Source organism: Leucoraja erinacea, chromosome 38 (assembly GCF_028641065.1).
Source record: "Leucoraja erinacea ecotype New England chromosome 38, Leri_hhj_1, whole genome shotgun sequence".
In the NCBI taxonomy this organism is placed as follows: domain Eukaryota; kingdom Metazoa; phylum Chordata; class Chondrichthyes; order Rajiformes; family Rajidae; genus Leucoraja; species Leucoraja erinaceus.
Genome location: NC_073414.1, coordinates 2,170,608 through 2,242,696, shown reverse-complemented (window position 1 = coordinate 2,242,696; position 72,089 = coordinate 2,170,608). Strand labels below are relative to the sequence as shown.

Below are 72,089 nucleotides of genomic sequence, written 5' to 3'. Positions count from 1 at the left end.
AATACATGTATCACCATACATAATCACTATGACACATCTTAAATAAGCATCTTGGAAACGGTACAAGTGTATAACAGTAGTAGATTGAGATGGTTGACAGAGGGGCCAGGTTTGGTGCCATTCTTCAAGTCTGTTTGTAAGTACTATGTTCTGTCCTTCGATTCTATCCACAGGCGTGGCTCTACCAGGTATTGGAGATGATTGGATGTCCACCACATCTTCTAAACCTCACTTAGTCCTTCCACAAGAACATGCATCTACAGTGCAATGTGATGGTGCTACTTCGGACAGTTTCCCCATGAGTAGTGGAGTGAATTGGGAGCATAAAGATAGACTTAAAGGGAAAGCAAGTACAGGAAAAGTTACAAAAGACTCTCGAATTAATGGGAAGGAAAGTTCGAGAAGGGATAAGAGAGTAAGGTCAGGGCCAATAGTAACCGGTGTGAGAGGGGAGGTGAATATCAAAGATAAAGTGTTCTATATTAATGCGCGAAATATAAGAAATAAAGTGGACGAGCTTGAGGCTCAGTTAGAAATTAGCAAGTATGATGTTGTGGGAACTACAGAGACATGGCTGCAAGAGGACCAGGGCTGGGAACTGAATATTCAAGGGTATACGTCCTACCAAAAAGACAGGCAGGTGGGCATAGGGGGTGGGGTAGCTCTGTTGGTGAGGAATGAAATTCAGTCCCATGCGTGTGATGAGATAGATTCAGGAGATGTAGAGTCAGTATGGATAGAACTGAGGAATTGTAAGGGGAAAAATCCCTAATAGGACATCTACAGGCCCCCAAATAGTGGCCTGGATATAAGGTGCAAATAGAATCAAGAGTTAAAATTGACATGTCGTAAAGGTAATACTACGGTTGTTATGGGAGATTTCAACATGCAGGTAGACTGGGAAAATCAGGTTGGTACTGGACCCCAAGAAAGGGAGTTTGTGGAGGGCCTCCATGATGGATTCTTAGAGCAACTTATACTGGAACCAACCAGGGAGAATCGGAGGTGTCAGTATTACAGTTGAACAAGGGGGACTATGGAGCCATGAGGGAGGAGCTGGCCAAAGTTGACTGGAAAGATACCCTAGCAGGGATGACAGTGGAACAACAATGGCAGGTATTTCTGGGAATAATACAGAAGGTGCAGGTGCAGTTCATTCCAAATAGGAAGAAAGATTCCAAGGGGTGTAAGGGGCAACCGTGGCTGACAAGGGAAGTCAGGGACAGTATAAAAATAAAAGAGAAGTATAACATAGCAAAGATGAGCGGGAAGCCAGAGGATTGGGTAACATTTAAAGAGCAACAGAAGATAACTAAAAAGGCAATATGGGGAGAAAAGATGAGGTATGAAGATAAGATACACAATAATATAATGGAAGATAGTAAAAGCTTCTTGAAGTGAAGAGGAAAAAAAATAGTAAAGACCAAAGTTGGACCCTTGAAGACTGAAAAGGGTGAATTTATTATGGGGTACAAGGAAATGGCAGATGAGTTGAACAGGTACTTTGGATCTGTCTTCACTAAGGAAGACACAAACAATCTTCCTGAAGTACTAGTGGCCAGAGGATCTGGGGTGACTGAGGAACTGAAGGAAATCCACATTAGGCAGGAAATGGTGTTGGGTAAACTGATGGGTCTGAAGGCTGATAAATCCCCAGGGCCAGATGGTCTGCATCCCTGGGTACTTAAGGAAGAGGCTCTAGAAATTGGGGACGCATTGGTGATAATTTTCCAATGTTGTATGGATTCGGGATCAGTTCCTGTGGATTGGAGGGTAGCTAATGTTATCCCACTTTTTAAGAAAGACGGGAGAGAGAAAACGGAATTATAGACCAGTCAGCCTGACATGGGTGGTGGGGAAGATGCTGGAGTCAATTATAAAAGATGAAATAGCGGCACATTTGGATAGCAGTACATGGCCCGTCCCACTTTGCAATTTATTTGGCGACTGCGAGCGTCAGTGACTGATGCCCGTATAACGTCAACTTGTACAACATACACACTGACGTATTTTCACACAGAGAGTGGTGAATCTGTAGAATTCTCTGCCACAGAAGGTAGTTGAGGCCACAGTTCATTGGATATATTTAAGAGGGAGTTAGATGTGGCCCTTGTGGCTAAAGGGATCAGGGGGTATGGAGAGAAGGCAGGTACAGGATACTGAGTTGGATGATCAGCCATGATCATCTTGAATGGTGGTGCAGGCTTGAAGGGTCGAATGGCCTCTACTCCTGCACCTATTATCTATGTTTGTTGTTCTGCGGGTGATGCCCGGTTAGGGTTAGGGACCACAGATGGGATGTAAAATATTCTTCCTTCAATACATGGATTTTAAACATTAATATATTAAAATTAATACAATAAAATCAATTGTGCAAATGAAAAGATGTCTGATCATTCAGTTTTATTTACAGATGTATTGGTCCGTTTCCAGATTGTAATGGCCGATTATTATATCGTTCAAGAGATCATTCTGTTATCTCTCTAGCCTCTCTGGAGAAAACATGGCTTTAGGAGAAATTGTCCCATACACGCTAGGGACAATTTATACAAACCCTAGTCCTAACGCTGGCCATAACCCTAACCGTAACGCTAACCCTAACACTGGCCATAAACCTAACCATAACTCTAACACTAGCAATAACTCTAGCACTAACCCTGACCATGAACCTAACACTAACCCTAACACTAACTCCAGGTTGATAGGCTTGTTATAAGTATAAATTGTCCTTGGCGTGTGTGGGATAGTGTTCGGGTATTGACTGGTCACAGGCTGGGTCCACAAATGGGGGCCGTCGGGGAAAGTGGGGGATGGAGAATGGGAGAAGAGAGGGAGAGGGGGAGAAGGTGATGTGAGGGGAGGGGGGTAGTGGAGAAGGAGGGGTGTGGATGGAGGGCGGTGGAGGTGAAAGGGGAGTTCAGTCTACACTCACTGAATCCACCCCTGTGAAAAGTTAAAGATGGTGATTGGATATGGAAACGGACCAATACATCTGTAAATAAAACTGAATGATCAGACATCTTTTCATTTGCACAATTGATTTATTGTATTAAGTTTAATATATTAATGTTTAAAATCCATGCATTGAAGGAAGAATATTTTACAGTCCATCTGTGGTCACTAACCCTAACTGGGCGTCACACGCAGGACAACATAGGTCAGCGTGTGACAGGGCGCATGGCATGATGAGGCACCCAGATATCGCCCCTGGATTTTGAACATTCCAAAATCCAGGGGGGACAGGGAGACACCGCGCGTCACTACACGTGTCACGACGCCACAACCTCTTCAGGCTGTCGACAAAAATGTCCCCCAAGGTGGACTGGCCCTTAACAGGATCGGTCCGAGTCAGCATGGATTTACGAAGGGGAAATCACACTTGACTAATCTTCTGGAATATTTTGAGGATGAAATTAGGAAAATGGACAAGGGAGAGCTAGTGGATGTAGTGTACCTGGACTTTCAGAAAGCATTTGATAAGGTCCCACGTAGTGGGCAAAATGAGGGCACATGATATTGGGGATAGTGTGCTGACATGGATAGAAAATTGGTTGGCAGACAGGAAACAAAGAGTAGGGATTAACGGGTCCCTTTCAGAATGGCAGTGACTAGTGGGGTACCGCAAGGCTCGATGCAGGGACCGCAGCTATTTTAAATATATATTAATGATTCAGATGCAAGGATTACAAGTAACATTAGCAAATTTGCAGATGACACAAAGCTGGGCGGCAGTGTGAACTGTGAGGAGGATGCTATGAGGATGCAGGGTGACTTGGGCAGGTTGGGTGATTGGGCAGAAGCATGGCAGATGCAGTTTAATGTGGATAAATGTGAGGTTATCCACTTTGGTAGCAAAAACAGGAATGCAGATTATTATCTCAATGGTGTCAAGTTGGGAAAAGGGGAAGTTAATGGGATCTGGGGGTCCTTGTTGATCAGTCAATGAAAGTAAGCATGCAGGTACAGCAGGCAGTGAAGAAAGCAAATGGCGTGTTGGCCTTCATAACAAGAGGAGTTGAGTATAGGAGCAAAGAGGTCCTTCTGCAGGTGTACAGGGCCCTAGTGAGACCATACCTGGAGTATTGTGTGCAGTTATGGTCTACAAATTTGAGGAAGGACATTCTTTCTATTGAGGGAGTGCAGCATAGGTTCACAAGGTGAATTCTGGAGATGGCGGGACTGTCATATGCTGAGATTGGAATGGCTGGGATTGTATTCTCTAGAATTTTGAAGGATGACAGGGGATCTTATTGAAACATATAAGATTATTAAGCGTTTGGACACTCTAGAGGCAGAAAATATGTTCCCGATGTTGGGGGAGTCCAGAACCAGGGGCCACAGTTTAAGAATAAGGGGTAAGCCATTTAGAACGGAGATGGGGAAACACTTTTTCACACAGAGTTTTGGAATTCTCTGCTTCAGAGGGCGGTGGAGGCAGGTTCTCTTGATACTTTCTAGAGAGAGCTAGATCGGGCTCTTAAAGATAACGTAGTCAAGGGGATATGGGGAGAAGGCAGGAAAGGGGTACTGATTGTGCAGGATGATCTGCCATGATCACATTGAATGGCAGTGCTGGCTCAAAGGGCCGAATGGCCTACTCCTGCACCTATTGCCTACTGAAGCAAGGTTGTGTCCCAGCTCCCATGCTGTTCGGCATCTTCCTATCTGCCCTCTTTTGTCTTCACGACTGACACGGAAGGAGCGAATCTTCACACTAGAAGCGACAGGAACCTCTTCATTCTAGCAACGCTGAAAGCCAAGACCAAGGTAAGAACTTATGCTTATAAATGTTCAATGGTTCTGTATTAGTCATATTTACTGAGCTAAAGTGAAATTCATTTCTGTATACAGTTTATACTGTATACATTTATGGTGACACATGTATCACCATACATAATCACTATGACACATCTTAAATAAGCATCTTGGAAACGGTACAAGTGTATAACAGTAGTAGATTGAGATGGTTGACAGAGAGGCCAGGTTTGGTGCCATTATTCAAGTCTGTTTGTAAGTGCTATGTTCTGTCCTTCGATTCTGTCCACAGACGTGGCTCTACCAGGTATTGGAGATGATTGGATGTCCACCACATCTTCTAAACCTCACTCAGTCCTTCCACAAGAACATGCATCTACAGTGCAATGTGATGGTGCTACTTCGGACAGTTTCCCCATGAGTAGTGGAGTGAATTGGGAGCATAAAGATAGAGTTAAAGGGAAAGCAAGTACAGGAAAAGTTACAAAAGACTCCCGAATTAATGGGAAGGAAAGTTCGAGAAGGGATAAGAGAGTAAGGTCAGGGCCAATAGTGACCGGTGTGAGAGGGGAGGTGAATATCAAAGATAAAGTGTTCTATATTAATGCGCGAAATATAAAAAATACAGTGGAGCTTGAGGCTCAGTTAGAAATTGGCAAGTATGATATTGTGGGAACTACAGAGACATGGCTGCAAGAGGACCAGGGCTGGGAACTGAATATTCAAGGGTATACGTCCGATCAAAAAGACAGGCAGGTGGGCAGAGGGGGTGGGGTAGCTCTGTTGGTGAGGAATGAAATTCAGTCCCTTGCGAGTGATGAGATAGATTCAGGAGATGTAGAGTCAGTATGGATAGAACTGAGGAATTGTAAGGGGAAAAATCCCTAATAGGACATCTACAGGCCCCCAAATAGTAGCCTGGATATAGGGTGCAAATTGAATCAAGTGTTAAAATTGGCATGTCGTAAAGGTAATACTACGGTTGTTATGGGAGATTTCAACATGCAGGTAGACTGGGAAAATCAGGTTGGTACTGGACCCCAAGAAAGGGAGTTTGTGGAGTGCCTCCGTGATGGATTCTTAGAGCAGCTTGTACTGGAGCCAACCAGGGAGAATCGGAGGTGTCAGTATTACAGTTGAACAAAGGGGACTATGGAGCCATGAGGGAGGAGCTGGCCAAAGTTGACTGGAAAGATACCCTAGCAGGGATGACAGTGGAACAACAATGGCAGGTATTTCTGGGAATAATACAGAAGGTGCAGGTGCAGTTCATTCCAAATAGGAAGAAAGATTCCAAGGGGTGTAAGGGGCAACCGTGGCTGACAAGGGAAGTCAGGGACAGTATAAAAATAAAAGAGAAGTATAACATAGCAAAGATGAGCGGGAAGCCAGAGGATTGGGTAACATTTAAAGAGCAACAGAAGATAACTAAAAAGGCAATACGGGGAGAAAAGATGAGGTATGAAGATAAGATACACAATAATATAAAGGAGGATAGTAAAAGCTTCTTTAGGTATGTGAAGAGGAAAAAATAGTTAAGACTAAAGTTGGACCCTTGAAGACTGAAAAGGGTGAATTTATTATGGGGAACAAGGAAATGGCAGATGAGTTGAACAGGTATTTTGGATCTGTCTTCACTAAGGAAGACACAAACAATCTTCCTGATGAACTAGTGGCCAGAGGATCTGGGGTGACTGAGGAACTGAAGGAAATCCACATTAGGCAGGAAATGGTGTTGGGTAGACTGATGGGACTGAAGGCTGATAAATCCCCAGGGCCTGATGTTCTGCATCCCTGGGTACTTAAGGAAGAGGCTCTAGAAATCATGGACACATTGGTGATAATTTTCCAATGTTGTATGGATTCGGGATCAGTTCCTGTGGATTGGAGGGTAGCTAATGTTATCCCACTTTTTAAGAAAGACGGGAGAGAGAAAACGGAATTATAGACCAGTTAGCCTGACATGGGTGGTGGGGAAGATGCTGGAGTCAATTATAAAAGATGAAATAGCGGCATATTTGGATAGCAGTAACAGGGCCTGTCCCACTTTGCAATTTATTTGGCGACTGCGAGCGTCAGTGACTGATGCCCGTATAACCGTCAAGTTGTACAACATACACGCTGACGTATTTTCACACAGAGAGTGGTGAATCTGTAGAATTCTCTGCCACAGAAGGTAGTTGAGGCCACAGTTCATTGGATATATTTAAGAGGGAGTTAGATGTGGCCCTTGTGGCATAAGGGATCAGGGGGTATGGAGAGAAGGCAGGTACAGGATACTGAGTTGGATGATCAGCCATGATCATATCGAATGGCGGTGCAGGCTCGAAGGGCCGAATGGCCTCTACTCCTGCACCTATTTTCTATGTATGCTGTTCTGCGGGTGACGCCTAGTTAGGGTTAGGGACCACAGATGCGCTGTAAAATATTCTTCGTTCAATACATGGATATTAAACATTAATATATTAAAATTAATACAATAAAATCAATTGTGCCAATGAAAAGATCTGATCATTCAGTTTTATTTACAGATGTATTGGTCCGTTTCCAGATTGTAATGGCCGATTATTATATCGTTCAAGAGATCATTCTGTTATCTCTCTAGCCTCCCTGGAGAAAACATGGCTTTAGGAGAAATTGTCCAATACACGCTAGGGACAATTTATACAAACCCTAGTCCTAACGCTGGCCATAACCCTAACCGTAACGCTAACCCTAACACCAACACTGGCCATAAACCTAACCATAACTCTAACACTAGCAATAACTCTAGCACTAACCCTGACCATGAACCTAACTCTAACCCTAGCAATAACTCTAGCTCTAACCCTGACCATGAACCTAACTCTAACCCTAGCAATAACTCTAGCTCTAACCCTAACCGTAACACTAACCCTAACACTAACTCTAGGTTGATAGGCTTGTTATAAGTATAAATTGTCCTTGGCGTGTGTGGGATAGTGTTCGGGTATTGACTGGTCACAGGCTGGGTCCACAAATGGGGCCGTCGGGGAAAGTGGGGGGGTGGAGAATGGGAGAAGGGAGGGAGAGGGGGAGAAGGTGATGTGAGGGTAGGGGGGTAGTGGAGAAGGCAGAGAAGAGTGGAGCGGGGAGAAGGGATGAAGCTGGGGAAGGGAAGAAAATGGGGGGGAGAGGGGAGGGGAGAAGGGTAGCGTGGGTAGTGGAGAAGGAGGGATGGGGGGTGGAGGGGAAAGGGGAGTTCAGTCTACACTCACTGAATCCATCCCTGTGAAAAGTTAAAGATGGTGATTGGATATGGAAACGGACCAATACATCTGTAAATAAAACTGAATAATCAGACATCTTTTCATTTGCACAATTGATTTATTGTATTAAGTTTAATATATTAATGTTAATATCCATGCATTGAAGGAAGAATATTTTACAGTCCATCTGTGGTCACTAACCCTAACTGGGCGTCACACGCAGGACAACATAGGTCAGCGTGTGACAGGGCGCATGGCATGATGAGGCACCCAGATATCGCCCCTGGATTTTGAACATTCCAAAATCCAGGGGGGACAGGGAGACACCGCGCGTCACTACACGTGTCACGACGCGACAACCTCTTCAGGCTGTCGACAAAAATGTCCCCCAAGGTGGACTGGCCCTTAACAGGATCGGTCCGAGTCAGCATGGATTTACGAAGGGGAAATCACACTTGACTAATCTTCTGGAATATTTTGAGGATGAAACTAGGAAAATGGACAAGGGAGAGCTAGTGGATGTAGTGTACCTGGACTTTCAGAAAGCATTTGATAAGGTCCCACGTAGTGGGCAAAATGAGGGCACATGATATTGGGGATAGTGTGCTGACATGGATAGAGAATTGGTTGGCAGACAGGAAACAAAGAGTAGGGATTAACGGGTCCCTTTCAGAATGGCAGTGACTAGTGTGGTACCGCAAGGCTCGATGCAGGGACCACAGCTATTTTAAATATATATTAATGATTCAGATGCAAGGATTACAAGTAACATTAGCAAATTTGCAGATGACACAAAGCTGGGCGGCAGTGTGAACTGTGAGGAGGATGCAGGGTGACTTGGACAGGTTGGGTGAGTGGGCAGAAGCATGGCAGATGCAGTTTAATGTGGATAAATGTGAGATTATCCACTTTGGTAGCAAAAACAGGAATGCAGATTATTATCTCAATGGTGTCAAGTTGGGAAAAGGGGAAGTACAATGGGATCTGGGGGTCCTTGTTCATCAGTCAATGAAAGTAAGCATGCAGGTACAGCAGGCAGTGAAGAAAGCAAATGGCGTGTTGGCCTTCATAACAAGAGGAGTTGAGTATAGGAGCAAAGAGGTCCTTCTGCAGTTGTACAGGGGCCTAGTGAGACCACACCTGGACTATTGTGTGCCGTTTTGGTCTCCAAATTTGAGGAAGGACATTCTTGCTATTGAGGGAGTGCAGCGTAGGTTCACAAGGTTAATTCCCGGGATGGCGGGACTGACATATGCTGAGAGAATGGAGCGGCTGGGCTGGTACACTCTAGAGTTTAGAAAGATGAAAGGGGATCTTATTAAAACATATAATATTGTTAAGGGTTTGGACACTCAAGAGACAGGAAAAATGTTCTCGATGTTGGGGGAGTCCAGAACCAGGCGCCACACAGTTTAAGAATAAGGAGTAAGCCATTTAGAACAGAGACGAGGAAACACTTTTTCACACAGAGGCCGGTTCTCTGGATACTTTCAAGAGAGAGCTAGATAGGGCTCTTAAAGATAGTGGAGTCAAGGGGATATGGGGAGAAGGCATGAACGGGGTACTGATTTGGGATGATCAGCCATGACCACATTGAAGCGACAGGAACCTCTTCATTCTAGCAACGCTGAAAGCCAAGACCAAGGTAAGAACTTATGCTTATAAATGTCCAATAGCTCTGTATTAGTCATATTTACCCAGCTAAAGTGAAATCCATTTCTGTATACAGTTTAATACATGTATCACCATACATAATCACTATGACACATCTTAAATAAGAATAGTAGACAGAGAGGCCAGGTTTGGTGCCACTTTTCAAGTCTCAGTTTGTAAGTGCAGGGTTCTTGTGTTATGGCGGGCTGTGTGTGTGGGTGGAGGGAGTGCAGCAAGCATTGTTGAGTCGAGGGGGGGGGGGGGGGTGGGAGGGTGTGGGCATGGGGAGGGGGAGAAGGGGGGTGTGGGCATGGGGAGGTGTGTGTGGGTGGGGGACTGTGGGCATGTGGGGGGGTGAGGGGTGTGTGAGGGTGGTGGTGTGGGGAGGGGGGGTGGTGTGGGGAGTATGGGCGTGGGGAGGGGGTGTGTGGGTAGTGTGGGGAGGGGGGGTGTGTTGGTGGGGGAGGGGGGTGTGTTTGGGGAGGGGGGGGTGTGGGTGGGGTAGTGGGGATGTGTTGGTGGGGGGGAGGGGTGTGGGTGGTGGAGGGGTGTGGGGTGGGTGGGGGTGGGGGATGGGTGTGTTGTGTGGGGTGAGGGGTGTGTTGGGGGTGGGAGTGTGGGAGGGGGGGTGTGTGTGTGGGTGGGAGGGGGTGTGTTTGGGGAGGGGGGTGTGGGGTGGGTGGTGGGGGGGTGTGTTGGGGGGAGGGGGATGTGGTGGTGTGGGGGGTGTGGGGGGGGGGGGGTGGGGGGAGGGTGATGTGTGCGGTGGGTGGTGTCGTGGGGGGGGCCTGTGGCCTTGTGGGGGGTGTGTGTGTGGTGTGGGCGTGGGGAGGGGGTGTGTGTGGGGGGAAGGGCGGGTGTGGGGAGGGGGTGCGGATAGGGGTGTGTGGGGGTGGAAGGGGATGCGGGGGAGGGTGGTGTGTGCGGGGGAGCCGTGTGGGGAAGGAGCGGGGTGGGGGGGGGGGGGGGGGGGGGGTGTATTTCTTGCTGTAGATTAGCAAGCCTGTAATTGCAACAACACAAAAATGCATTAATTTACATTTCAGTAAATGTATACTCACGATACTACTGTAAACATGTCTGTAATGCAACCAAAGACTCAGTCCATAGTTCTTCACAGCTCATAGATGTGGTTTGTGTCGGGCAGTGTTCAAGAGTTGATGGTTGCTGGGAAGAAGCTGTTCCTGAACCTGGAGGTCACGTTTTTTGGGTTTGTGAACAAAATAATGGGATGGAATAGTGCAACGACACACAGATAACTAATAAAATAATTATCCAGGAATTTAATAATTGAATGTTAGTGTAAAGAACATCTGTCGGGCAGCAAAAGACACAGTCCATAATATCACATCGTTGTGGTTCATGTTGTGCAGTGTTCGAGAGGCTTGTAATTGCTGGGAAGAAGCTGCTCTTAAACATTGAGGTCAGTTTCCCTGCTTCTGTTGGCTTTTCACACTGGTCGGGCGGTGTGGGTCTTTGATATTAGCTGCCGTCTGCAGGTAGCATCTCCTGTAGATCCCTTTGATGGTGAAGAGATCATCACCTGTGACGGACTGAGCAGTTTCTGTGTAACACCAACATCGTCACACTGTACAAGATCACAGTGAGTGCACCAACTACAGGGACATCTCACTTCTGAGTGTTACAGGAAAGGCCTTTGCCAGAGTGATCCTGCAAAGACTGCACAGACTCGCTGACCTGAGGCACAATGCGGTTTCCATGGAGGTAGATCCACAATGGACATGATCTTCTCCCTGCGTCAAATACAAGGAAAATGTCAAGAACAGCAAACCCCATGTTCATCGCCTTTGTGGATGTTACGAAGGCTTAGAGGTGGTCATATGTTTTGTGTGTGATTGCATTGATGTGCTGGACCCAGGACAGATCTCCAGAGACATGGACAACCAGGAACTTGCAACATAACGTTCTCCACCACTGTCTCATGAATGAAGACAAGTTTGTGGATCATCAGCTTTCCCCTCCTGAGGTCATTGACCATCTGCCATGTTTCCTGTGATTGACCAGAGGACAAGATCTGATGAGACGGCCATGGACCAGGGCTGGTACGCAGAAGTTTCATCACACCTGACCCTGCTGTGTTGCTGAGGAAGATCTTGTGTCACTGGGAATGTGGAGCTGATCCTCTGTAAACTGCCCTCAGTGGAAGACCGTGATGGAGATGTGTTTTTAGAACTCGGCTGTCAGCGAAGTTGGAGCAGAAAACTGCTGGAGGAACTCAGTGGGTCAGGCAGCATCTGTGGAGGGAATGGACAGACGACGTTGGGATCGGGACCATTCAAGACTCCATTCTTGTCTCCATTTACCAGGTTGGATTATGATGACAGGAAATGGCCAAGATTGATGATCACCGTGGATTGGAGTGACAGATGATTGAAGATCCTGAAGACCCAATCTTGCTCCACGTTCTCTGTGACCTTCCACACCTGGAGCTGGAGAAGCTGTTGAGGAACAACTTGGTGGCACTTCTTGTGGCCCTGGATCTCCTCCAGATTGTTTGAAGGGGCAAACATGACAGATGTCTGCGTGCCGGAGGTCGGTCGAGGACTCGCCGCTGAGAGAACACGGCATCTGCGGAGGGAATGGATAGACGATGTTGGGACCGGGATCCTGCAAGACTCCATTCTTGTTTCCATTTACCAGGTCGGTTTCTGACGACTGGAAATGGCCAAGTTTGATGATCACCGTGGACTTGAATGACAAATCCCGAAGGCCCAACCTTGCTCCACATTATCTGCCACCTTTTACACCTGGAGCAGGAGCACCTGACTCGCTCACGGAGAACGGCACGCAGACGTACTGGAGCTGACCTAGCCGCCGGCACGGAGCCAGTGAAGACTGGATTCTTGTCCTCTGGACATTCTCCGGAACATGACCGAGGTCGATGATCACAGTTGACTTGAATGGCAGAACATTGAAGATCCTGAAGACCCAATCTTGCTCCACGTTCTCTGCAACCTTCCACACCTGGCGCTGGAGAAGCTCTTGAGGAACCACTTGGTGGGACTTCTTGTCCCCCCGGATCTCCTCCAGACAGTGTGAAAGGGAAAGCATGAAACATCTGCCGACCGGATGTAGTCACCAGCTGTTTGCGAGGAACTTTCCGTCTGAAGACTTGCAGGAAAATGCCACTGGGGCAGATGATGGGTCGGAACGGAACGAATTTGACAAATTTCTTAAACGGTGTGGATTCTCCCGTACAACCGCAAGAGGGATTGGACAGCACGCAACAAAAGCGATGTCAGGAAGCCGAGTGCCGTTCGTGTAAAACCATCGGATATGAAGCGACATCGGTGGGGACCGCACCGGAATTTCTCACTCCGACCAACAAAGGCCCTTTTAAGAGCCATTTCTGGAAAGAGCTACAACCTCATCCCCGCACGCACTCTCGTCAACATTTTCCAGTACAACCGGCAGCGATCTGTTGCACGTGAGAATCCACAAAGTTTTAAGAAATTTGTCAACCTCGTCTGTCTCGGACTCATCATCTGCCCCAGTAGCATTTTCCTGCAAGTCTTCGGAGGGAAAGAGGACGAGAAGAAGAACTTCAGGGGCTGATGGACAGACTGTCTCAAGCTCGCAACAAAGACCGACAGACAATCATCAGAGAGAGGATGGTGTCCCTCAACACAGACGTAACACCAACATTGTCACACTGCACAAGGACAAGGGAGATCACAGCAAGTGCACCAACTACAGGGACATCTCACTTCTGAGTGTTACAGGAAAGGCCTTTGCCAGAGTGATCCTGCAAAGACTCACTGACCTGAGGCACAATGCGGTTTCCATGGAGATAGATCCACAATGGACATGATCTTCTCCCTGCGTCAAATCCTAGGAAAATGTCAGGAGCAGCAAACCCCATTGTTCATCGCCTTTGTGGATCTTACAAAAGCTTTTGATTCTGTCAGCAGACACGGCCTCTACCAGCTACTGGAGATGATTAGATGTCCATCACGTCTTCTAAACCTCACTTGGTCCTTCCATGAGAACATGCATCTACAGTGGAATTTGATGAAGCTATATCGGACAGTTTCCCCATGAGAAGTGGAGTGAAGCAAGACTCTGTCCCAACTCCCATGGTGTTTGGCATCTTCCGATCTGCCCTTTGCCTTCCCAACAGGCACGGAAGGAAGACGTGTATCCTCAAACCAGAAGTGATGGGATGCTCTTCAATGTGGGAATGTTGAAAGCCAAGACGAAGATGAGAACTGTGCTTATAAGGGAACTCCAGCCCGCTGATGATGCTGCACTCAGTTCCCCAAAAGAAGAAGGACTTCAGGGGCTGATGGACAGACCGCCTCATGCTCGCACCAAAGACTGACACAATCAGCGCTAAGATGACTGTTGTCATGGGCCAGGGCACTCCGCTCCCCTCTGATAGCACCATAAACTCCACTCCGCTGGAAAATGTCTTATATTCACCAACCTAGGATCTACGGTGACTGACAGCCACTGTCTGGATGAGGAAACCAATTCACGTACAGTAAACCACCTTCCTCTACAGCACCCACCTTCGGGAGACTAAGCAAGTGGACATAGAAGAACAGGAAACACACAATGAAGACCAATATAACTGTCTACAACGCGTGAGTGTTGAACATGTTACTGTACAGCAGTGAAGCTTGGGCGACTTACCACCATCAAGAACGGTAAATGAATGGGAGAAGACCAAGGTGGGCAGCCTAGGACGGGCCTGTGGACCAGGGCTGGCACACAGAAGCTTCATCACACCTGACCCTGCTGTGTTACTGAGGAAGATCTGGTGTCACTGGGAATGAGGAGCTGATCCTCTAAACTGCCCTCAGTGGAAGACCATGATGGAGATGTGTTTATAGAGCTCGGCTGTCGGCGAAGGTGGAGCAGAAAACTGCTGGAGGAACTCAGCGGGTCAGGCAGCATCTGTGGAGGAAATGGACAGATGACATTTGGATCGAGACCCTTCTTGTCTCCATTCATTTACCAGGTCGGTTTCTGATGACAGGAAATGGCCAAGGTTGATGATCATGGACTTGCATGTCAGATGCTTGAAGATCCTGAAGACCCAATCTTGCTCCACGTTCCCTGCGAACATCCACACCTGGAGCTGGAGAAGCTGTTGAGGAACAACTTGGTGGGATTTCTTAGGGCGCTGGATCTTCTCCAGATTGTTTGGAGATGGGTGCCGGAGGGCACGACTCCGAGAGGACATTTCATCTGTGGAGGGATTGGACAGACAACGGTTTGGATCGGGAATCTTCAAGACTCCATTCTTGTCTCCAGGTCGGTTTCTGTTGACAGCTTGATGATCACCATGGACTTGAATGACAGAAGATTGAAGCCACTCAAGACCGGACTTGGCCCGCAGTGGCCACGAACAAGGACGAACCAGGCAGCGGAAGTGACCACCGGGACAAGGGTCAAGTCCGGCCCTTGGTAGGTGCCGAAGGTCAGACTTCTCATGGAATGGCTCGCCGCGGGGAAGGAAGAGGAACCATCGGGACCATATTGGTGACTCATCACCCCAACAGAAGAAGGACTTCTGGGTCTGATGGACAGACTGTCTCATGCTTGCAATGATTACCGACTGGCAATCAGTATTAAGACGACTGTTGTCATGGGTCAAGGCACTCCCCTCTGTAATCCTAAACACCTGTCTGCTGGAAACTATCATCCAATTCACCGACCAAGGATCAACGGTGACTAATAGTCACTCTCTGGATGAGGAAATATATTAATATACAGTAAACCATCTTCCTATACAGTAACCACATTCTGGAGAATATCCAAGCAGACATGGAAGAACAGGAGTAACAATGTCCTATTGGCAACATTCCCTCAGATTATCAATCTCTCTCCTGTACTCTGACTCATCACTACTCATCATTTGTCCAACAACGGTGGTATCGTCGGTGGAATTTAAAGACGGTGTTGGAATGGTCTGGCTGTGCAGTCCTGGTCATTGTGGAGGGGACTGAGCACACAGCCTTGAGCTGGTCCTGTGTTGGTTATAGAGGAGGGGGTGTTGCCCGTTTGTGCTGAGCTGGAGGCCTTGTTCGAGACTGAGTTTGAGCCCCAAGACTCAAGTCAAGAGACTTTATTGTCATGTGTCTCAGATAGGATAATGAGATTCTTGCTTGCTGCAGCACAACACTATTGTAGGCATAAATACAGAACCGTTCAGTGTGTCTATATACCATAGACAATATATATATATATATATACACATAAATAAACTGATAAAGTGCAATAGGCTGTTATAGTTCAGAGTTTGTTTGATATCGAGTTTAATAGCCTGATGGATGTGGGGAAGAAGCTGTTCCTGAACCTGGATGTTCCAGATTTCAGGCTCCTGTACCTTCTACCTGATGGTAGTGGAGAGATGAGTGTACGGTCAGGGTGCTGTGGGTCCTTGATGATGCTGCCAGCCTTTTTTAGGCAGCAACTGTGATAAATCCGTTCGAGGGTGAGGAGGTGGTGGTGGACTGGGCAGTGGTCACAACTTACAATGGTAAGTCCATTTCAACATCAAGGAGCTTGCAATCTCGGGTAGAGACTGATGTCGGGAAGGTCCAAAGTCGCAGGAGGTTCGACCAGTCCCAACCCGTGGTCTGATCGCCCGGCGCGGGGGAAGATTGAACTTTTTCCAGGGTGGTCATCAGCCTCTGATTGACCCGAGATTGACCAAAGGACAAAATCTGAAGAGATGGCCATGGACCAAGGGAAACATGTAGAATCTTCATCGCTCCGGACTCTCCTGTGTTCCTGAGGAGGATGTGGTGCTACTAGGAATAGACTGAGCTGCTTCTCCGCTGAATGGCCTTCCCGTGCCTGATATGGGCCATCGCTCAGGACCTTGGGTAAGATCTTTACTTGGGTATCCTCCCTCTGTAATTCCCCACGAAATAGACCTTACAAACTGTTATAGAACACACACTGGCAGCATATTCATGGCTCCCGATCTCTCAATGTCTGAAGCAGCTCCTGTGTCACCAACAATGTAGACAGCTGTCGGTATTCAAACTGTGCCACTTGTCATAAGTTCATTAGTCATAGGACCAAATTTAGGCCATTCAGCCCATCGAGTCTACTCCACCATTCAACCATGGCTGATCTATATTTCCCTCTCGACCCCATTCTCCTGCCTTCTCCCTGTAACCTTTGATCCCCTTACTGATCAAGAACCTGTCAGTCTCCACTTTAAAAATTCCCATGACTTGGCCTCCGCTGCCATTTATGACAAGTAATTCCACAGATTCACCGCCCTCTCCCTAAAGCAATTCATAAGTTACAGGAGCAGAATAAGGCCATTCAGCCCATCAAGTCTACTCTGCCATTCAATCAGGGCTGATCTCTCTTTCCCTCTCAACCCCATTCTCCTGCCTTTTCCCCATACCCCGATACCCGTACTAATAAAAATATCTGTCAATCTCTGCCTCAAAAATATCCATTGACTTGGCCTCCACCTCTGTCTGTGGCAATGAATTCCACAGCTTCACCACCCTCTGACTAAAGAAATTCCTTCTCATCTTTCTAAAGGTACATTCTTTTATTCTGAGGCTATGGCTTCTGGTCCAAGACTCTCCGACTGATGGCAACAACCACTTTTACTATTCGGTAAGTTTCAATGAGTTTCCCCCTCATTCTTCTAAACTCCAGCAAGTACAGGCCCAGTGCCAACAAACACCATCATTCCTGAGATCTTTCTCATTCTCTGGACCAACACATCCCTCCTGAGGTTTGGTGCCTAAAATTGCTCACAATATTCCACATGGGGTCTGACCAGTGCCCTCGGATTGCCTCAGCATTACATCCCTGTATTTGTATTCTAGCCCTCTCAAAATAACTGCTGTCTTTGCATTCGACTTCCTTACCACCGATTCAACTTGCAAATTAACTTTTTAGGAATCCTGCAGCAGCAAGGTCCCTTTGCACCTCCAAATCCTGAATTCTCTCCACATTTAGAAAATAGTCCACGCCTTTATTCCTACTACCAAAATGCATGCCTCCACATTTTGCTATGCTGTATTCCATCTGCCACTTCTCAGCCCACTCTCTCAACATTTAGTTACCTTCTGTTGTTTTTTTAAAAGCTTCCCAATTCTCCAGCTACCCCACTCACATACCTTTGCAATGTTATATGCCTTCTCTTTAATTGTATTCCTCCTTGTCTCCTTTCTAAAGATACATCCTTTATTTCTGAAGCTGTGCCCTCTTGTCCTAGACTCTCTCCCACTAGTGGAAACATCCTCTCACATCCACCCATTCCAGCCTTTCACTATTCAATGAGGTCCCCCGCTCATCCTTCTAAACTCCAGCGAGTACAGGTCCAGAGCTGTCAAACATTCATCATATGTTAATCCAATCATTCTCATAAACCTCCTCTGCACCCTCTCTAATACCAGCATATCCCTCTTCAGATATGGGTCCCAGAACTGCTCACAATATTCCACATGTGGTCTGACCATTTCTTTAGAAAAGCCTCAGCATTACATCTATTTTTATATATTTTAGAGTTACTCCAGCTTTTTGAGTTTATATTCCAGTTGGCTTGAAATGAATGCTAACATTGCATTTGCCTTGTTATTTGTACATGCAGGATCGCTCAGTATTTGGAGAAACAATGGGCCTTTGGGATCTTCAGCGTTGCCCTGCCCTTCAAGTCCACGGCTGGTGATCTACCTCCAACATTTTGCTGCACAGCGCCAGAGGGAAATATCGAGCAGAAGCCCATTGAAGACTCGTCACTACAGACTGCAACCTGTTCCAACGAGAGAGATCAGATGTCACCAGAAACCCACTGTAACCACTCTGGACATTGCTCTTCCAGGGTGCAGGACGTAACTCAGTACGTACCTTTCCAAAGGTTGTCTATATAGACAGCAAGACTTAACCTGTTGGGGTCTTGAGGACCAGTGGGTGTATTGTCCAACCAAGGAGTTGTTCTGAAGTCCTCACTTCCCATCCGGGATGCGCTACAGGTCTCTCCGTTGCTGGCCCAGCAGGTCCAGGAACAGCTTCTTCCCTGGAACACAACTTCCCAGCCCTACGGATTGTTACACAACCCCCCCCCCCCCCCCCCCCCCCCCATCACCCCCCCCCCCCCCCCCCCCTGGACACTCCTTCCCCCAGAAAAATTGCACTCCTGCTACTGTTTGTACATATATATATTTTACTGTTCCGTTATTCTATGTTCGTTCTTCTGGGTGAGATGCTAACTGTATTTTGTTGTCTACTGTACTGTACACTGCACAATGACAATAAAGATTGAATCTGAATCTGAATCTTTTGCAGCAGGTGACTCAAATCCCACCTACACTTTCAAACATCATTGTAAAAGCCACGAATAAAGTTCAAGTTCAAGTGAGTTTATTGTCATGTGTCCCTGTATAGGATAATGAAATTCTTGCTTTGCTTAAGCACACAGAACATAGTAGGCATTTACTACAAAACAGATCAGTGTGTCCATATACCATTATATAAATATATACACACATGAATAAATAAACTGATAACGTGCAAATAACAGAAAGTGGTTATTAATAATCAGAGTTTTGTCCGAGCCACGTTTAATAGCCTGATGGCTGTGGGGAAGTAGCTATTCCTGAACCTGGACGTTGCAGTCTTCAGGCTCATGTACCTTCTACCTGAAGGTAGCAGGGAGATGAGTATGTGGCCAGGATGCTGTGGGTCTTTGATGCTACTGCCAGCCTTTTTGAGGCAGCGACTGCGATAAATCCCCTCGATGGAAGGGAGGTCAGAGCCGATGATGGACTGGGCAGTGTTTACTACTTTTTGTAGTCTTTTCTGCTCCCAGGGCGCTCAAGTTGCCGTCTCGGACTCGGTGGACTGAAGGGTCTTGTTTCCGCATTGCATTTCTAAACCAAACAACAGAAAATGTAAATCGACCACAATGCATTGGATGCAAAGTATTTGTGGATGATCAAAGCTGTTAAATAGAAGCAGGTTCTTTCCAATTGCGCTGTTGACTTGTTTGCCCGGTTAGTTTGATAAGTGCGAAGGGCAGCTGCACCCTACATCTACATATTTTGTTCCCCTTCTTGTGCTGTAACCACAATCAGTGTCACGATCTTGCTGGGAGTTGGAATGTTTATGGTTTGGTCTGAGCGTAATTTCCCTGGATGCATGCCAGGATTAGACGGACAGGAATGGATGTGATCATGGCTCTTGGCAGAACAAATAAAATCCACTTGCCACCGGCTCATTAGGTTTGGGTTATTGTCACTTGTATCGTGGTGCAGTGGAAGTGGTTTGGGAGGGAGGGTGGGTGGGAGAGAGAGGGGGGAGGGAGGGGGGGGGGGAGGAGAAGAGAGGGGGGGAGGAGATGGAGAGGGTGGCAGAGAGTGAGAGAGAGAGGCGGTGGGAGAGAGATGGAGAGAGAGAGAGGGAGAGATGGATGTAGGAACTGCAAATGCAGGTTTACACCAAAAATAAGACACAAAATGCTGGTGTAACTGTGCGGGACAGGCATCATCCTCGTAAATCTTCTCTGCACCTTTTCCAGTTGGTCAACTTTGAACACAATACTCTAAATGTCGCCTCACTAATGTCAAGTTGGGCCGAAGGGCTAAGGGCTTGTTTCCGCACTGTATGACTCTGACTGGTAGGGTAGACTTGATGGGCCGAATGGCCCTCGCACTTATGACCTCTAGCTGTGGCCACAAGGGGTTATTTGCTGCAGGAGTTTATCGGGTGTCGTTGTAACAAGAGATTCCCTGGACAGTTGTTCCCAAGGGGATTCCCCAACTTGGGGATTTCCAACCAAGTAATATTGTGGTCAATCACTGAACAACACAAAAGAAACAAAAGAGAATGAAACTCCCTCTCACAAGCTGTTGCCGGGCTGCCAGAACCTTGCCACCGTCTCTGGAACATTTTAATCACCCACCGTACGGAAACTGCCCGCAAAGTAGTGACAACACAGGCAGCTTGCAGAGACTCAAACAGCACGTGGAGACTGAGACCACACTCATCACCACCGCCCCAAACCTCACTAGGGGTGTGTGTGTATACATGTGTATGTGTGTGTGTACGTGTGTGTCAGTCTGTACGTGTGTGTATACATGTGTGCGAGTGTCTGCACATGTGTGTTCTGTGTACGTGTGTTTCTGTGTATACATGTGTGTGTGTCAGTCTGTGTACGTGTGTGTGTCAGTCTGTGTACGTGTGTGTGTATACATGTGTGTGAGTGCAAGTGTCTGTACATGTGTGTGTGCGTGAGTTGGAATAATAGCATCACATAGCATCTCTGGACGAAAGGAATAGATGACGTTTCGGGTCAAGACTGGATTGAATTCCTTTATTGTCATTCAGACCTTTCGGTGTGTGTGTGTGTGTGTAGGAAAGATGCTGGTTTAAATCGAAGGTAGACACAAAATGCTGGAGTAACTCAGTGGGACAGGCAGCATCTCTGATGAGAAGGAATGGGTGACGTTTCGGGTTGAGACCCTTCAGACAGGATGTGCGTGTACATTATGTCCAGTATGTATGAATTTATATTTGCTACGACGTTTCGTTCAGACCGAAAGATCTGAATGACAAATAAAGGATTCAATTCAATTCAATATGTGTATGTGTATTTATATATATATGTATAATATGAATGTGTGTGTGTATATATATATATAATATGAATGTGTATGAGTATAATATATATAGATATATATGCGTGTGTGAGTATGTGTGCTAGCACACTCAATGGGCCAAATGGCCTTCCTGAAAAGAAGACTCCTATGCCTTCAGTAATAAAGAATTAGTCATTTCTTTATTTTTTTTGTAAATATTCACATTCTGTTTGAAGGTGACAAAAATATGAAACTTTAGGCAGCAGCAAGCCTCCGACATTAGAAATCGGGTTAAGTTAATTATTTACAGTACATACAGTATATACAATGATTGTCTTCATAATTGAGGCTTTGCTACAGAGGTATTTACAACACCTTGAAATGGTGAACCCTCCCTCCCTCACCCTACCCACCCCTCCATCCCGACTCTGAATCTGTGGAATTCTCTGCCACAGTAGGCAGTGAAGGCCAATTCACTGGATGTTTTCAAGAGAGAGTTAGATGGAGCTCTTAGGGCTAACGGAATCAAGGGATATGGGGAGAAAGCAGGAACGGAGTACTGATTCTGGATGATCAGCCGTGATCATATTGAGTGGCGGTGCTGGCTCGAAGGGCCGAATGGCCTACTCCCGCACCTGTATTTTCTATGTTATCAGGCAACTGAACCATCCTACCACAACCAGAGAGCAGTGCTGAACTAGAATCTAACTCATTGGTGACCCTCGGACTATCCTTGATCGGACTTTGCTGGCTTTACCTTGCACTGAAACGTTATTCCCTTATCCTGTATCTGTACACTGTGGACGGCTCGATTGTAATCATGTATTGTCTTAGCACGCAACAAAAAGTTTTTCACTGTACCTCGGTACACGTGACAATAAACTCAACGTCACTAGTTAATATACTTCATGGCTTCATTTAAAATCTCCTCAGACTGATCATTAGTTCTTAAGCCATAAGGAGCAGAATTAGAGCATTCTGCCCATCAAGTCCACGCCGACCAACATGTCCCATCAACACGAGTGCCACCAGCCCATATCCCTCTAAACCTGTCCGATCCATGTACCTGTCTAAATCTTTCTTAAATTTGCCATTTCTTAAATATTCCATTTGAACCAAGAACCTGCCTCAACTACCTCCTCCGGCAGCTCGTTCCGTACACCCTCCATCCTTTGAGTGAAAAAGAGTTGCCCCTAAGGTTGCTCAAATCTTTCCCCTCTCACCTTAAACTTATGTCTTCTGGTCCTCGATTCCTCTACTTTGGGTAAAGGATTCTGTGCATCTATCCGATCTATTCCTCTCATGATCTTGTATACTTCTATAAGACCACCCTCATCCTCCTGTGCTGCAAGGATTAAAGTTCTAACCTGTTCAACCTCTCCCTATAGTTCAGGCCCTCAAGTCCTGGCAACATCCTCGTGAATCTTCTCTGCACCTTCTCCAGCTTGTCAACAGTGTTCCTATAATAGCGCAATCAAAACTGAACACAATACTCCAGTCCCCAGCCGACATCAGCCTGAAGAAGAGTCTTGACCCAAAACGTCGCCTATTCCTTCTCTCCACAGATGCTGCCTCACCTGCTGAGTTTCTCCAGCATTTTCTGTCCACCTTCGATTTTTCCAGCATCTGCAGTTCTTTCTCAAACAAGGCCTCACTAATGTCCTGTACAACTGCAACACGACCTCCCAACCTCTATCGTTAATAGGTAGGAAGGAACTGCAGCTACTGGGTTTACATCAAAGATAGACACAAAATGCTGGAGTAACTCAGCGGGTCAGGCAGCATCAGGGGAATGGGTGAGGTTTTGGGACAGGCTGAAGAAGGGTCTTGACCCGAAACTTCACCCATTGCTTCTCTCCAGAGATGCTCCCTGAGTTACTCCAGCATTTTGTGTCTATCTTCTATACGTAATACTCTGATTGATCAAGGCCAGTGTAAATGGACAGGTATCTGGGTGGGATATATTTAGGAGAGGCAGTCATGTTACGGGGGGGGGTGGGGGGAGGTTAGAATTTTCCTGCACCTCTCCCCTCCCCCGCCTCTTCCCAATAAAAAATGCCCCCCACCCCCCAATTCTCACCCTACAAATGGGGTCACCTCTCAGCCTTTGCCTCCGGCTTGGTCATCTGGCATGGTGATGCTGGTGGCCAGAATACTGGGCAGCTCATCGTCCACCTGAGGAAACTCCCCGAAGGTGTAGGGGTTCAGGTAGCCCGCCTCTGCGGAAGCAGCCAGGCCCATGTCGCCCCCTTGCAGCCTGGCGCTACCGAAGGCAGAGGTGAACATCTCCCCGTCTCTAACGCGCAACACTTCCTCCACCCGGGCCCCGTAACGACCGGAACTCCAGTCCACAGGCTCCTCTTTCTTGCAGCCTCCTCCATACAAGTCGTTCACGGAGTCCATCGTAGACGTTTCGGGGCCGAAGGTCGGGTATCTCTCGTCGAAGAACTCCCAGGGCTTTTGCGCGTGTCTCGAGTCCTGGAATCTTTCACTCTCCACCGCTGTAAAGCCAAGAACAAAACCTTAAACACGTTTTCAGGATATCCCTTGTGGGGATTAAGTTAATGGATATTAATAAGAATGGATTGACTGAGCTTACATTCACTGGGATTTAGAAGGATGAGAATGGATCAACAGGGCTCAAGAATGGATCGAAGATAGACACAAAAAGCTGGAGTAACTCAGTGGGACAGACAGCATCTCTGGAGCGGAGGAAGGGGTGAGACCCTTCTTCAGACTAAAGATTGGATTCAGGCTAAAGAATGTATCAACTGGGCTTGTATTCACTGGAATTTAGAAGGATGAGAGGGCATCTTATAGAAACATATAAAATTCTTAAGGGATTGGACACGTTAGATGCAGGTTAGATAATGTTCCCAATGTTGGGGGAGTCCAGAACCAGGGGTCACAGTTTAAGAATAACGGGTTGGCCGGCCATTTAGGACGAGGAGAGGTGTGAATCTGTGGAATTCTCTGCCACAGAAGGCAGTGGAGGCCAATTCACTGGATGTTTTCAAGAGAGAGTTGGATAGAGCTTTTATGGCTTATGGAATCAAGGGATATGGGGAGAAAGCAGGAACGGGGTACTATTTAGGATGATCAGCCATGATCATATTCAATGGCGGTGCTGGTTTGAAGGGCTGAATGGCCTCCTCCTGCACCTAGAGGGTGGTGAATCTGTGGAATTCATTGCCGCAGATGGCTGTGGAGGCCAAGTCAGTGGATGTTTTTAAGGCGGAGATAGATAGACAATAGGTGCAGGAGTAGGCCATTCGGCCCCTTCAAGCCAGCACCACCATTCAATGTGATCATGGCTGATCATCCCCAATCAGTACCCCGTTCCTGCCTTCTCCCCATATCCCCTGACTCCGCTATCTTTAAGAGCCCTATCCAGCTCTCTCTTGAAAGCATCCAGAGAACTGGCCTCCACCACCCTCTGAGGCAGAGAATTCCACAGACTCACCACTCTCTGTGAAAAAAAGTGTTTCCTCTTCTCCGTTCTAAATGGCTTACCCCTTATTCTTAAAATCCAATATTTTATGATAGATTCCTGATTAGTACGGGTTAGTCAGGGGAGAAGGCAGGAGAATGGGGTTGGGAGGGAGAGATAGATCAGACATGATTGAATGGCGGACTAGACATAATGGGCTGAATGGCCTAATTCTGCTCCTGTCACCAAATGCTAACGTTACCTCGATAAGGCATTGGATTTTTTCGGTCCCGTTGCTGTTTCCGGTAAAGTCATGTTAGCGTCTGTCAACAATTAAAAACAAAGGATTTACTTATTCAGTCCATTGCCACTCACACATTCTCCAGATCCACCTTCCCACCTTACACTTTGTAGCCCTTTTGTCACCTAAACTCTCCCTCTAAGGGCCTGTCCCACTTGGTGAGTTTTTTCGGCGGCTGCCGGTGTCATATCAGTGTCGCCAAAAGATTTTGAACATTTCAAAATCTGGTGTGGACAAAAAAAAAAGTTGCGACACTTGAAAATAATATCATGCGTCAATACGCCACAAATCTTTCGGTGACCTGTTCGATGACATGATTCCGGCAGTGCCGAAAAAAATTGCCAAGTGGGACTGGCCCTCAAACCTATCCCACAAACAGCTGGGGTAACTCAGCGGGACAGGCAGCAGCATCTCTGGAGAGAAGGAATGGGTGACGTTTCGGGTCGAGACCCTTCTTCAGACTGACTTTTGTGTCTCTCTTCGGTTTAAGCCAGCATCTGCAGTTCCTTCTTAGACAATTGCTGAGAGAACGGAGCGTCTGGGCTTGTACACACTGGAGTTTAGAAGCATGAGAGGGCATGAGAGGCTTCATAGCAAAAGGATTTGAGTATAGGAGCAGGGAGGTTCTACTGCAGTTGCACAGGGTCTTGGTGAGACCACACCTGGAGTATTGCGTACAGTTTTGGTCTCCAAATCTAAGGAAGGACATTATTGCCATAGAGGGAGTACAGAGAAGGTTCACCAGACTGATTCCTGGGATGTCAGGACTGTCTTATGAAGAAAGACTGGATAGACTCGGCTAGTACTCGCTAGAATTTAGCAGATTGAGAGGGGATCTTATAGAAACTTACAAAATTCTTAAGCGGTTGGACAGGCTAGTTGCAGGAAGATTGTTCCCGATGTTGGGGAAGTCCAGGACAAGGGGTCACAGCTTAAGTATAAGGGGGAAATCCTTTAAAACCGAGATGAGTAAAACCTTTTTCATACAGAGAGTGGTGAATCTCTGGAACTCTCTGCCATAGAGGGTAGTTGAGGCCAGTTCATTGGCTATATTTAAGAGGGAGTTAGATGTGGCCCTTGTGGCTAAGGGGATTAGAGGGTATGGAGAGAAGGCAGGTACGGGATACTGAGTTGGATGATCAGCCTTGATCATATTGAATGGCGGTGCAGGCTCGAAGGGCCGAATGGCCTACTCCTGCACCTAATTTCTATGTTTCTATCTCATTGGAACTTATAAGATTGTTAAGGGCTTAGACACGCTAGAGGCAGGAAACATGTTCCCGATGTTGGGGGAGTCCAGAACCAGGGGCCACACACAGTTTGAGAATAAGGAGTGAGCCATTTAGAACGGAGACGAGGAAACACTTTTTCTCACAGAGAGTGGCGAGTCTGTGGAATTCTCTGCCTCAGAGAGCGGTGGAGGCAGGTTCTCTGGATGCTTTCAAGAGAGAGCTAGATAGGGCTCTTAAAGATAGCGGAGTCAGGGGATATGGGGAGAAGGCAGGAACGGGGTACTGATTGGGGATGATCAGCCATGATCACATTGAATGGCGGTGCTGGGGAGAAGGGCCGAATGGCCTCTACTCGTGCACCTATTGTCTATAATAAAACTATGGCCGGGTTTCCCAAACTCACCAATAAATGTGCTGATCGGAGGGAACTTGATCTTCCGTTTCCACTTCTGGTGAATACCATAGTAATCTGAAATAAAAGTGTTCGGGAATCAGCTGCAAGTCATCACCCAGAGATCATTCACATAACAGTCTCAGTGAGTACAACCAAAGACCCTACAGTGAGCAAGATAGTCCACTCGACGAAAAAGACGTAGTACGGTCATGGGCAGATTCGTGGGTCATTTTCAGCCCCATTTCCGTAACCGGCTTCCGTCTCCGCACCAAAGATCCCGTAGCGGAGCAAAGATACTAGTGCGGAGACGGAAGCCGGTTACGGAAACATCCTCGTAACAAAATAAAAATCCTTTGGTAAAGATCTTCTCATTTTTAGAATTTTAATTTATTAACACAAACTGTTCCCCCGCAACGTTGATTACACTGCGAGTCGGGTTGGGTTACTGAAATGGATGAAAAAAGGCCCACGTTCGGCTCCGTTGCGTACTACACATCAGCCCATTGCATTTAGCAGGAGTGGTCTATCTTGCTCCCGCTATAGGATCTTTGAGTACAAACCTCACTCAGACCTCACATTCTGCTGTGTGGGGATGTTCTTGTTAAATTCTATCGTTTATTGTGTTATTTTTATTCGTAAGGCTGTATGGCAACTCAAATCTCACTGTACCAATGGGTGCATGTGGCAACAAATGTAACTTGAACTTTAACTCCCAGACCATCCACTGTCCCAACTCACAAAGCCTCATCTCACCAATCTCCCACTTGGTTTTTGCACACCCATCTGACAATCAAAAACCAACCTCACCTGTACCACCTATCACTTAAGGACCTAAAGTGCTGGAGTAACTCAGCAGGTCAGGCAGCATCTCTGGAGAGCGTGAATAGGTGATGTTTCGGGTGAAGACCCATCTTCAGACTCACTGAGGAAGGGTCCAGGCCCCGTTTACTCCAGCACTTTTGTGTAAAACAGAATCTGTACCTCTCGTTTCGACCTATCACCTCCCAAGCTTTCTCTGGACGGCTCGTTTGTAATCAAGTATTGTCTTTCCGCTGACTGGTTAGCACGCAACAAAAAAGCTTTTCACTGTACATGTGACAATATACTAGACTAATCTATTAAAATTAATCGAAATGAAAGTAACTAAATTAAACTAGTTAAGTGTACTAACTAAATGAAATTAAACCAACTACATTGAACTCACTCAAATCTAACCCAAACTAAATTAAACAAACTAACACAAACTAAATTTAAATAACTAAATTAAAATAGAAAATAGGTGCAGGAGTAGAGGCCATTCGGCCCTTCGAGCCTGCACCGCCGTTCAATATGATCATGGCTGATCATCCAACTCAGTATCCTGTACCTGCCTTCTCTCCATACCCCCAAATAGACTAAATTAAACAAAAACCTAGCTAAATTAAACTATCCTAAGCAGAAGCTTTCCCCTGTACCTCGGTACATGTGAGAATAAACTAAACGCAACCTCACAGCCCTCTCCACCCACCCACACCCTGTCTGACCACCGGGCCAGGGAGAAGGTGTTGCATTTACCGATGTCCTTGGGGGTGTAGCGGAACTCGAAGGGGTCACTGTACTCCTTGTCGGAGGGTCGATACAGCCGCAGGCTCACCAACACCGGCTGCTGGATGTCGATGTCACAGTACGGCGGTGTCTTGAACACGATGGCGATTTGACGGTGGACGTCCGTCTGGGAAAAGACGCCGCGCGCCTCCCAGCTATCGCCGGAGAAGACGACAGCAATGTCCTCTGTGCAGGAGGGAGAGAGAGAGAGAGAGTTAGAGGACAGCTCACCTTGGCTTCCACCCCATTCCCCCTGACCATGGGTGCTGTCTGTGCGGAGTTTGCACGTTCTACCCCGTGACCACGCGGGTTTTCTCCGGGCGCTCCGGTTTCCTCCCACACTCCAAAGACGTGCGGGTGTGTAGGTTAATTGGCTTTGGTAAAGATTGTAAATTGTCCGTAGTGTGTGTGTGTGTGTGTGTAAGGTAGTGTTAGTGCGTGTGCTGGTTGGCGCGGACTCGATGGGCCGAAGGGCCTGTTTCCGCACTGTATCTCTCAACTAAACTAATCTTTATCGTGGCCTACTCCTTTTCTCTGCCTGACCCGCTGAGTTAATCCAGATTTTTGTGTCTGTTTTTCGTTGCGGAGTCAGGGGATATGGGGAGAAGGCAGGAATGGGGCACTGATTGGGGATGATCAGCCATGATAACATTGAATGGCGGTACAGGCTCGAAGGGCCGAATGGCCTCTACTCCTGCACCTATTAGTCGATTGTAACTTTGTTGGGCATCTTGCACGCGTGCTAACAAAGATCCTCGCTGCACTAAGCCACAAGTGAGAATAAAGTATCAATTGATCACCCAGAGAGTTGTGAATCTGTGGAAATCTCTGCCACAGAAGGCAGTAGAGGCCAATTCACTGGATGCTTATCTAAAATGTTAGATAGAGCTCTAGAGGCTAGCGGAATAGAGGGATATGGCAGGCACGGGTTACTGATTGAGGATGATCACAATCAATGGAGGTGCTGGCTCGAAGGGCCGAATGGCCTCACCCCGCAACTATTTTCTGTGTTTCTATGATCCATGCACGGGGAAACGGTGCAGGAGTCTCTGCAGTGCACTTCTGCAGTTGTATAGGGCTCTGGTGAGACCACATCTGGAGTATTGTGCACAGTTTTGGTCTCCTAATTTGAGGAAGGACATCCTTGTGATTGAGGCAGTGCAGCGTAGGTTCACGAGATTGATCCCTGGGATGGCGGGACTGTCATATGAGGAAAGATTGAAAAGACTAGGCTTGTATTCACTGGAGTTTAGAAGGATGAGGGGGGATCTTATAGAAACATTTAAAATTATAAAAGGACTGGACAAGCTAGATGCAGGAAAAATGTTCCCAATGTTGGGCGAGTCCAGAACCAGGGGCCACACAGTCTTAGAATAAAGGGGAGGCCATTTAAGACTGAGGTGAGAAAAAACGTTTTCACCCAGAGAGTTGTGAATTTGTGGAATTCCCTGCCACAGAGTCACTGGATGGATTTAAGAGGGAGTTAGATAGAGCTCTAGGGGCTAGTGGAGTGAAGGGATATGGGGAGAAGGCAGGCACGGGTTATTGATAGGGGACGATCAGCCATGATCACAATGAATGGCGGTGCTGGCTCGAAGGGCCGAATGGCCTCCTCCTGCACCTATTTTCTATGTTTCTAAGGCATGCAATCAACCCGGTCAATGGTCAGAGCATGGAGACCCCCCCCTCTCCACACCGTACCTTTCTGCACCTTATCACACAGGAGGAAGAGCTCTTCACCGCCCGTGCAAACTCCGCAGTCCTTGTTCAGCCGGCAGATACGCAGCTCGGACGTGTTGGTGGCTTCTGTGCGGTGGAGAGGAGGGGGAGTTTAGATAAAGCGTTAACACAACGTTACCCATCGCGTGACGACGTGTGCCCAAACTGGCCGTCTGCCCCTAAATCCGGGGTTACATGCGTGCCGAGAGGCAGCACCAGAATAATGTGCTTTTTTTTTTTTAATTTAAAAAAAATATATTTTTTATTAGATGCAATTGTACAAGAATAAAACATTCGGCATCTAAAATTATGCACCAGAATAACATTCAAGGAAGAACTGCAGATGCTGGTAAAATCGAAGGTAGACACAAAATGCTGGAGAAACTCAGCGGGTGAGGCAGTATCTATGGAGTGAAGGAATAGGTGACGTTTCAGGGTCTCGACCCGAAACATCGCCAATTCCTTCTCTCCATGGATGCTGCCTCGCCCGCTGAGTTTCTCCAGCATTTTGTGTCCGCCAACAATAGAATGAAGATGTTGAGATAGTTGTATAGTCGTTCATTCAGTATTTAAGAATATTTGCGTTACATAGTATTTATGGTTAAGAAATAACTGCAGATGCCTGAAAAATCGAAGGTAGACAAAAGTGCTGGAGAAACTCAGCGGGTGAGGCAGCATCTATGGAGCAAAGGAATAGGTGACGTTTCGGGGCGAGACCCTTCTTCATCTATGGAGAGAAGGAATTGGCGACGTTTCAGGTCGAGACCCGGAAGGGTCTTCTCTCCATAGATGCTGCCTCACCCGCTGAGTTTCTCCAGCATTTTTATCTACCTTCGATTTCTCCAGCATCTGCAGCTCCTTCTTAAACTAGAATTGAGGGGCCAGGACAGAACGATAGATCAGCCATGAGTGAAAAGCGGAGTAGACATGATGGGCCGAATGGCCTAATTCTGCTCCTAGCAGTTATAGAACCTACTCTTGTCGTAGATGGGATCTGAGAGCACGGGGGTCAGTGCGATGTAGGGGTCCTGGATAAAGGCCTGAAAGCAGAGACGCACCACGTTCATGTCAATGTCCTCCAGGTAGTTGAGAGAATCTCCAACTGTGGAAGAGGAGAAAAAATCTCATCAGCACCTGGTCTACCAACCCACCCCGACCCCAACCCAACCCACCCCGACCACTGCCATCCATAGTGGCCTTTACCTTGTCCCACTATCCACCCTTCAGCACGAGGGTCCCGACACAAAACGTCACCTATCCACGTTCTCCACAAATGCTGCCCGACCCGCTGAGTTACTCCAGCACTTTGTACCTATCCACGTTCTCCACAGAGATGCTGCCTGACCCGCTAAATTACTCCAGCACTTTGTGAATGAAAAACTAATCAATCAAACCACCACGTATGAAACCAGAGTCTGCTAAGCTATTTTTGTTGTGCTCCAGTTTAAGTAAGTAAGTTTATTGGCCAAGTATTCACATACAAGGAATTTGCCTTGGTGCTCCGCCCACAAGTAACAACATGACACACAGTGACAGTGTGTGTGTGCAGGGGGGGGAGAGGGGTGGGGGAGGGAGAGGGGTAGGGGGGAGGGAGAGAGGGTAGGGGAGAGAGAGGTGGGGGAGAGGAGAGAGGTGGGGAGGGAGAGAGGTGGGGAGGGAGAGAGGTGGGGAGGGAGAGAGAGGGTGGGAAGGGAGAGAGGGGAGAGAGGGGGGAGAGAGAGGTGGGGAGAGAGAGGTGGGGAGGGAGAGAGAGGTGGGGAAGGAGAGAGGGTTAGAGAGAGAGAGAGAGAGAGGTGGGGAGGGAGAGATGGATATAGAGAAGGGGATAGGGAGAGAGAGGGTGGGGAGGGAGAGAGGGAGAGAGAGAAGGGGAGAGGGAGAGAGGGGGGGGAGGGAGAGAGAGAGAGAGAGGGGGGGGGAGAGAGAGGTGGGGGGAGGGGTGGAGAGAGGTGGGGGGAGAGAGAGGTGGGGGGAGAGAGGAGGGGTGAGGGGTGGGGAGGAGAGAGGGTGGGGGGAGAGAGGGTGGGGGGAGAGGGTAGGGGGGAGAGGGAGAGGGTAGGGGGAGAGGGGGGGGGGGGAGAGAGGGGGGGTGGGAGGGGGAGAGGGGGGGGGTGGGAGAGAGTGAGGAGAGAGAGGTGGGGTGGAGGAGAGAGGAGGAGAGGGGAGGGGGGGGTTGGGGAGAGAGGTGGGGGGGGAGGGGAGAGGTGAGGTGGGGAGGGAGAGAGAGGTGGGGAGGGAGAAAGGTGGGGAGGGAGAGAGAGGAGTGGAGGGGGGGGGGAGAGGTGGAGAGGGAGGGAGAGGTGGAGAGGGAGGGAGAGAGGTGGGGGTGAGAGGAGAGGGATGGGGGAGAGAGTGGGGGAGAGTTGAGAGAGAAAGGGGGAGAGAGAGGAGTTATTTCCTCAGGTTGTGGGGCGTCTCCTGTGAGTGCGGGAGGCAGCAGCAAGAGTTACGGCTGTACTGCAGAGGACAGTTTCCTGTGTGTGGCTCTCTGCTCTCTCATAGCGGGCCTGCCTGCTTGTCTGCGGTCTGGTGGCCGTTATATTTCACTCTCTATCTTTGTCATCCAGCAACACGAACCATGCAGAGCCCAGCGCAACTTAACACCACCTGTGGCTGCTAATCACAAAACACATTTGCAGGCCAATATTTCACACCCAGGGTTCAAATAACCAATCTAGACAGTCTTGTCTAAAGCAAGGTCCTGACCCGAAATGTTGCCTGTCCATTATCTCTGCAGATGCTGCCTGACCTACTGAGTTCCTCCAGCACTTTGTGTCTTTTCTCCATGTCTGTTGTGGGTCTAACACACCACAAATTGAAGTGTTCTGTGCTGGACTGGTTCAAATCTTACTTGAATTACTAGGGATTATTTTGTTTCCCTTGGTAATTTTGAATCAGAATGTACAAAACTCACATGCGGGGTTCCTCAGGGCTCCATTCTTGGACCCATTTTGTTCAACATTTATATGCTCCCACTAGCTCAGATCATAGAGCACTTTAACATATCCTACCACACTTATGCCGATGACACACAACTATATATCGCAGTGTCACCACATGACCATAGTCCCCCACACTCACTGAGCCAGTGTGTCAAACATATCAATGAGTGGATCAACCAGAACGTCTTCCAGCTCAATGCAAATAAGACAGAAATTATTGTCTTTGGTCCCAAAAAAACAAGGCTAGAGGTGAGTGCTCAACTCGACTCAATTGCACTGAAAACCACAGACAAAGCCAGAAACCTTGGTGTAGTTATGGACTCGGATTTGAAGTTAAACAGCCATATAAAGACCATTACCAGATCTGCCTATTACCATCTAAAAAATATTGCAAGAATCAAGGGATTTCTGCCCAAAGAAGACAATGGAAAAACTTGTTCATGCATATATTTTTAGTAGGTTAGATTATTGTAATGGCATCTTTACAGGTCTCAATAAAAAATCAATTAAACAACTGCAGCTTATCCAAAATGCCGCTGCCAGAGTCTTGACCAACACCAAGAAAATGGACCACATTACACCTGTCCTTAAATCTTTGCACTGGCTCCCTGCGGGTAAGATGATAGATTTTAAAATTCTGTTACTGACCTACAAGGCACTGAATGGTCTAGGTCCAAAATACATCTCTGACCTACTTGTTGTATATGAGGCACCTAGACTCCTCAGGTCTTCAGGGACAGGTTTACTCTGTGTTCCCAGGGTCAGAACTAAAAAGGCTGCAAGCAGGTTTTTATGCTCCACACCTGTGGAACAAGCTCCCTGAACACCTGAGGTGTGCACAGACTGCAAGTGCATTTAAATCAGGCCTAAAAACACTTGTTTACTATAGCTTGTCCATAACCCGACGTGCAGGTAATCTTAACCGTTTAATTTAAACCCTTTCATGTGAGTGGTAGCTGTGTGGAATGAGCTTCCAGTGAAGGTGGTGGAGGCAGGTTCGTTTTTATAATTTAAAAATAAATTGGATAGTTATATGGATGGGAAGGGAATGGAGGTTATGGTCTGAGCGCAGGTATATGGGACTAGGGGAGATTATGTGTTCGGCACGGACTAGAAGGGTCGAGATGGCCTGTTTCCGTGCTGTAATTGTTATATGGTTATATGTGCTTTTTAAAATCGTTTTATTGTTTCATTGACGTTTTATTATTCATACATTTGTCGTATTGCTTGTTTTGCAATTTTTAATTATTGACTATTTTATTTTTTCTTTCCTATAAAGCACCTTGAATTGCTGTTGGCACGAATGGTGCTATACAAATAAACTTGCCTTGCCTTGCTCCTATAGAAAACGAATGGTATGTTAGCTTTCATAGCAAAAGGATTTGAGTATAGGAGCAGGGAGGTTCTACTGCAGTTGTACAGGGTCTTGGTGAGACCACACCTGGAGTATTGCGTACAGTTTTGGTCTCCAAATCTGAGGAAGGACATTATTGCCATAGAGGGAGTACAGAGAAGGTTCACCAGATTGATTCCTGGGATGTCAGGACTGTCTTATGAAGAAAGACTGGATAGACTCGGCTTGTACTCGCTAGAATTTAGGAGATTGGTGGATGTTTAATTTGTGTTTATTGTATGTTTTGTTATTATTGATTCTGTGTATGACTGCAGGCAACATAATTTCGTTCAGACCGTAAGGTCTGAATGACAATAAAGGATCTATCTAGATTGAGAGGGGATCTTATAGAAACTTACAAAATTCTTAAGGGGTTGGACAGGCTAGATGCAGGAAAATTGTTCCCGATGTTGGGGAAGTCCAGGACAAGGGGTCACAGTTTAAAGATAAGGGGGAAATCCTTTAAAACCGAGATGAGAAGAACTTTTTTCACACAGAGAGTGGTGAATCTGTGGAATTCTCTGCCACAGAGGGTAGTCGAGGCCACAGTTCATTGGCTATATTTAAGAGGGAGTTAGATGTGGCCCTTGCGGCTAAGGGGATCAGAGGGTATGGAGAGAAGGCAGGTACGGGATACTGAGTTGGATGATCAGCCATGATCATATTGAATGGCGAATGGTGCAGGCTCGAAGGGCCGAATGGCCTCTACTCCTGCACCTATTGTCTATGTTTGTATAGCCATCTTACCGTTGAACGGGTCAATCCCGATTTTCAACCTGTGTTCGACAGCTCTGGTCGTTTCTTTCTTCTTCACGCACTGAATGCCAAGGTTAGCGAAACTGGAACATGAAGGCAAGGTTAGGGAAGGCACGTGACGCAGCGGGTAGAGCTGCTGCCTCACAGCGCCAAAGGCCCGGGTTCGGTCCCGACTACGGGTGCTGTCTCTACGGAGTTTGCACGTTCTCCCCGTGAGTTTTCTCCGAGATCTTCGGTTTCCTCCCACACTCCAAAGAAGTACAGGTTTGTAGATTAATTGGCTTCGGTATAAAAGTAAAATTATCCCTGGCGTATGTATTGTAGTGTTAGCGTGCGGGGATTGCTGGTCGGCGTAGACTCGATGGGCTGAAGGGCCTGTTTCCGCGCTGTATCTCTAAACTAAACTAAAGGTTTAGGGTTATTACAGACATTGGACTTTGTCTGTGGAACTGATGCACTACAATGCTGAGAACTATATCCTCCACTCTGTATCTTCCCCTGTTGTACCTGAGTTTGGACATAATTGGATTTATACAATAAATATATATCTGATCTTGAAGTTTTTCACTGTACCTCGGTACACGAGAGAAAAATAAACCCAAACCTTAGATTTCAGTTTAGAGTTGCACAGAAACAGGCCCTTCGGCCCAACGAGTCCATACTGGCCATCCTTCACCCCTTCACACTAGTTCTAAGTTATCCCACTTTCTCATCCACTCCCTACACACTAGAAGACCGAATAACTTACGGACCTGAACGTCTTTGGTGGAAACCGCAGCACCCGGAGAAAACCCACGCGGTCACAGGGAGAACATGCAAACTCCACGCAGACAGCAGCAGAGGTCAGGGTGGAACCGGCGCAACTCTACCGCTGCACCAGCTGAAGTTCTGCCCCCAGAAGTCGAAGTATCATCTGCAGGCCACCGATGGGAGCCACCACGATGGTCAGCATGGATTTGATGGGGCCCAGAACAAACCACTCCTTTCCCCCTCCCCCCCCCCCCCCCCCCACCTTCCTCCCCCACGCTCGGACAGCTGAGGCTCACTCACCAAGCCTTCATGTTGCATTTGGGACTAACGGTAACTTCACAGATGCCGTTCTGGCAGTCCTTGCCCACCAGACTGTGGGGGTGAGGCTTGTACGGGGCATCCTTGGTCACCAGGGAGATGACCATCTTGACCTCCCCATGCCAGTTCTGGATCTGGATGAAAGGGAAGCAGAAGAACGCACGGTGAATTAAGAATTAACTGGATAGACTCGGCTTGTACTCGCTAGAATTTAGAAAATTGAGGTGGGACCTTATAGAAACTTACAAAATTCTTAAGGGGTTGGACAGGCTAGATGCAGGAAGATTGTTCCCGATGTTGGGGAAGTCCAGAACAAGGGGTCACAGTTTAAGGATAAGGGGGAAATCCTTTAGGACCTAGATGAGAAAAACATTTTTCACACAGAGAGTGGTGAATCTGGAATTCTGTGCCACAGAAGGTAGTTGAGGTCAGTTCATTGGCTATATTTAAGAGGGAGTTAGATGTGGCCCTTGTGGCTAAAGGGATCAGGGGGTATGGAGAGAAGGCAGGGATGGGATACCGAGTTGGATGATCAGCCATGATCATATTGAATGACGGTGCAGGCTAGAAAGGGCCGCATGGCCTCTACTCCGGCACCTATTTTCTATGTTTCTAAGTGAGTTTATTGTCATGTGTCCCTGATAGGACAATGAAATTCTTGCTTTGCTTCAGCACAACAGAACATAGTAGGCATTTACTACAGAACAGATCAGCGTGTCCATAGACCATTATATAAATATATACACACATGAATAAATAAACTGATAAAGTGCAAACAACAGATAATGGGCTATTAATGTTCAAAGTTTAGTCCGAGCCAAGTTTAATAGCCTGATGGCTGTGTGGAAGTAGCTATTCCTGAACCTGGTCGTTGCAGTCTTCAGGCTCCTGTACCTTCTACCTGGAGGTAGCGGGGAGATGAGTGTGTGGCCAGGATGGTGTGGGATTTACACGGACAACCCATATAACCATATAACAATTACAGCGCGGAAACAGGCCATCTCGGCCCTTCTAGTCCGTGCCGAACACTTACTCTCACCTAGTCCCATAGACCCCAGGAACGTTATTCCCTTGTTGGTACACCGTGGATGGTCCGATTGTAACCTTTGATCGGACTTTATCTTGCACTAAATGTTATTCCCTCATCATGTATCTGTACATTGTGGACGGTTCGATTGCCATCATGTATTGTCTTTCCGCTGACTGGTTAGCGCGCAACAGAAGCTTTTCACTGTACCTCGATATACTGGACAATAAACTGAACTGAATTGAACTGAGAAAGGTTTGGGTTAACATGTGATGAGCGTTTGACGGCACTGGGCCTGTACTCGCTGGAGTTTAGAAGGATGAGGGGGGACCTCATTGAAACTCACCGAATAGTGAAAGGTCTGGAGAGAGTGGATGTGGAGAGGATGTTTCCACTAGTGGGAGAGTCTAGGACCAGAGGGCGCACAGCCTCAGAATGAAAGGACGTTCCTTTAGAAAGGAGATGAGGAGGAATTTCTTTAGTCAGAGGGTGGTGAATCTGTGATTATTTGCCACAGACGGCTGTGGAGGCCACAAGTCAGTGGATACTTTTAAGGCAGAGATTGACAGATTCTTGATTAGTACGGGTGTCAGGGGTTATGGGGAGCAGGCTGGAAAATGGGGTTAGGAGGGAGAGATAGATCAGTCATGATTGAATGGCGGAGTAGACTTGATGGGCATCCAGCAAGCTGGCAGTAAAGCAGCTGAAGTATCTTAGGTTCAATAAAGATTGGACTCTAGATGCACGGTGGCACAGCAGTAGAGTTGCTGCCTTACAGCGCCAGAGACACAGGTTTGATCCTGACTACGGGTGCTGTCTGTACGGAGTTTGCACGTTCTCCACGTGACCTGCGTGGGTTTTCTCTGGGTGCTCTGTGTTCCCACACTCCTGGTGACAGAGACACGGGCAGGTGTGACGGAATCCCCCACATAATCTCCCAGACACCGTGGGAACCACCCAGGCCACGCCCAAACTCCCAAACAAAATCCCCAGCTCATAAACACACCCTGAAATAATCCCAACATAACCACTTGGCAGTGGAGTTCAGAGGCTGAACTGGCAAGTGGTGTCTGTGAACCGCAACTCAGGGCTGGGGAGTGGAGCACAGAGAGAGACAGACAGGCACACACACACACACACACACACAGACGCACGCACACAGAGACACGCACACAAACACACAGAGACACGCACGCACACACACACATACACAGACGTACACACACAGACGCACGCACGTGCGCACACAGAGAGACACACAGACACGCACGCACACACACACACAGACGCACAACACACACACACACAGAGACACAGACGCACGCACGCTCAGAGACACACACGCAGAGACACACACACCACACACACACACAGACGCACACAGAGACACGCACGCAAACACAGAGACACGCACGCACACACACACATACACAGACACACAGAGACGTACGAGCGCACACACACACACAGATGCACGCACGTGCGCACGCAGAGACACGCACGCAGACACACACAGACGCGCACGCAGACACACAGAGACGCGCACACACACGCACAGACACAGAGACACGCACGTGCGCACACAGACGCGCACGCACACACACAGACGCCAGCACGTGCGCACACAGAGACACGCACGCAGACACACAGAGACGCGCACGCAGACACACAGACACAGAGACACGCACGCACACACACACAGACGCACACCACACACGCACGCACACACAGACAGACACACAGAGACACATCTCCACCTCACCCACACATTTGTCCATCTTCCCCTTCAATGTCACTGTAGTATTCACTGCAGCCACTGCATGTGGGAACCAATCCCACATTCACACTGCGCCCTGGTCACTGTGCAGTGTTTGAGGCAGGGACCATCAAAGGGTTTAAAAGACATCTCCACAGGTACATGGACATGAACGGGTTTAGAGGCATATGGCCCAAAGGTGGGTCTAGTGCAGATGGGGAGCGTGTAAGATGGAATTGCAGTTGCTGGTTTACACCAAAGATAGATACAAAATGCTGGAGTAACTCAGCGGGTCAGGCAGCATCTCTGGAGAGAAGAAAATAAATGGGTGACGTTTCAGGTCAAGATCCTTCTTCAGACTGAGATGGGGATTCTTGGCCTGCGTGGGTAAGTAGGCCTGATGGGCCTGTATCCGTGGCTCCATGACTCTCTGATCGACTTTAACAGGTACCAACAGAAAGCCGATGGTGACACAAATATTAAGCTGGCACTCGCATCAACTCAATGCCAAGCCAACACCAAGTCAAGGCCAGGGTCCAAGGACAAGCCAGGGCCCAACACCAAGGCCAGGGCCCAAAACCAAGCCAAGGCCCAACACCAAGGACAAGGCCCAAGGCCCAACACCAAGGACGAGGCCCAAGGCCCAACACCAAGGACGAGGCCCAAGGCCCAACACCAAGGACGAGGCCCAACACCAAGGACAAGGCCCAACACCAAGGACAAGGCCCAACACCAAGGACAAGGCCCAACACCAAGGACAAGGCCCAACACCAAGCCAAGGCCCAACACCAAGGACAAGGCCCAACACCAAGGACAAGGCCCAACTCCAAGGACAAGGCCCAACAACAAGGACAAGGCCCAACACCAAGGACAAGGCCCAACACCAAGGACAAGGCCCAACACCAAGGACAAGGCCCAACACCAAGGACTAGGCCCAACACCAAGGACTAGGCCCAACACCAAGGACAAGGCCCAACACCAAGGACAAGGCCCAACACCAAGGACAAGGCCCAACACCAAGGACAAGGCCCAACACCAAGGACTAGGCCCAACACCAAGGACAAGGCCCAACACCAAGGACAAGGCCCAACACCAAGGACAAGGCCCAACACCAAGGACAAGGCCCAACACCAAGGACAAGGCCCAACACCAAGGACTAGGCCCAAACCAAGGACTAGGCCCAACACCAAGGCCCAACACCAAGCTAGGCCCAACACCAAGGACAAGGCCCAACACCAAGGACTAGGCCCAACACCAAGGACTAGGCCCAACACCAAGGACTAGGCCCAACACCAAGGACTAGGCCCAACACCAAGGACTAGGCCCAACACCAAGGACTAGGCCCAACACCAAGGGGCCTAACACACCAAGGCCCAAAGGACAAGGCCCAACACTAACATAACAGCAACACCAATACTAATCTGATGCCAACCCCAAGCCAATCTCAAACCCAAGCCAACAGCAACCCAAGGCCAATAGCAACTCAACAGCATCCAAACCCAATGCAGAGGGAGCATGAAGCCGTCACTGAGCCTGATGGACACAAGCCAGCCGCGACCCGGAGTTGGCGTTGGGCGGGTCGTGGTCCGGGGGAGGGGGGGGGGTCGGTGCTCACCTGCGCGGTGGGGAGGGTCTTGTTGATCTCGGTGGTGTTCTCGCCGGGGATGCTGCCGGCTGAGCGGCCCTCGCACTCGTAGCGGAACCTCATGCCGCGCTGCTTGGGCTGCTCGGTGATGACCAGCTTTGGGGCCGGGTCCTCGGCAACGCCACCGGGGCCCAGCACGGGGAAGCAGCGTGGCTCCGGGCGCAACGGGGCCCTGCTCCTGGCGCCCCGGCCTGACCCGTGGTGCTTCACCTCCGCTCCCCTGGAACCCGTTTGTGGGGCCCCCGGGCCACGGCTGACCAGCTGGCTGGGCCCCAGGCCTCCCCTGGGGGGCATCTGGGTGGGCCCCGGGCCCCTAGCGACCAGCTGGGGGGACCCCGTGCCCCTGGCGACCAGCAGAGGGGAGCCTGTGGAGGTGGGCAGCAGATCGGTGATGTTGCAGGCCCAACTGGGTACTTGGTCCATTAGTTGGTTCCTAATCTCCCCAATATGTACATCGTTGAAGTCACATGGCTGTGTGGGCTGAAGGTCCTCAAGGTCCTTCATGATATAGTCGTTCAACACGTTCAGATCTGAAAATAAATCAAACCAGTCAGCTTTCATTCAACAAAACCCACCCCAACTCAACTCTCTCCCACAGACCCCTGGAACTAATGTTCATAAACGACAGGAGCAGAATTAGGCCAAACGTTGCCTATCAGGTCTACCCTGGAGAACATGGATAGGTGACGTTTCACAGAGTGCTGGAGTAACTCAGCAGGTCAGGCAGCATCTGTGGAGAACATGGATAGGTGACGTGTCACAGAGTGCTGGAGTAACTCAGGGGTAAGCATCTAGCAGCTAAGGAAATAGGCAACGTTTCGGCCGAGCATTTCGGCCCGAAACGTTGGAGAAGAAGGATTTCGGTGCCTATTTCCTTAGTCCATAGATGCTGCTGCACCAGAACCGAGTGGGTCAGGCAGCATCTGTGGAGAACATGGATAGGTGACGTTTCACAGAGTGCGAGTAACTCAGGGGTCAGGCAGCATCTGTGGAGAACATGGATAGGTGACGTTTCACAGAGTGCTGGAGTAAACTCAGCGGGTCAGGCAGCATCTGTGGAGAACATGGATAGGTGACGTTTCACAAAAGTGCTGGAGTAACTCAGAGGGTCAGGCAGCATCTCTGGAGGAAATGGATAAGTGAGGTTTCAGGTCGGGTTCATTAGTGATAGGAGTAGAATTAGGCCATTCGGCCCATCAAGTCCACTCCGTCATGGCTGATCTATCTCTCCCTACTAGCCCCATTCTCCTGCCTTCTCCTCATAGCCCCTGACACCCGTACTAATCAAGAATCTATCTATCTCTGCTTTAAAAATATCCACTGACTTGGCCTCCACTGCCGTCTGTGGCAATGAATTCCCCAGATTCACCACCCTCTGCCCTCCTCCTCCTTCCTAATGGTTTCACCAGTCTGGTCCGAGCCTCTGGTTTAAATAACCCGTAAATAGGCCCTTCCGATGAGGAATTCCGTGAGACTCACCAAAATTCTGCTCAGCTTGTAGAAACGGACTGGGACCTGGAAAGACAAGAGGGAGACACAAAGAAAACAAAACATTAATCAACTGGTTTCATCCCAAAGGATGGTCTGAATGGGCGTGCGGAATGTTCTGGAAGAAATTAGTCGACCCGTGTGCTCCCACAACATAGCCATGTTTAGTTTGGATTAGAGATACAGCTCGGAAACAGGCCCTTCGGCCCATCAAGTCCGTACTGACCAGCACACTAACACTATCCTACACACACACACACACACACACACACACACACTAGGGACATTTTACAATTATACCAAGCCAATTAATCCACAAACCTGCACGTCTTTGGAGTGTGGGAGGAAACCGGAGCACCCGGAGCAAACCCACGCAGGTCACAGAGAGAACGTGCAAACTCCGTACAGACAGCACCCGTGGTCAGGATCGAACCCGGGTCTCTGGCGCTGTGAGGCAGCAGCTCTACCCGTTGTCGCCCACCATTTTGAGCCTATCTTCATTTTACTAACCATGTTAGCAATATTGCCATACATGTTGAGAAACTGGAAGCTCACCCCAGGCACCAATCCCTGTGACCCATCGCTGATCCCTGACCTCCAATGTGAACCACAACTATCCTTGACCGACACCCTTTGACCCCTTCAGCCTCCAATTGACCAGCTCACTCTAGGTCACATATGGACAGACACGTTGAGACCCCCACCCTAGTTACTAATCCCAGTATCTCCCAGCAATGGTGGAGACTAGGAATTTCAGGTGCTGGTTTACAAACAAGAGACAGAGTGCTGGAGTAACTCAGCGGGTCAGGCAGCATCTGTGGAGAACATGGATAGGTGACGTTTCTGATCAGGTTCATAAGTGATAGGAGAAGAATTAGGCCATTCGGCCCATCAAGTATACTCCGCCATTCAAACATGGCTGATCTATCCCTACTAACCCCATTCTCCTCCCTTCTCCCCGTAACCCCTGACACCCGCACTAATCAAGAATCTATCTATCCATTGACGTGGCCTCCACAGCCGTCTGTGGCAACACAGCGACATATAACCATATAACAATTACAGCACAGAAACAGGCCATCTCGGCCCTTCTAGTCCGTGCCGAACACTTACTCGCACCTAGTCCCATCTACCTGCACTCAGACCATAACCCTCCATTCCTTTCCCGTCCATATACCTATCCAATTTGTTTTCAAATGATAAATTCGAACCTGCCTCCACCACTTCCACTGGAAGCTCATTCCACACACAGCTACCACTCTCTGGGTAAAGAAGTTCCCCCTCATGTTACCCCTAAACTTCAGTCCCTTAATTCTCAAATCAATGAGGCTTACTCACCCCACGGAAGTTGAGCAGCTGTGGGGACCCAAGGCTCGGCTGGCACTGGCCTGGACTCCAGCAGATGGGAGTACCCTTGGCAGAGCAGGCACCCTGTACGCTCCCAAGCTGTGGGTTTATCCAGAGCTACGGCTCAGCTGTGACTGAGCGGGGCCGAGGACAGAGAGCCTCTTTAAAGCGTGGCGGGATGAGGAAGCGAAACTCGGGAATGGGGCAGCTGCCCGCAGCCCACGTCAGCGACAATCTAACCTTCTCCCTGCTGCCCCCTCCCCACCACCACCAACCACCAAATGAGTGCCAATAATTCCCCTTCTATCCCCCCTCCCTCTGAACCAACAATGCATTCCCCCCCTCAGGCAGGTGACAGGCCTGGATTCACAGAATAGGGAAGAAGGGAGTCCACAGAGCAGGAAGGAACTGCTGATGCTGCTTTATACTGAACATAGACAAAAGTGCTGGAGAAACTCAGCGGGTGCAGCAGCATCCATGGAGCGAAGGAAATAGGCAACGTTTCGGTCCGAAACCCTTCTTCAGACTGGGGAAGAATTTGATAGGACTTGGGGAAGATTTATTCAACATTTTCATACGACATAAACTGTCCCCTCTACAACTGTTATAATCATTTTAATTTACTGGTATACAGTGGAACGGACTTGAGGACAAACAAGGACTTAAATAGTTGAAACTCTTTGCAGCCCAGATTCTGTTTTGCAATTTTTTTTTTTCTTTAGTTTAGGGAGGTTTTGTTTTTTCATTTTTTCTCTTTTTTTCTTTTTTCCTTTTTCTTTTTATACAGGTACATACAAGTTCCCCTTTTAAGCACTTAACTATATTTACATAGAGACCGGGAGGTCTATATTCAATGTGTATTTTGACACTGGACTCATAGTTAGGTTCTACCTGCCATTAATGTAACCCTGATCCCTATGTATCAATATTACTGATAAGTTTATCATTCCTTTTTTGTTGCCTTGTTTTTGCTTTTGAAAAAAACTAATAAAAAGATTTTAAAAGAAAGAAAGAGGATCAGAAGACATAGAAACATAGAAAATAGGTGCAGGACTAGAGGCCATTCGGCCCTTCGAGCCTGCACCGCCATTCAATATGATCATGGCTGATCATCCAACTCAGTATCCCATCCCTGCCTTCTCTCCATACCCCCCTAATCCCTTTAGCCACAGGGCCACATCTAACTCCCTCTTAAATATAGCCAATGAACTGTGGCCTCAACTACCTTCTGTGGCAGAAAATTCCACAGATTCACCACTCTCTGTGTGAAAAATGTTTTTCTCATCTCGGTCCTAAAAGACTTCCCCCTTATCCTTAAACTGCGACCCCTTGTTCTGGACTTCCCCAACATCGGGAACAATCTTCCTGCATCTAGCCTGTCCAACCCCTTAAGAATTTTGTAAGTTTCTATAAGATCCCCCCTCAATCTTCTAAATTCTAGCGAGTACAAGCCGAGTCTACCCAGTCTTTCTTCATATGAAAGTCTTGACATCCCAGGAATCAGTCTGGTGAACCTTATCTGTACTCCCGCTATGGCAAGAATGACATAGGTTCAAGGTGAAGGGGAAAAGATTTAATAGGATTCTGAGGGGTCACCTTTTCACACAGAGGGTGGTGGGTGTATGGAACAAGCTGCCAGAGGAGGTAGTTGAAGCTGGGACTATCCCAACATTTAAGAAACAGTTAGACAGATACATGGATAGGACAGGTTTGGAGGGATATGGACCAAGCGCAGGCAGGTGGGACTAGTGTAGCTGGGACATTGTTGGCTGGTGTGGGAAAACTGGGCTGAAGGGCCTGTTTCCATGCTGTATCACTCTATGACTCTAGATGCACAAGATGCCACATTGCCAGTGCTGTGACTGAACGATCTGGCTTAGTGAGTTGAGACAAGCTTGGTGGAGCTGCTCCTGCCAGCCAGAGCCCAGGCATGGCACACAGGAGGGACAGGAAGGTCGTCTCAGGTTGCCCAGGGTTTTTGGCCCCATTCCCAGAAGCCAAATCCTCCACTCTACCACCTGCCCAACCCGTTAGACAACATTCCCTTCCTCCAGAATTATCCAAGGGTAACAAACGTGCAGGCTGACTTTCTATAGAGGCTACAGGATACCAAATCAACTCCTGGTCTTGAAATAGAAACATAGTAAATAGGTGTAGGAGTAGGCCATTCGGCCCTTCGAGCCAGCCCAACCCATCATGGCTGAAAATCGAGAAACAATTCCTGCTTTCTCCCCATATCCCTTGATTCCATAGCCCCAAGAGCCAAATCTAACTCTTGAAAACATCCAGTGAATTGGCCTCCACTGCCTTCCGTGGCAGAGAATTCTCCAGATTCACAACTCTCTGGGTGAAAACGTTTTTCCTCGTCTCAGTCCCAAATGGCCGACCCCTTATTCTTAAACTGTGACCCCTGGTTCTGGACTCCCCCAACATGGGGAACATTTTTCCTGCATCTACCCTGTCCAATCCCTTAATAATATTATATGTTTCTATAAGATCCGCTCTCATCCTTCTAAATTCCAGTGAATATAAGCCCGGTCAATGCATTTTTTCATCGTATATCAGTCCCGCCATCCCGGGAATTAGCCTGGTGAAGTGATGCAGCATGAAAAACAGACCTAACTTGTCCAAGATGCCTATCAAAGCCAGTGTGTCTGCATTACACTAATCCAGATTCAAAGACAGTTTCTTCCCAGCTGTTATCAAGGAACGGAACCTTCCTAACACAACCTCATCGGTGACCCTCGGACTACCTTTGATCGGACTTTACTGGCTTTACCTTGCACAAAACATTATTCCCTTATCATTTACCTGCAGGTCGCGAATGGCTCGATTGTATTCATGCATTCAGCATCCAACAAATGCTTTTCACTGTACCTCGGTACACGCGACAATAAACTGGACTAATCCAACCTGCCCACATTTGACCCACATGCCTCTACACCTTTCCTATCAGTGTACCTGTCCAAATTGCTTTTGAATGCTGTTATAATATCTGCCTCAACTACCTCCTCTGGCAGCTCGTTCTATACACCCACCATCCAAGCGAAACCAGAACCAGGGGTCACAGTTTAACAATAATGGGTCAGCCATTTAGGACTGAGATGAGGAAAAACTTCTTCACCCAGAGAGTTGTGAATCTGTGGAATTCTGTGCCACAGAAGGCAGTGGAGGCCAATTCACTGGATGTTTTCAAGAGATAGTTAGATTTAGCTCTTACGGCTAGCGGAATCAAGGGATATATGGGGGAAAAAGCAGGAACGGGGTACTGATTTTAGATGATCAGCCATGATCACATTGAATGGTGGTGCTGGCTCGAAGGGCCGAATGGCCTACTCCTGCACCTATGTTTCTATGAAAAGGGTTGCCCCTCAAGTTCCTATTGAATCTTTCCCCGCTCACCTTAAACCTATGCCCTCTGGCTTTCGATTCCCCTATTCTGGGTGAAAGACTCTGTGCATCTACCTGATCTATTCCCCTCATCATTTTATACGCCTCTATGAGATCACCCTTCATCCTCCTGCACTCCAAGGCATAAAGTCCTAGTCTGATCAGCCTCTCCCTGGACCCGAGGCCCTCGATTCCTGGCAACACCCCCGTAAATCTTCTCTGCACTCTTTCCAGGCTCCAACAGAACAGGCCAGAAATGGGTCGGGGGAGGACCAGGCTCGATAGAACAAAGTTAATGTTTCACATCTGTGACAGACCATTGACCTAAATGTTACATTTCCCTCTCGAACTCACCAAGGAATTCCAGCGCCTTCCATGTTTGTTCCCGACTAATTCGCTCATTAATGCCACCCTTATCACAGCTCGTATGAAAACCAACAGCACCACCTCTACTTCATTCTAAACATCCCCGTACACTAACACTATCCTACACACACACACACACACACAAAGGGACAATTTTACATTTATACCAAGCCAATTAACCTACAAGCCTGTACGTCTTTGGATTGTGGGGGGAAACCGAAGATCTCTGAGAAAACCCACCGCGCAGGTCACGGGGAGAACGTGCAAACTCCGTAGTCAGGCTCGAACCCGGGTCTCTGGTGCTGTGAGGCAGCAACTCTGCCGCTGCACCACCGTGCCCCCCCCACCACCCTCCCCTCCCCACATACCCATCCCACCTCGTATGAAGACTAACAACATCATCTCTACTTCATTCTAAAAATTTACACGGAAGTTTAGAATTGAGGGCTTTTGGAGAACCATGAGCAAATTTGCACCCCGTATCTGAGGAAGGATAGAAACATAGAAACATAGAAATTAGGTGCAGGAGTACGCCATTCGGCCCTTCGAGCCTGCACCGCCATTTAATATGATCATGGCTGATCATCCAACTCAGTATCCCGTACCTGCCTTCTCTCCATACCCCCTGATCCCCTTAGCCACAAGGGCCACATCTAACTCCCTCTTAAATATAGCCAATGAACTGGCCTCAACTACCCTCTGTGGCAGAGAGTTCCAGAGATTCACCACTCTCTGCGTGAAAAAAAGTTCTTCTCATCTCGGTTTTAAAGGATTTCCCCTTTATCCTTAAGCTGTGACCCCTTGTCCTGGACTTCCCTAACATCGGGAACAATCTTCCTGCATCTAGCCTGTCCAACCCCTTAAGAATTTTGTAAGTTTTCTATAAGATCCCCTCTCAATCTTCTAAATTCTAGAGAGTATAAACCAAGTCTATCCAGTCTTTCTTCATAAGACAGTCCTGACATCCCAGGAATCAGTCTGGATGTGCTGGCTCTGGAGAGGGTCCAGAGGAGGTTTACAAGAGTTATCCCAGGAATGAGTGGGTTAACATATGATGAGCGTTTGCCAGCACTGGGCCTGTACTCGATGGTTTAGAAGGTTGAGGGGGGACCTCATTGAAACTTACAAAATAATGAAAGGCCTGGATAGAGTGGATGTGGAGAGGATGTTTCCACTGGTGGGAGAGTCTTGGACCAGAGGTCACACTCAGAATTAAAGGGCACTCGTTTTGAAAGGAGGCGAGGAGGAACTTTTTTTAGTCAGAGGGAAGTTAATCTGTGGAACTCATTGCCGCAGAGGGTTGTGGAGGTCACGTCAGTGGATATTTTTAAGGCAGAGGTAGACTTAGAACGGATGTCAAAGGTTATGGGAGGGAATGCAGGAAAATGGGATTAGGACGCAAAGATCAACCATGATTGAATGGTAGAGTGGACTCGATGGGCCGAATGGCCTAATTCTACTCCCATAACTTGTGACTCAAGGGCCAGAACTACCGGGAGAGGCTGGGCAGGCGAGGACTTCATTCCTTGCAGTGCAGAAGGTTGAGGGGTGATCTTATAAATATACATAAAATCATGAGTGGAATAGATTGGGTGAATGCACAGAGTCTTTTACCCAGAGTAGTGGAATCAAGAACCAGAGGGCATAGGTTTACTGTGAAAGCAGAAAGATTTAACAGGAACCCGAGAGGCAACTTTTTCCACACAGAGGCCCGTCTATTCGCTCCTCAGATGCTGCCTGAGTTATTCCTGCTTTTTGTGTCGATCTTCAGATTAAACTAACATCTGCAGTTCCTTCCAACACATAAACAAGAGAGATGCCCTGGGTCACAAGCCCGACACACTCCAGAGATCACACAGCGATCCCTTCTACACGCCCACACAGTGTTACTGTGAAAACAACAGTTTAGAAATAGTCTCATCTCAATTCACAGAGGAAGTCATACATTCAATGGGCAGAATTAGGCCATCCGGTCCAGCAAGTCTACTCTGCCATTCAATAACGGCTGATCAACCTTTCCCTCTCACCCCCATTCTCCAGCCTTCTCCCCATAACCCCTGACACCCGCACTTAATCAATAATCTGCCTATCTCCATCTTCAAAATATCCACTGACTTGTGGCCTCCACAGCCGTCTATGGCAACGAATTCCACAGATTCACCACCCTCTGGCTGAAGAACTATCTCCTTTCTGAATGAACATCCTTTCATTCTGAGGCTGTGCCCTCTGGTCCTCGACTCTCCCACCAGTGAAAACATCCTCTCCACATCCACTCTGTCCAGGTCTTCCAAGTTTGTTGACCTTTCCAAAAAGACCCCGTTGTGTTTTCGCCTCGTTCCCAACTAGACACTCTCCCAATGTCATCGTCTAACCCCCTCTCCTAAAAACCTGCAGTTCAGCACAGTAACAGGCCATTTGGCCCATCATGTCTGTGCCAACCACAATGCCAAATTAATATTTCTAAACAAATTAGTCCTTTCAGACGAGGCAGGGGTTCACTTGCACCTCCTCCAACCTCATCTATTGTGTCCGTTGTTCTCGGTGTGAATTCCTGTACATCGGTGAGACCAAACGTAGACTGGGCAATCGTTTAGCTGAACACCTTCGCCTAGTCCGCCTGAACCTACCTGATCTACCGGTTGCCAAACACTTTAACTCCCACGGATGAGGCCGGGGAACTAGGCAGGGGGGAGAGGGGGAGGAGGAGGAGGGGAGAGAATGATCGGGCCGAAAGAAGAGGGGAGGGAGAGAGGCCGCGGGGCGGGGGGTTTACACGTACCTGGGGGGCATAGCGGCCCCGGGAGCTGCTCTTGTTTCCTGCTCTTCATGCCGCCACCGCCCGTCCCCCTCGCCGTTTGAACCGACGCCAGCGTCAGGCCTGTTCGTCTCCGACCGTCTGTCCCGCTGCCTGTTAGCGGCCGTCTGTCCCGTTGCACTAACCCGGTCGGTGAGGCCTCCCCAGTGTCCCGTTCCCCCTCTCTCTCTGTCTCTGCCCCGTTTGGCCCCGGTAGCTCTCTGTGTCCGTGTCCCCCGGTCTCAGGGCCACTGTGTCACTGGGTGTCGGTGTATCAGGGGGGGATGTATCAAGGTGTGGGTGTATCAAGGTGGGGGTGTGTATCAAGGTGGGGGTGTAACAAGGTGGGGGTGTATCAGCGCCGGGTGTCGGTGTAACAAGGTGGGGGTGTATCTGTATCAGCGCCGGGTGTCGGTGTATCAGGGTCGGGGTGTATCCGGGTGTCGGTGTATCAAGGTGGGGGTGTATCAGCGTCGGGTGTCGGTGTTGTGTATCAAGTATCAAGGGTGGGGGTGTATCAGGGTGGGGGTGTATCAGCGGGGTGTCGGTGTCGGTGGGGTGGTGTATCAGCGTATCAGGGTGTGTATCAGCGCCGGGTGTCGGTGTATCAGCGCCGGGTGTCGGTGTATCAGCGCCGGGTGTCGGTGTATCAGGGTCGGGGTGTATCTGTATCAGCGCCGGGTGTCGGTGTATCAGGGTCGGGGTGTATCTGTATCAGCAGCAGCCGCCGCCGTCTCTTTGCTACACTGCTTGGAAATCCCCGGCCGCGCCGCGCGCCGATTGGCCCACACGGGGGATTCCCCCGCGGCCAGTGACGTAACGCGCGGTCGGCTGCAAATCCCGGATCCGGATTGCACTCACTCGCCGACGCGGCCGGCAGCAATCAAAACCCGGAGTGGATCTTCTGAACTTTCTGAATTTTGTCATCAGTCTGAAGAAGGATTTCAGCCCGAAACATAGAAACATAGAAATTAGGTGCAGGAGTAGGCCATTCGGCCCTTCGAGCCTGCACCGCCATTCAATATGATCATGGCTGACGTTGCCTATTTCCTTCTTGGTCCTCCAAAATATTCCGAATGGAATTTAAACTGGAGGTGGTGAAGGGAGGGCTTAAACCAGATAGGGTTATGGGGAAGAAAGAGCTACTTTATATTTAGTTGCATCTGGTTGGGTAACTATAGTTGGGTGGAGATTATTCCATGCTTTAATTGTGCGGGGGAAGAACGAATTGCTGTACACTTCTGTCCTTGTAGCTGGGATCACAAATTGGATCGAATGCCCTCGTCTGCTCCTAATTGGTTTGGGTTTGGTGTAGGTCTTGTAGTCTGTCGACCTGAAACGTCACCTATTCCTTTGCTCCATAGATGCTGCCTCACCCGCTGAGTTTCACCAGCACTTTTGTCTACCTTCTGAATTCTGTAGTCGGCAGGGCAGTACTCTGCATATCTATCGCCAACTTGGACATTTACATTTTTTTAAATCAAGCTAATTTACCTACAAACCTACACGTCTTTGGAGTGTGGGAGGAAACCGGAGCATCCAGAGAAAACCCACGTGGTCATGGGGAGAACGTGCAAACTCCGTACAGGCAGCACCCAGAGTCAGAATTGAACCCAGGTCTCTGGCGCTGTGAGGCAGCATCTCTACTACTGCGCAACCATGCTACCCCTTGTATTCTTATTTCAGATTATCAACATCTGCAGCTTTAGACTTTACTTTAGAGATACGGTATGGAATTCGGCCCACCGGGTTAATGCCGACCAGTGACCACTCCGTACACGAATACTATCCTACACACGAAGGACAATTTACAATTTACAGAAGCCAATTAACCTACAAACTTGCATGTCTTTGGAGTGTGGGAGGAAATCGGGGTGCCCGGAGAAAACCCACGCGGTCACAGGGAGAACATACAAACACTGTATGGACAGCACCCGTTGTCAGGATCGAATACTCTGGAATTTAGAAGGATGAGATTGGATCTCATTGAAACATATAAGATTATTAAGGGTTTGGACACGCTAGAGGCAGGAAACATGTTCCTGATGTTGGGGAGTCCAGAACCAGGGGCCCACAGTTTAAGAATAAGGCATAAGCCATTTAGAACGGAGACGAGGAAACACTTTCTCTCACAGAGAGTTGTGAGTGTGGAATTCTCTGCCTCAGAGAGCGGTGGATGCCGGTTCTCTTTCAAGAGAGAGCTACATAGGGCTCTTAAAGATAGCAGAGTCAGGGGATATGGGGAGAAGGCAGGAATGGGGTACTGATTGGGGATGATCAGCCATGATAACATTGAATGGCAGTGCTGGCTCGAAGGGCCGAATGGCCTACTCCTGCACTTATTGTGTATTGAACCTGGGTCTCTGGCGCTGTGAGGCAGCAACTCTACCCTTGTGCCACTGACACCCCTGTATTTTTATCGCGGATTTTCAATATCTGCAGCGCTTTTGGTTTTCAAAAGACATCTCCCACTTTGGCCTGGCCAACTGGAGTCTCTAAACTGGGGTTGGATTAAGCAGAGTTGTTGGCATAGATAGAGAGTTACACAAGACTCATATCACCACCCTGTGGCAGGTCTTGCACCCTCTTTCGGGTTGCAGTAATTACATTGTAGTTGGTGAACTACATAACACATTAGGAACCCACAGATTCTTCAGCCATTCAGTTTTACTGAACTTTCATAATTTCCCCCGTCCTGCTGAGTTACTCCAGCTTTTTGTGTCCATATTCGGTTTAAACCAGCATCTGCAGTTCCTTCCTACAAATAGACACAAAAAGCTGGAGTAACTCAGCTGGACAGGCAGCATCTCTGGAGAGAAGGAAAGGGTGACGTTTCGGTTCGAGTCCCTTCTCCAGACCATAATCAAGGATCAGTCACACCCCGTTTTGTAATCTCAATCAGACTGAAGAAGGGTTTCGGCCCGAAACGTTGCCTATTTCCTTCGCTCCACAGATGCTGCTGCACCCGCTGAGTTTCTCCAGCACTTTTGTCTACCTTCGATTTTCCAGCATCTGCAGTTCCTTCTTAAACAACTAGTTAAGTGATAATCTGCTTTTCATTTTCCCTTCCAGAGTTGGAAGGAACTATCTACCTCATTGGTGACCCTTGGACTATCCTTGATCGGACTTCACTGGCTATACCTTGCACTAAACGTTACTCCCTTATACCTCGGTACATGTGACAATAATCTAAACTGAACTGAAAGTTGCTACATGCACATTTACTGACATCAGGTGCTATCCCTCGGTGTAATTTGAAGGGCAGGGGAACTTTCTGCGGCTAATATTCAATCCTTAAACAACAAATTGTTCCTCTTGGCCTTTATAACAAGAGGAATCGAATACAGGAGCAAAGAGGTCCTTCTGCAGTTGTACAGAGCCCTAGTGAGACCACACCTGGCAGTTTTGGTCCCCTAATTTGAGGAAAGACATTCTCGCTATTGAGGGAGTGCAGAGTAGGTTTACAAGATTAATTCCCGGGATGGCGGGACTGTCATATGCTGAGAGAATGGAGCGGCTGGGCTTGTACACTCTGGAGTTTAGAAGGATGAGAGGGCATCTCATTGAAACATATAAGATTGTTAAGGGTTCGGACACGCTAGAGGCAGGAAACATGTTCCCGATGTTGGGGGAGTCCAGAACCAGGAGCCACAGTTTAAGAATAAGAATTTAAGAATAAACTGTGACTCAGTTTATCAGGATCATGACTCAGCCATGATCACACTGAATGGCGGTGCTGGCTCGAATGGCCTCCTCCTGCACCTATTTTCTATGTTTCTAATAAGGACTAAGCCATTTAGACGGAGACGAGGAACTTTTTCTAACAGAGAGTGGTGAGTCTGTGGAATTCTCTGCCTCAGAGGGCGGTGGAGGCAGGTTCTCTGGATGCTTTCAAGAGAGAGCAAGATAGGGCTCTTAAAGATAGCGGAGTCAGGGAATATGGGGAGAAGGCAAGAACGGGGTACTGATTGTGGATGATCAGCCATGATCACATTGAATGATGGTGGTGGCTCGAAGTGCCGAATGGCCTCTACTCCTGCACCTATTGTATTGTCTATAACCTTAAAATAAGTGTCAGAAGGAACTGCAGATGCTGGCTTATACCAAAGATAGACACAAAAAGCTGGAGTAACTCAGCAGGACAGGCAGCATCTCCGAAGAGAAGGAATGGGTCAAGACCCTACTCAATATCCTATTCAAGCCTGAAATTGGTCCAAAACACCGCAGCGAGACTCCTGACGGGTACCCGTAAAAGGGACAACATCACCCCGATCCTGGCCTCTCTCCACTGGCTCCCAGTACAGTACAGAATCTACTTCAAGCTCCTCCTTTGTGTATGCAAAAGGATACATACTTGCCCCCACCTACATAAAAAATCTGCTAACCCACCATTCTACCTCCAGGTCCCTCAGGCCGGCCGACGGGGCTACTGACCATCCCGCGATCTAGGTTTAAGCTCAGGGGTGACCGCGCTTTTGCGGTTGCAGCTCCTAGACTGTGGAACAGCATCCCCCTCCTCATCAGAGCTGCCCCCTCCATCGACCCCTTTAAGTCTAGACTTAAAACCTATTTCTACTCACAAGCGTTTGTTGAGGCCCTCTGAGGGAGCGCTGTATGTATGTATTTATGTATGTATTGTTAGATCTGTGTACCACTGTACGTAGCACATTAGTACCTGCACTGATGAAAAGCACTTTGGTCAACGAGAGTTGTTTTTCAATGTCCTATAGAAATAAAATTGACTTGACTTGACTTGACTTGACAATATGAAGGGGTGGGAGATTGCAACCTTCACATGGTCCACCCTGTTTCGATTAATGCAATCAACTCGATGAGAAGAACTTTTTTCACGCAGAGAGTGGTGAATCTCTGGAACTCTCTGCCACAGAGGGTAGTTGAGGCCAGTTCATTGGCTATATTTAAGAGGGAGTTAGATGTGGCCCTTGTGGCTAAGGGGATCAGGGGGTATGGAGAGAAGGCAGGTACGGGATACTGAGTTGGATGATCAGCCATGATCATATTGAATGGCGGTGCAGGCTCGAAGGGCCGAATGGCCTACTCCTGCACCTAATTTTCTATGTTTCTATGCACAACCGGAAGATCAAATAGAACAAGTTGTCCAACAACTTTAGGCTGTGCACGCCACACGCAAGAATAAGACGACAAAATGAAAAAAGGTTCCAACCCAAAACGCCATCTAGTCCTTTACACAGAGATGTTGCCTGACCCACTGAGTTACTCCAGCACTTTTGTGTCTATCTTCGGTTTGAAGCAGCATCTGCAGTTCCTTCCTACACATTGAGTATTTTAATGCTGCAGACATTAAAACATTATCTTCAACGTTAAAATCATCAGTCTAAGGATAAGAGGGAAGTCTTTTAGGACAGAGATGAGAAAATAATTTTTTTACACAGAGAGTGGTGAATCTGTGGAATTCTCTGCCACAGAAGGTAGTTGAGGCCACACAGTTCATTGGCTATATTTAAGAGGGAGTTAGATGTGGCCCTTGTGGCTAAAGGGATCAGGGGGTATGGAGAGAAGGCAGGTACGGGATACTGAGTTGGATGATCAGCCATGATCATATTGAATGGCGGTGCAGGCTCGAAGGGCCGAATGGCCTCTACTCCTGCACCTATTTTCTATGTTTCTAAAGAATGTCGTTTGTCCAGTTCCCTCCACAGATGCTGCCTGACCCACTGAGCACTTTTGTACCTTGCTCAGGATTCCAGCATCTGCAGTCTCTTGTGCCAGTTTTTAAACAAATGGCCTGGCAGTGATCATTTTGGTTTTAAGTGCACAGAAAAATCCCCCTATTTTTCACACCCTTGACAAAGCATGTTGCGGGCTTTGAAGGCTCCTTGAAGTGTGGTCTTTGCTGCAGAAAGATCAGCTTCAGTAGAGCACCACAACAGCCATTATGAAACCGGCCGCTCTCTGAACACCTCATCCTCCCCCTATCATAGAGTCGTACAGGCCCATCTTGTCCATCCAACATGTCCCATCTACATTAGTCCCATGTAGACAAACGTGCTGGAGAAACTCAGCGGGTGCAACAGCATTTATGGAGCGAAGGAAATAGGCAACGTTTCAGTCCTGAAACCCTTCTTCAGAACCTCTGAACAAGGGTTTCTGAAGAAGAAGGGTTTCGGCCCAAAACGTTGCCTATTTCCTTCGCTCCATAGATGCTGCTGCTTCTGCTGAGTTTCTCCAGCACTTTTGTCTACCTTCGATTTTCCAGCATCTCCAGTTCCTTCTTAAACCCATTCCTTCTCTCCAGAGATGGATGCTGCCTGTCCCGCTGAGTTAGTGCAGCTTTTTTGTGCTGCCGTGCTGAGAGCAGCCAGGAGAGGGTAGCATTGGGCCAAGCCAAACACAAGCCATGGGGCAGGGAGGGAGTTGTGGATGGAGGTTACACCAGCCATCGCTGCAGAGATGACCGCACATTCCCGACACCTCCCTCTCTTCCTGTTTACATTGTGCCACCTCTGAGCAGCGGGGAACCGCTGAGCTTTGGAAACTGTTCTACAAAAATACCTTCTCAATTGCTGACACCACATGAATTGAGGTAATTTTATTGTCACGTGTACCGAGGTACAGTGAAAAGCGTTTTGTTGCGGGCTAACCAGTCAGCGGAAAGACTACACGATTACATTCATAAGTTCCAGGAGCAGAATTAGGCCATTCGGCCCATCTAGTCCACTCTTCCATTCAATCGACAGATGGCGCAATGGGCTAAGTGTTCGGCTGGCGACCGGAAGGTAGCCGGTTCAAATCCCGCTTGGAGTGCATACTGTCGTTGTGTCCTTGGGGCAAGACACTTCACCCACCTTTGCCTGTGTGTAAATGTAATGTAATTATGTGAAACACTTTGGGGTCAATGCAAGTTGACTAAAAATGTGCTATATAAATAAGATTATTATTATTATTATTATAATCATGGCTGATCTATAACCATATAACAATTACAGCACGGAAACAGGCCATCTCGGCCCTTCTAGTCCGTGCCGAACACTTACTCTCACCTAGTCCCATCTACCTGCACTCAGACCATAACCCTCCATTCCTTTCCCATCCATATACCTATCCAATTTATTTTTAAATGATAAAATCGAATCTGCCTCCACTGCTCATTACACACAGCTACCACTCTCTGAGTAAAGAGGTTCCCCCTCATGTTACCCCTAAACCTTTGTCCCTTAATTCTCAAATCATCTATCTCTCCCTCTCAACCCCATTCTCCTGCCTTCTCCCCGTAACCCCTGACACCCGTTCTAATCAAGAATCTGTCTATCTTCACCTTAAAAATAGCCACTGACTTGGCCTCCACTGCCTTCTGTGGCAATTAATTCACCATCCTCTGCCTAAAGAAATTCCTCCTCATCTCCTTTCTAAAAGAGCGTCTTTTTATTCTGAGGTTAAGTAAGTAAGTAAGTTTATTGGGCAAGTATTCACATACAAGGAATTTGCCTTGGTGCTCCGCCCACAAGTAACAACATGACACATACAGTGACAGTTACGAATGACTCAGAAAACACTAAACATTAATAATAATAAAACATTAATGATAAAATACCATTATGGCCTCTGGTGCTAGACTCTCCCACTAGTGGAAACATCCTCTCCACATCCACTCTATCCAGGCCTTTCACTATTCGGTAAGTTTCAATGAGGTGACCCCACATCCTTCCAAACTCCAGCGAGTACAAGGCTAGTGCCGACAAACGCTCATCGTGCGTTAACCCACTCATCCACTTTGTACAGATACATGATAAAGGGAATTCCGTGAATGACATTTATTGCAAGATTAAGTCCAGTAGAATCTGATCAAAGATAGTCCGAGGGTCTCCAATGAGGTGGATAGCAGCTCTCTAGATGTGTGGATGATTCAGTTGCCCGATAACAGCTGGTCCTGAATCTGGAGGTGTGCGTTTTCACACTTCTATACCTTTTCCCTGATGGGGGACGTTAGAAACATAGAAAATAGGTGCAGGAGGAGGCCATTCGGCCCTTCGAGCCTGCACTGCCATTCATTGTGATCATGGCTGATCGTCCCCTATCAATAACCCGTTCCTGCCTTCTCCCCATATCCCTTGACTCCACTAGCCCCTAGAGCTCTATCCAACTCTATTAAATCCATCCAGTGATTTGGCCTCCAATGCCCTCTGTGGCAGGGGATTCCACAAATTGTGCGCGGGGATCGCTGGACGGCACGGACTCGGCGGGCCGAAGGGCCTGTTTTCTGCGCTGTATCTCTAAACTGATCGAAAATCGAAGGTAGATAAAAATGCTGGAGAAACTCAGCGGGTGAGGCAGCATCTATGGAGAGAATGAATAGGTGACGTTTCGGGTCGAGACCCTTCTTCATCTATGAAGAGAAGGAATAAGTGACGTTTCGGGTCGAGACCCTTCTTCATCTATGGAGAGAAGGAATAGGTGACGTTTCGGGTCGAGACCCTTTTTCGTCTATGGAGAGAAGGAATTGGCGACGTTTCGGGTCGAGACCCTTCCGGGTCTCGACCCGAAACGTCGCCAATTCCTTCTCTCCATAGATGCTGCCTCACCTGCTGAGTTTCTCCAGCATTTTTATCTACCTTCGATTTTTCCAGCATCTGCAGTTCCTACTTAAACTCGAGGTGAGGTGGATGGATTTAGGGACATAATAATGGCATAATTTTACCATGGATCCCAGTGAAGTGGTTGATTAAAAGCACAATGGACCTGACTCATCGAATCTCCCATCATGAGTCACTGACCTGTGTGGGCAGGACCTGGGGTGGGGTCAGGGGACTGCTGTAATCTCAGCATAGCTCCATCAGCTAAAGATGAGCTCAAGCCTTTCCCATCTCACCTTAAAGCTACGCCCACTAATCCTTGACACTTCCACCCGTGGAGGCCAAGTCAGTGGATATATTTTACGGCAGAGATGGATCGATTCTTGATTAGTGCGGGTCTCGGGTGTTTTGGGGAGAAGGCAGGAGAATGTGGTTAGGAGGGAGAGATAGATCATAGAAACATTGTAAATAGGTTCAGGAGTAGGCCATTCGGCCCTTCGAGCCTGCACCGCCATTCAATATGATCATGGCTGATCATCCAACTCAGTATCCTGTACCTGCCTTCTCTCCATACCCCCTGATCCCTTTAGCCACAAGGGCCACATCTAACTCCCTCTTAAATATAGCCAATGAACTGTGTGGCCTCAACTACCTTCTGTGGCAGAGAATTCCACAGATTCACCACTCTCTGTGTGTGAAAAATGTTTTTCTCATCTCGGTCCTAAAAGACTTCCCCCTTATCCTTAAACTGTGACCCCTTGTTCTGGACTTCCCCAACATCGGGAATAATCTTCCTGCATCTAGCCTGTCCAACCCCTTAAGAATTTTGTAAGTTTCTATAAGATCCCCCCTCAATCTTCTAAATTTTAGCGAGTACAGCCGTGATTGGATGGCGGTGTAGACTTGATGGGCCGAATGGCCCCATTCGACTCCTATTCCTTGTGATCGTATGATCTTATATACTTCGATCAGGACTCCCCTGAGCATCTGATGTACCTGTTGCCCGATGGGAGAGGGTAGAGGGGACTAGTCCCACCTGCCCGCATTTGGCCCATATCCCTCCAAACCTGTCCTATCCATGTACCTGTCTAACTGTTTCTGAAACGTTGGGATAGTCCCAGCCTCAACTACCTCCTCTGGCAGCTTGTTCCATACACCCACCACCCTCTGTGTGAAAAGGTGACCACTCAGATTCATATAAAATCTTTTTCCCCTTCACCTTAAAACTTATGTCCTCTAGTCCTCGATTCCCCTACTCTGGGCAAAATAATCTGTGCATCTACCTGATCTATTCCTCTCATATCTCACCCTCTAACCTAATTTCCCCTCCTCAACTAATTCCCCCTCGCTCCCTCTAACCTATCTCATTCCTCCTCCCTCTATTCCTCCTTCCACTCAGCCCTTCGTCCCTCTTTTCTTGCACTTTCATTCCCCTCCACATCCCGCACCCCCTCTCTTGCTCTATCTCTGTCTTGCCCCTTTATCACCCCTCTCTCTTCCCCCTCCCTCCTCTCTCCCTCCCCCCTCTCTCTCCCTCTCTCCTCTCTCTCCTTCCCTCCCTCCTCTCTCCTTCCCTCCCTCTCCTCTCTCCCCCTCTCCCTCCCTCCTTCTACCTATACTTCCCTCCTCTCTCTCTCCCTTTCTCCCTTCCTCTTCTCTCTCTTCCTCTCTCTTCCCCTCTCTCCCCCTCCTTTCTACCTATACTTCCCTCCTCTCTCTCTCCCTCTCTCCTCACCTCTCTCTCCCTCTCTCCTCTCTCTCTCCCTCCCTTCCCTCCTCTCTCTCCCCTTCTCCCTTCCTCCACTCTCTTCCCTCCCTCCCCCCCCCCCTTCTACCTCTACTTCCCCCCTCTCTCTCTCCCTCTCTCCTTCCCTCCCTCCTCTCTCCTTCCCTCCCTCTCCCTCCTCTCTCTCCCTTCCTCCTCTCTCCCTCTCTCCCTCCCCCTCCTTCCTCCTTCTACCTATACTTCCCTCCTCTCTCTCTCCCTCTCCCCTTCTCTCCATCCCTTCTTCTCTCCACCTTTGTCTCCCCCTCCTCTCTCTCTATCCTTCACCTCTCCCTTCATCCACCCCTCCTTCTCTCCTCCCTCCTTCTCTCCTCCCTCCCTCTCTCTGTGTCTCCTCCCCCCTGCCTCTCTCTCTGTGTGTGTTCGCCTTGAACTTGCTGCTGTTGCTGGAGCGGCCGAGACTCTGGTCTGGACCAGGGGGGGGAGAGAGGAGAGGAGAGGGGGCGAGGAGGGGGGTAGCACCCGGGCTGTGGGGGGGGTGTGGGATTCTCACAGCCCCCGCCAGACTACGATGTCCAGACGCAAACAGGGCAGCAAGCCCCAGCACCGCAGCGAACTCAGCCGTGAGTATCCAACGCTAAACGCCGGGAGCGGAGCGGGCAGGCGGGCGGTGTGTGAGTGTGAGTGTGGGGGCGCGGCGAGAAAGGGTCAGATTTGTATGGAATCGGCGGCCCACCGGCCCACTCTTGGTCGGGAGGGATAGAGTTAAAAGACCTGAAGCAGAAACGAAAGACAACAGGCCGGTTAAGTGCGAATGGGAGACAATCTGTGGATAAACAGATCCGGGGGTTGTGTTAACTCGTTCGGTGCCGGTACAACAGCAAACCAGGTTGGAGATTTAAGACTGTGTTAACATTGGTGTCGGGGTTAATGTCCGGGACGGGGTACGGGTGGGATTTAACTGTGTGTGTGTGTGTGTCTCTGTGGCTGTGTGTGCTGTGTGTGCCTGTGTCTCTCTCTATCTGTGTGTGTGTGTCTGTTTCAGTATCCCTGTGTGTCTGTGTGTGAGTGTATGTATGTCTCTGTGTTTCTGTGTGTGTGTTTCTGTGTGTGTATCTCTGTGTGTGCCTCTCTATCTGTGGGTGTGTGTCTGTTTCTGTATCCCTGTGTATGTGTGTGCCTCTCTATCTGTGGGTGTGTGTCTGTTTCTGTGTCCCTGTGTGTGTGTGTCTGTGTCTCTGTGGCTGTGTGTGTGTATGTATGTGTGTGTCTCTCTATCTGAGGGTGTGTTTTTGTTTCTGTATCCCTGTGTGTGAGTCTCTGCAGCTGTGTGTGTGTGTGTCTATCTGTGTGTGTGTGTGTGTGTGTGTGTGTGGGTGTGTGTGTGTGTGGGGGGGGCTCCACACACACACACACACACACTCGTGGAGTGAACTGTAGATATAAACGTGGGGGGGGGAAGAGAGAAAGAGAAAATTGGAGAGAGAGAGGAAGAGGGAGAGAGAGGAAGGGGGAGAGAGGGTGAGGAAGGGGAGAGAGAGAGAGTTCTCCCTTCTGCCTCACCACCACTGTTGGCTTCCCTTTGTGAGGTGATTGGAGACCAAAACCAGTTACCCTTTAGATATCCCTCTGCCCCCCCATCTCCCTCTCAATACCTCCCTCTCCCTCCCCCTCTCCCTCCTTCTTTAGAGAGGGGGAAGGGGTGAGGGAAGGAAGGGGGGAGAGGGCGGAGGGGAGAGAGGAGTGTGCCTTGCTTGGTGGAGAAGAGGGATGTGGGAACGCTATACGCCGGTGGTGACTCACTCTGACACTGGGACCCCCCCCCCTCTGTCATTGCACAGTCTATCTGACTTCCTGCACCCCTCCCCAACCCGGACTAGAGGTCACAGCCTCAGAATTAAAGGACGTTCTTTTAGGAAGGCAGTGAGGAGAAATTTATTTAGACAGAGGGTGGTGAATCTGTGGAATTCTTTGCCACAGAAGGCTGTGGAGGCCAAGTCAGTGGATATATTTAAGGCAGATAGATAGATTCTTGATTAGTACGGATGTCGGGGGCTATGGGGAAAAGGTACGAGAATGGGGTTAGGAGGGAGAGATAGATCAGCCACCATGATTGAATGGCGGAGTAGACTTGATGGGCCGAATGGCCTAATTCTGCTCCTATCAATGATGAATTTAATGTGTGTTTTTGCTGGTGTGACCTTTAGGCTTTTGATCAAAGGGTTGGTCACAGTAACGCAGCTAATGGCCTCCCATTGGGCCGTGCGTGGCATTTGATGTAGCTCCGAGCTTTTATAACAGAGTAATAAATGCATGAAGATAGACACACTAAATGCTGGAGTAACTCAGCGGGTGAGGCAGCGTCTCAGGAGAGAAGGAATGGGTGACGTTTCGGGTCGAGACCCTTCTTCAGACTGAGAGTCGGGGGAGAGGGAGACACAGAGATAAGGAAGGGTATGGTGTGAATGGGGATCGCTGGTCGGTGCAGACTCGGTGGGCCGAAGGGCCTGTTTCCATGCTGTATTTGTAAACTAAACTAAGCTTGCACAGATCTTGTTTTGAACTCTACATAAGGGGGAGGTTGAGCAGGTGGGACACTATCCCTTGGAGCGCTGGAGGATGAGGGGCGGGAACAGGGTACTGATTGTGGATGATCAGCCATGATCACATTGAATGGCGGTGCTGGCTCGAAGGGCCGAATGGCCTACTCCTGCACCTATTGTCTATTGTCTATAGAGGTGTACAAAATCATGAGAGGAATAGATCAGGTAGACTTACAGAGTCTCTTGCCCAGAGTGGGGGAATCGAGGACCAGAGGATATCGGTTTAAGGTGAAGGGGAAAAGATTTAATAGGAATCTGAGGGGTAACTTTTTCACACAGAGGGTGGTGGGTGTATGGAACGAGCTGCCAGAGGAGGTAGTTGAGGCTGGGACTATCCCAATGTTTAAGAAACAATTAGACAGGTGCATGGATAGGACGGGTTTGGAGGGATATGGGCCAAACGCAGGCAGGTGGGACTAGTGTAGCTGGGGCATGTTGGCCGGTGTGGGCAAGTTGGGCTGAAGGGCCTGTTTCTACGCTGTATCACTCTGTGACTGGTATAAGTAGTGTAAGCAAAGAAGATGACATGTCCTGCACAGCCATTGTGGGCCAAAGGGCCTCTTCCTGTCTGCTACTGGTCTATGATTCCAATCAGTATAACTCTGTTCATGAAGGCATTCTCTGTCTCCTTGAGGATTCATGGCAATCTGTGTCAGTTCCGAAGAAATCCATTAAAAAAAAAAAAAACCCTCAACATTTCTTTCCCATTATTCAGCTTATACACACACACCCTGTTGCATAATGGCACAGTGGCGCAGCGGGTAGAGCTGCTGCCTCACAGCCCCCGGGTTCCATCCCGGCTACGGGTGCTGTCTTTACGGAGTTTGCATGTTCTCCCTGAGATCTCCAGTTTCCTCCCACACTCCAAAGACGTGCAGGTTTGTAGGTTAATTGACTTGGTGTAAATGTAAATTGTCCCCAGTGTGTGTGTGTGTAGGATAGTGTTAGTGTGCAGGGATCGCTGGTCGGCACGGACCCGGTGGGCCGAAGGGCCTGTTTCCGCGCTGTATCTCTAAACTAAACACCATGGATTTATCCACCCAGTCAGACGCTGCCCAGATAGATGAGTTACTCCAGCACTTTGTGTCACTTCTGTAAACCAGCACTTGCAGTTCCTTATCATAAGACATTGGAGCAGAATTAGGCCATTCGGCCCATCGAGCCTACTCCACCATTCTGATCTATCCCTCTCGACCCCATTCTCCTGCCTTCTCCCCGCAACCTTTTGACGCCTTTACTAATCGAGAACCTATCAATCTCCGCTTTTAAAATACCCACTGACTTGACCTCCACCGCTGTCTGTGGCAATGAATTCCACAGATTCACCACCCTCTGACTAAAGAAATGGCTTCTTTTATTGATGACTGTTCAGTGGTAAATCACAGCGGGGAAGAACCTGCTCTTAGATCAAGTCTTGTGTTGGAAGGAACTGCAGATGTTGGTTTAAACCAAAGATAGACACAAAGTGCTGGAGTAACTCAGCGGGTCAGGCAGCATCTCTGGAGGACATGTTTTGGGTCGGGACACTTCTTCATACAGACCCTTCAACATGCCAAACGCGGGCAGGTGGGACTTGTGTAGATGGGGTATGTTGGCTGGTGTGGGCAAGTTGGGCCGAATGGCCTGATTCCACGCTGTATCACTCTGGATAGGTGACGTTTTGGGTTGGGCGAAGGTTCCTAACCCGACTCATCACCTAGCCATGTTCTCCACAGATGCTGCCTGACCCGCTGAGTTACTCCAGCACTCTGTGAAACGTCACCTATCCATGTTCTCCACAGATGCTGCCTGACCCACTGAGTTACTCCAGCACTCTGTGAAACGTCACCTATCCATCTTCTCCAGAGATGCTGCCTGACACACTGAGTTACTCCAGCACTCTGGGAAGCGTCATCCACCCAATCTCTCCAGCGCCGCGTCCGGACACTCTCTGAGTTTCTCCAGCACTCTGTGAAACATAACCTCTCCATGTTCCCCACAGATGCTGCCTGACCCGCTGAGTTACTCCAGCACTCTGTGAAACATCACCTATCCATGTTCTCCACAGATGCTGCCTGACCCGCTGAGTTACTCTAGCACTCTGTGAAACGTCACCTATCCATGTTCTCCACAGATGCTGCCTGACCCGCTGAGTTATGGTGCAGCAGCATCTATGGAGCTAAGGAAATAGGCAACGTTTCGGGCCGAAACCCTTCTGGAAATAGGCAATGTTTCGGGCCGAAACCCGGAAGGGTTTCGGCCCGAAACGTTGCCTATTTCCTTAGCTCCATAGATGCTGCTGCACCCCGCTGAGTTTCTCCAGCACTCTGTGAAACGTCACCTATCCATGTTATAGACAGGTACATGGATATTTAGACAGGTTTACAGGGATATGGACCAAGCGCAGGCAGGTGGGACTAGTGTAGATGGGGCATGTCATAGAGTGATACAGCGTGGAAACAGGCCATACGGCTCAATTTGCCCACGCCGACCAACATGCCCCATCTACATTAGTCCCACCTGTTGTGTCGTGTCCAAAGCACTATATGGATGCAGACCATTAACAAGTGGGGAGTTACTGCAGGTCAGGTTGCGTATTAGAGTGCTACAGCATGGAAACAGACCCTTCAGCCCAACTTGCAGGTAACTTCACCTGCGGGCAAATGAGATCACTATAAATTGGCACCATATTACGGAACCACATTGTGGGCTGAATGGCCTGTACCTGTGCTGTACCGTACTACATGTGATGCTGCCTGTCCCGCTGAGTTACTCCAGCATTTTGTGGTGGGAGGGGATTGAATGAGGGCCTTGGCTAGAAGATTGTGTTCTCCTCTTTGCTTTCCTTCTCTTCCTGGAAGGACGTCACAGTGGTAGAGTTGCTGCCTCACAGCGCCAGAGACCAGGGTTCAATCCTGACTACGGGTGCTGTCTGTGCGGAGTTTGCATGTTCTCCCTGTGACCTGCATTGGTTTTCTCCGGGCGCTCCGGTTTCCTCCCACATTCCAATGACGTGCAAGTTTGTAGGTTAATTTGCTTCGGTAAAAATATTGCCACTAGTGTGTGTAGAATGCAAAACATGGAAAACATAGCACTAATGTACAGGTGATCACTGGTCAGCATGGACTCGGTGGGCCGAAGGGCCTGTTTCCATATTTTGTTCTCCTAATTTGAGGAAGGATATTCTTGCCATTGAGGGAGTGCAGCATAGGTTCACCAGGTTAATTTCCGGGACTGACGGGACTGATATATGATGAGAGAATGGGTCGACTGGGCTTGCATTCACTGGAATTTAGAAGGATGAGAGGATATCTTATAGAAACATATAAAATTGTTAAGGGATTGGACAGGTTAGATGCAGGAAAAATGTTCCCGATGTTGGGGGAGTCCAGAACCAGGGGTCACACAGTTTAAGAATAAGGGGTAGGCCATTTAGGACTGAGATGAGGAAAAACGTTTTCACCCAGAGAGTTGCGTATCTGTGGAATTCTCTGCCACAGAAGGCAGTGGAGGCTAATTCACTGGATGTTTTCAAGAGATAGTTAGATAAGGCTAACTGAATCAAGGGATATGGTGAGAAAGCAGGAACGGGGTACTGATTGTGGATGATCAGCCATGATTGTGTTGAATGGCGGTGCTGGCTCGAAGGGCCTACTCCTGCACCTTTTTTTTTCTCCTCTAAGTGTCTCTAAATTCCCTTTTCATCCCCCCCCTCACACACACACACACCTGCCCTCGTTGTAAACCTTGTCCAAACATGAAGAGGAGCAGATGTGGCTTGGTTACTGTCCGCAGGGACCTCTCTTGGTAAACAGAGCCTGGAGCTGTTCACCTGGTGCCCGGTGTGGTGTTGGAGGAGCTGAGACTCTGTTCCTGACGCTCTCTGGAGACCAGGTCCGGCTCCTTCATTCCCCGCTCCCTCCTGGCCCGGGCTGGGAGCGAGGCCGAGCCAGCCTGGAATACTGGAACGGAGGCCTTTTGGCCCATCGCACCTGTGCTAGCTCTTCCAAAGTTCAGACCCGCCCTGTATGTCTTTCTCCTCTGAGATTTGAACCCAGACACAAAACGCTGGAGTAACTCAGCGGGACAGGAAGCATCTCTGGAGAGAAGGAATAGGTGACGTTTCGGGACGAGAATCATTTTCAGTCTGATGTATCCACAATGTATTTCTAAATTCTAAAGTAAAGTATAAAAACAATTATTTCACTTAGACACTCCCAAGCCAGCAGTACCAAGGATCCCTTTCCTACTCCCCATATCTAATTCCTGGCTTGTTATCTGCTGAAGCTAGAAATCTAGGCCCAGGCTGCGGACACGGAGCCTGATTCCTAGGCCCAAAACTCAAGTCTAGTTTCAGGCCCAAGACATGCGTGGGTTTTCTCTGGGTGCTCTGGCTTCCTCCTACACTCCAAAGACGTGCGGGTTTGTAGGATACCGCCAGTGTATCGCTGGTCAGCGCGGACTCGGTGGGCCAAAGGGCCTTTTTCTGCGCTGTATATCAGACTGAAGAAACATCACCCATTCCTTCTCTCCAGAGATGCTGCCCGTCCCGCTGAGTTACTCCAGCATTTTGTGTCTATCTGTGGTTTAAACCCAGCACCTGCAGGCACTTCCTACAGATTTGAATCCAGTTTCTCTTTGAAGGTTCCTGTTGAATCTCCCTGTGTATTTTTTCAACCAACATGTTCCATAAATGGCTGCAATTTAACAACAATATTTCACCTGATTCCCTCCTTACACCCCTGGCATTTTGACAAATAAATCAATGCCGCAAGGGGTGGCACAGCGGTAGAGTTGCCGCTCACAGTGCCAGAGACCAGGGTTCAATCCTGATTTTGGGTGCTGTGTGTACGGAGTGTGCCCTTTCACCCCGTGACCCACATGGGTTTTCTCCGGGAATTCCGGTTTCTTCCCACACTCCAAAGACGTGCGGATTTGTAGGTTGTAAAATTGTAAATTGTGTGTAGGGGGTGATGGCTGGTCGGCACGGACTCGATGGGCCAAAGGGCCTGGTTCAGCACTGTATGTCTCAAGTCTAAAATGTTCCAGAGATGCTGCCTGAGCCACTGAGCCAGCACTTTGTGTTGAGTCAATGGGGTTAATGTTGAGACTATTATAGAAACACAGCGGGTTTGAAGAAGGGTCCCGACCCGAAACCTCGCCCATCCTTTGTCTCCAGAGATAGACAATAGGTGCAGGAGGAGGCCATTCGGCCCTTCAAGCCAGCATTGCCATTCAATGTGATCATGGCTGATCATCCCCAATCAGTACCCTGTCCCTGCCTTCTCCCCATATCTCCTCACTCTGCTATTTTTAAGAGCCCTATCTAGCTCTCTCTTGAAAGCATCCAGAGAACCGGCCTCCACCGCCCTCTGAGGCAGAGAATTCCACAGAATCACCACTCTCTGTGAGAAAAAGTGTTTCCTCGTCTCCTTTCCAGATGCTGCTTGACCTGCTGAGTTACTCCAGCCCTTTGTGTCCATAGCTGTTAGGGATATTGAGGGTAGGCACACAATGCTGAAGTAACTCAGCGGGACAGGCAGCATCTCTGGAGAGAAGGAATGGGTGACATTTCTGATCGAGACCCTTCTTCAGGTATATTGACATTGGGAATGTTGTGGAATGCTGGGATTGTTTGGGAATGATGGTGATTTTGGGAATGTTGGGGATTTTGGGAATTCAGTGTAGTTTATTGTCACATGGGCCCAGGTACAGTGAAAACCTTCGGTTGCGTGCTAACCAGTCAGCGGAAAGACAATACATGATTACAATCGAGCCGTCCACAGTGTAGATTTAGAGAGTGTGGACAGATTGTAATAGGTGTTTGTAGATCTGCTTCTGAGGCAAACACGCAAATAGTCGCCTATGTTGGCCGCCATCTTGGAAGCATCTACAACATTGGGGTGTGGGAGATGTTGAGGACATTGGGAATGTCATGGATATTGGGGGTTGGGAATGTTGGGGATGTCTAGGACTGGAGGTCATGGACTCAGAATTATAGGACATTCTTCTAGGAAGGAGATGAGGAGAGATGTCTTTAGTCAGAGGGTGGTGAATCTGTGGAATTCTTTGCCACAGAAGGCAGTGGAGGCCAAGTCAGTGGATATATTTAAGGTAGAGATAGATAGATTCTTGATTAGTGTGGGTGTCGGGGGTTATGAGGTTAGGAGGGAGAGATAGATCAGCCGTGATTGAATGGCGGAGTAGACTTGTTGTTTTTTTGTTTCCTCTGGGTATGTGAGTACTCGGGAAAATGACAATAAAGATATACTATACTATACTAGGGCCGAATGGCCTAATTCTGCTCCTATCACATATGAATTTATGAGCAACATTGTCCATCCCTCAATGAGGCAGATTGGGTCGTGCCCCCACCTCACCCTCCAGGGGTGGTGGGTTCAAATCCCACTCCTGGGACTGCATCGTTAGAGGCCCAACTCTGCTCCTAAAAACAATGACCTTATGTCAGGAACGTTGGGAATGTCAGGGATATTGTGGGCTTGGGAATGTCGGGAATGTCAGGGATATTGGTGTTTGGAACCATTGGGAATGTCAGGGATATCGGGGTTTGGGAACATTGGGAATGTCAGGAATATCGGGTTTTGAGAATGTTGGGAATGTCAGGGATATCGGAGTTGGGGAACATTGGGAATGTCAGGGATATCGGAGTTGGGGAACATTGGGAATGTCAGGGATATTGGAGTTTGGGAACATCGGGAATGTCATGGATATTGGAAACATTGGGAATGTCGGAGATATTGGATTTTGGAAACGTCGGGAATGTCAGGGATATTGGGAATTGGAAACATTGGGAATGTCAGGGATATTGGGGCTTGGGAATGTCAGGGATATTGGGGCTTGGGAACGTCGGGAATGTCAGGGATATTGGAGTTTGGAGACGTCGGGAATGTCAGGGATATTGGGGCTTGGGAACGTCGGGAATGTCATGGATATTGGGAATACCGTTGGTTTCCCCACCACTCACGCTCTGTCTCCCCGTTGCAGGTGAAGACGAGAAGCTGGAAGAAGGTCAGGGTTCAGAGGTGACCATGCCGCCCGGCCGTGACCCCGCGACCCCGGACCTGCTGACCTGCGGGCAGTGCGGCCTCTCCCTCCCGCTGCGCCACATCCTCCACTTCATCCAGCACAAGAGGAGCGACTGCAGCCGGCCCCGACGCCCCCGAAACTCCCCCGGCCCACCGCACTCCCCCCCACCCACCCCCGGGCTCCGGGTGGGGGCAGGGGGCCCGGTCGGGGGAGGGGCATGATGATGGCACCCCCTGTGGGAGGTAGGTCACGTACCGCGATCGGTCTTCAGTCACCCCCCCCAACCCCACTGCTCCATCGGTCACTGTATCTCCTTCACCCCTTCCCCACCCCACTCCCCACCCCCTCCCATTCCCCCCCCCCCCCCTCTCCTCTCCTCCTCTACCCCGCTAATGGACCCCATTTCTGTTCCCCCACCCCTCCCTCATCATCTCCCACCTCCCCCACTCCTTCATCCCAGCTGTATATCCCCTTCTCCTCTCCTCCCCCTCCATCCTTCCCTCTCTCTTCCCTCCACCCCCAATTGACCACACCTCCCCCCACCCTCATTGTCCCCCCTCATCACCCCTCCTCTCCCTACACGCCCTCCCTCCTCCCCTCACCCAATGTCACCCCCTCTCCCATCACACCCTCCCACTCCTCCTCTCTCCTCCCCCCCCCCCATGCCCCCACCCATCCCCCATCCCCTTCCCCCCCCGCCCCCTCTCCTCCCCTCCCTCAACTGTCCTCGCCTCCCTTCCTGTTGCCACCCCTCCCTTCTCTCCTCCCCTCCACCCACCGATAGTTTGGTGGGAAGTGCACTGCACCGGCATCCCTGGTTGAATCCCGACTTCCGACGCTGTCTGAGTGGTGTTTGCATGATTATTGGTCCGACTACCTACAAATGCCAATTAATCCATCGTATCATGGATTACTATTTACATGTTATTGGTGTTGGGCTGATGTTGTTAAGTTGCAGTAAGTAAGAATTTAATGGTTGACTTCCAAATACATATGACAATGAAACACTCTGAACTAATGAGATGGTCTAGGGATGGTATTGGAGTGTGCAGTATTGGTTGTGAGTTAAGTATTGATACCAGGTGAGAACATAGAACATAGAACAGTACAGCGGTAGAGTTGCTGCCTCACAGCGCCAGAGATCCAGGTTCAATCCTGACCACGGGTGCTGTCTGTACGGAGTTTGTACGTTCTCGCCGTGACTGCGTGGGTTTTCACCGGGTGCTCCGGTTTCCTCCCACACTCCAAAGACGTGCAGGTTTCCAAGTTAATTGGCTTTGATAAAATTGATGAATTGTCCCTAGTGTGTGTAGGATGGTGCTAGTGTGCGGGGTGATCGCTGGTCGGCGCGGACTCGATGGGCCGAAGGGCCAGTTACTCCAAAAATGTATTACTCTGTATCATTAAAAAAGAACTTGTGTATGTTGTGGGGAGGGGGAAAGGGGGGGGGGGGGGAGAGAGAGGAGGGAGGGGAGGAGAAGGGATGGGGGGGAGAGGAGGGAGGGATGGGGGAGTGAGAGGGAGGGAGTGAAAGGGAGGGAGTGAGAGAGAGAGAAAGAGAGAGAGAGAGAGGAAAAAAAACCCTTTGGCCCAAAGGAGGAAGTGAATATTCAAATGGCACATCTGCAGAAAGAAACTTCTGATTTTACCGTGAGCTGCCAGTTCGTTAAACCTCGCTGGGCCTGTCTCTGCCTCCCCGGGAGGAGGCCTGCGATCGCCAGGGTAACCGGCCCTGGGCCTAGTGGTGCTTGTTTTGGGGGGGAGGCTTAAAATGAAGAGGGAAGAGGGGACAACTTGGTCTCTGCAACATTTAAGAATGTTGGTTTCGGTTTCCCCCCACCCCACCCACCCTTTATTTGTTTCCCACTGGCTCTTGTGTGAGAGAGGGGGGGGAGAGAGGGAGGGGGAGGAGAGCTAGGGGAGAGAAAGAGGAAAGAGAGGGAGGAGAGACAGAGAGAGAGAGATAGAGAAGGAGGGGGAGGGAGAGAGGGGGTGCTTGATTTCGAGGGGCCGCTCCCAGTTGCCAAGGTCTCACACGCTCACACCACCAAACGCTGGCAATGGCTTATTGTCACCAAGGGAAACCTGTCCAAACCAGTCCTTGGCCGACACGCCTTTAACCTTACGGGCCCTGGAATCGTTCCAGGGCAAGCTGAGAGATAAAACCGAACAGGTTTATTAGGGGAAGCATCAGTTGTGGGCGGGCGGTGAGGAAGTGGGTGCCAAGCTTTTGAAGGGCAGGACTGTACGCGCCTGCCTGCCTGCCTGGCCTTTCCTAATTACAAAGGCGCCCTGCTCCCAACAAGGCTTAATTTTATTATTGTCACTGTGTA

General features: G+C 48.8%; 2 protein-coding genes across 2 annotated transcripts in view; one reads left to right on the top strand and one right to left on the bottom strand.

Annotated features, from left to right (window-relative positions):
• Nucleotides 1-23,579: 23,579 nt before the first annotated feature.
• On the bottom strand, nucleotides 23,580-50,156 carry LOC129714108 (transcription factor RelB-like). The gene is made up of 11 exons (XM_055663586.1): nucleotides 49,835-50,156; nucleotides 41,944-41,979; nucleotides 40,435-40,994; nucleotides 36,019-36,170; nucleotides 34,960-35,051; nucleotides 30,854-30,979; nucleotides 29,860-29,964; nucleotides 28,129-28,344; nucleotides 26,584-26,649; nucleotides 24,910-24,970; nucleotides 23,580-23,718 (listed from the first exon to the last, which is right to left on the bottom strand). Exons 1-11 carry the CDS (start codon nucleotides 49,881-49,883, stop codon nucleotides 23,706-23,708), a joined length of 1,476 nt encoding a protein of 491 aa, XP_055519561.1. The 5' UTR covers nucleotides 49,884-50,156; the 3' UTR covers nucleotides 23,580-23,705.
• Nucleotides 50,157-60,575: 10,419 nt separating this feature from the next.
• Nucleotides 60,576-72,089, top strand: part of znf296 (zinc finger protein 296) — a 22,923-nt gene continuing 11,409 nt past the window's right edge. The window contains 3 exon segments of the mRNA XM_055663671.1: nucleotides 60,576-60,750; nucleotides 69,715-69,944; nucleotides 69,946-70,002. Coding sequence (XP_055519646.1) covers nucleotides 60,699-60,750; nucleotides 69,715-69,944; nucleotides 69,946-70,002 — 339 coding nt within the window. The 5' untranslated portion in view covers nucleotides 60,576-60,698.

Coding starts and splice junctions, on each gene's coding strand:
- LOC129714108 (XM_055663586.1), bottom strand. CDS start 49,883: ATGAAGAGCAGGAAACAAGAGCAGCTCCCGGGGCCGCTATGCCCCCCA. Junction 29,965..30,853: donor AGATCCCATCTACGACAAGA/GTAGGTTCTATA, acceptor TCCACCGCACAG/AAGCCACCAACACGTCCGAG. Junction 26,650..28,128: donor CTACACCCCCAAGGACATCG/GTAAATGCAACA, acceptor CTTTTATTTCAG/ATTACTATGGTATTCACCAG.